The sequence below is a fragment of the Nicotiana tabacum genome, chromosome 20, assembly GCF_000715075.1.
Source record: "Nicotiana tabacum cultivar K326 chromosome 20, ASM71507v2, whole genome shotgun sequence".
NCBI classification, from domain to species: Eukaryota; Viridiplantae; Streptophyta; class Magnoliopsida; order Solanales; family Solanaceae; genus Nicotiana; species Nicotiana tabacum.
Genome location: NC_134099.1, coordinates 56,604,071 through 56,676,159, shown reverse-complemented (window position 1 = coordinate 56,676,159; position 72,089 = coordinate 56,604,071). Strand labels below are relative to the sequence as shown.

The 72,089-nt window shown below is 39.5% G+C and overlaps 1 protein-coding gene and 1 non-coding gene across 7 annotated transcripts; both read left to right on the top strand.

The window, feature by feature from the left end:
* Window positions 1-22,348: 22,348 nt before the first annotated feature.
* On the top strand, window positions 22,349-39,374 carry LOC107818718 (mRNA export factor GLE1-like). 6 transcript variants are annotated; one of them, XM_016644752.2, is made up of 18 exons: window positions 22,349-22,601; window positions 22,849-22,946; window positions 23,244-23,411; window positions 23,516-23,671; window positions 25,124-25,244; window positions 25,373-25,521; window positions 26,271-26,442; window positions 26,844-27,024; window positions 28,733-28,774; window positions 30,003-30,112; window positions 30,905-30,964; window positions 33,184-33,254; window positions 33,464-33,545; window positions 33,819-33,905; window positions 36,355-36,438; window positions 36,660-36,791; window positions 38,575-38,697; window positions 38,778-39,374. In XM_016644752.2, coding segments are annotated over exons 2-18 (2,013 nt in total). In that variant the 5' UTR covers window positions 22,349-22,601; window positions 22,849-22,944; the 3' UTR covers window positions 39,051-39,374. The 6 variants fall into 6 exon arrangements, with proteins under 6 accessions (XP_016500238.2, XP_016500240.2, XP_016500239.2 ...); XM_016644754.2 differs by lacking the exon at window positions 28,733-28,774; XM_016644753.2 differs by lacking the exon at window positions 28,733-28,774 and having other exon boundaries at window positions 30,000-30,112.
* On the top strand, window positions 27,160-27,265 carry LOC142175025 (U6 spliceosomal RNA). The gene has a single exon (XR_012704216.1). It is a non-coding gene; the product is annotated as a U6 spliceosomal RNA (small nuclear RNA).
* Window positions 39,375-72,089: the final 32,715 nt, after the last annotated feature.

The window sequence follows — 72,089 nt, the reverse complement described above, 5'->3', positions numbered from 1 at the left end:
ATAAAAAATAAAAGAAAATAAAAAACGAGACGAGCTCCGCCAAATAAAAACATGTACAGATTGCGGAGCCCTCACAAAATATATGTATTAAATACTTAGATTCCGGGACGGGCCGTTTAGCAAATTTCACGGCCCTACCCAAAATAATGATACGCTAGTCGCTTTAGGCGCGTATTTAATAATGTTATCTCCCTAAACGCGGGTGCACATTTATGTGACCCAAATCCAAATCTCAACGGAATCGAAATGTGTCACTAATCACGGGCACATTGATTGTGACGTGGTCTGAAATGCATTTCCATGACGTTGCAAATTAAATAAAAATAATGGATGAGACGAGCCTCGACAAACAAAAATGCACAAGCTGCGGGGCCCTCTAGATGTATATATTAAAATACTTAAAATTCGAGGACAGGCCGTTTAGCGAATTTCATGGCCTTCCCCAAAATAACAATGCGCTAGTTGCTTTAAGCGCGCCTTTAATAATTTATTTTCCTTAACTCGAGTGCACATTTATGTGACCCAAATCCAAATCTCAACCGAGTCGAGATATGTCAACAACCACGTGTACATTGATGTAACGTGGTTCGAGATATGTTTTCACGACGTTGCAATTCCTTGTAAAAATAATGATAATAATTATGAAAGCGGTAAAAAGTTAAAATTTGCACATAAGTTCATATTTGTATAAAATCAGATAATCAAGCCGAATATAACAGTTGAGCGACCGTGCTAGAACCACGGAACTCGGGAATGCCTAACACCTTCTCCCGGGTTAACAGAATTCCTTATCCGGATTTCTGGTACGTAGACTGTAATATGGAGTCATTCTTTTCCTCGATTCGGGATTAAAATTGGTGACTTGGGACACCCTAAATCTCCCAAGTGGCGACTCTGAAATAAATAAACGAATCCCGTTTCGATTGTCCTTTAATTGAAAAAACTCCCTTGTACCCCCGCGGGTATGGAAAATGGAGGTGTGACAGCTCTGGCGACTCTGCTGGGGATTTTTTCCAGAACCACTGGTTCAGGGTTAGAATTTGAGCTTAGATAAATTGTTATATTTGGTTTTATCTGATTTTTACATATTTGAGCCTAATGTGCTAAATGCTGCTTTTACCGTTTTGATATTATCTGAACTGTATATAAACTGTGCCGAAACCTTTCTCTTCTTACCTCCGGGGAGAAGCTCGCTGGTCGAGGCTCCCTATTTTGTTAGTGTCAATACCTGAAATAAGAAAGAGGACGGATAAGTTACGAAGCCGGATGGCCTTTTGGTTCCCGGTAAGTTGCCCCCTCCTCGACTCGAGTTGTCCGCTCGGGTACACAGTCTAGAACATATACCCAGGTTATAAACCTAGTATAACGAAACCTCATGCCGGATCCCTAGTAGGAACGCTTATTTGCATCACGTTGCATTTGACTTAGGGGACTCAACACAGGGGTTGGGTCCGTCTAGGACAAGCAACCTGAAAATAATGGACCATCTTTTGGCATCCTATGTGCTACATGTTGTATTTATTCAAGGGTGAATGGGTCATTCGGCGGACCAATAATAGTTGAGGACAAATGACACTCCTTATCATGCTGATCACGTTAAATAAGAAAGTTGCACGATTTTTTAGATAAACATGTTATTATGTTAATTAAGCACACGGGGAACATTGTGGAATTCAAGAAGCGTTGGTATTCCACATGTCCCCCACGCTTCATTTTTTTTGGGAAAAGCACATGAGGAACATTTGTGGAATCCAAGAAGTCTTGGAATCCTCTATGTCCCCCATGCTTCATTTTTGGGAAAAGCACATGGGGACCATTTGCGGAATCCAAGAAGTCTTGGAATTCCCTATGTCCCCCACGCTTCATTTTTGGGAAAAAGCACATGGGGAACATTTGTGGAATCCAAGAAGTCTTGGAATTCCCTATGTTCCCCACGCTTCATTTTTGGGAAAAAGCACATGGGGAACATTTGTGGAATCCAAGAAGTCTTGGAATTCCTTATGTCCCCCATGCCACATTTTTGAAAAATAATAATAAATATAAAAAATATATATATATAAAAAAAACATGAAAATTCAAAAGATTTTGTATGTTGTCATCATTTTCCACAAATTAAAAAAAAATCGTGAAAAGAGGAGAAAATAACAGTGTAGAGATATAGCTACTTATTTTTAGAAAAAAAAAACCAATGTCCAAGTAGTATCGAAACTCTACCGAAATTCTGAAAAAAAAAAGAAGAAGGAATGTTTTATGTTTTACGTTAGTTTGTTTGTTTGTTATGAACGAAAAATAATAGTTTGTTTGTTTGTTGTGAAAAAAATAGAAAATGGAAAAGGGTCTTCTCAAAAATAGTTTATTTGCCCGAACTACGCGGGTTTGATTCTCACCGGATGTGAGATACGTAGGCAACCCTCATCGGGTCCAACCCCACCATTTTGCTAAAATAACCAAAAACAAATAAATAATAAAAAATATATATGTCAAATTTTAATAAAGAAGTCAGTTGATGCGGTTTTGTCATAAATAGTCGAATGTTCCCGAAAGGGACGCCGGAAGGCTGACTTTGCATAAACAGCCACCTTCGGGTCATTTTTAAGATTTGGTCCAGTTGACCCACACAGCCTTAAAAATCTTCGTCCCCGAAACGTTGAAAGGCCGTGTTTGCAATATTGACTTTTCTGATTCGAAAAACGATAAAAAGAGTCATAAATAAGTCAGGTGATGTTGTTTTGTCATAAATAGCCGAATGTTCTCGAAAGGGACGCCGGAAGGCTGACTTTGCATAAACAGCCACCTTTTGGGTCATGTTTAGGATTTTTGGTCTAGTTGACCCACACAGCCTTATAAATCTTCGTCCCCGAGGCGCTGAAGGGTCGTGTTTGCAACACCACATTTTCATTGTAATTTGAAAAAAAAAACAAAGAGTCCGCGGTTAGGTGAATACCGTTTGAATTTTTAGTCAAAAAATAAATCGAGCCAGCTTCGGTCGCGTCTTAAATTGTTCTTGCCGAAATAGCCTTAGAGTATCTTTCAGTTGTCGAAAGGCTATTTTTGTAAAAGAACGGACAAGTTTGTCAAGTGTCATAAAATAATCCTCCCCGGCCTCAAATTCATGTGAAATTTGGAGGGGGCTACGTTTGCAAAAATAACCGTTCAGTTGCATTTGCCAAACGGAGAAAGGAAGCTGGCCATTTGTTTTTGGAGTTTGTAAATCTTTTTATTAGAATATGTGGGTTGTTTGATTTTCGAGTTTGTAGGTCATCTTCAAACCTTTGAAACCCAGTTTTGTTTGATATGAAAATCGAAAAAAATGTCTATTAATGTTTATCTTTATTGCACGAACTACGCAAGGTCTGATTCATGCGCGGTCATGATACGTAGGCAATCTCCATAAGATTCGACCAAAAAAAAAGAAAGAAAAAAGAAAGAAGAAAAAAATGTTGTTAATAATGAGGACCGACTGAGTCCATTCTAACCTGTTTGTTTCGCAAATAAAGTTAAGGTGGTTGGTTTGTGGTAAGCCGGACAATGACACCCAGAATCCTTTACTGGTATCCCATGATACACACTCTGCGGGGATCAGGCCTGATAACAGAAGCACTCAAATCCTATTTGGGAACTTGTTGACGGAGGTTGATGATATTGAAGCTGGCAATGGTCTTGACAATACTGATGCAAAGCTCAGTGGCTAAGATGCCAGTTTTGATAAAGTGGGAGAACGCTCCGTTCCTTGGTTAACAAGAAAGAGGCATTTGGTGGCTTATTTTGTTGTCATTTCTGTTGTTCGGATTATTAGGATTGTAATTCGGATTTTGTCCTGTGTCAAACCTTCTTATCTTTCCATTTTTCGTCATAGCGGTTTGTTCAAGTTTTGTCCAGGTTGTTTAGGATTTTATTCCGGTTTGTTTTGTTTTTTCAAACCATTTCACCGGTAATCTAATACAAAAGTCGGTCTTTTATTATTTCCAGTCATCTTTTTGTTTAGTCCTTCTATCATTTTTGTCCAGCGCCGATTCTAGTGACATGACATGCGCACACAGTTTGGGCCTAATCTTAAAAGTTAATCAGAAAACCTCGGAAAGGCGATCAAATCATTTAAAGGAAATAAGTACGGTTTGAGATTATTCGGAGCTCGAGTCATGTGGAACTAGGGCAAGTTAAACACAAAGAAAACCGTTAAAAGCAAAGATTCGCCAAATTGGCATGAGGGTCGTTCATAATAATGAGAATGAGAGTGTCGCCCAACGGTGCTTTAGAAGTGACAAATGAACAAACAGATGTTGAATATAATTGTTAAGTCCAGCACCATCAGAAGAGGCTACGAATTTAAATTGTGTTGTTTGCACTTGACATGTTTTGAAGACTAGAATGACGAAGGCATTTTGTTCTGCTACCTAAACACTTTATCCTTCGTTACCTCTTTTGAGCCTTATTTATTTTTCTTTCATACCCCTCGTTCGGAATCAGTAGCAACGAAAAAAAAAAGAGAAAGAAAGAAAACAACAAAACGAAAATAAAATGATAACAAAGAAAAAAAGAAAGATGAAAAAGAGGAATTGGGAACTACGTTTGACCTGATTCCTCAAAGAGGATACGTAGGCGCTTCACGGCTCGGTCATAGTTTTGAAAAAAAAAATCAATCAATTAAGATATCCCCAAGCAAGAAACTGGGGCAGAGGTTGCGTTCGTTGTAAATAAATCTAGTTCCGAAGGTTGTAATTAATGACCCAAAATCGATGATTTTTTTTTGAGCCTTTAATACTCTTTTTTTTTCCTAGCCCTATCCAAAACCCACATTACGGTCCAAAGAAAGACCTTCTGATCAGTCTTCAAAAGATGCCAAGTCAGACAAATGAAGAGTCTTACCGGCGAACATAACATTCTGTTCCACAGCAGAAATGACTCTAACCTCCAGCAGAAAGAGTCATACCGGCGACACTCCAAATCCCCAGCTGGGAAGTGATACAAATGAGAGAGTCTTATCGGTGAAAACCTTCACGGGCACCATAAGGCGATGAAAGCTGAGAGAAAAAACAAAAATGAGAGAGACTTGATAGTGAAAACCCTTCGGGCACTACAAGTCGAATAGGATTGAGAATCAGATGGGGAATTGCCAATTGAGGATCTTGAATGATGATTGGCGGTAGAGGATAGGCCACATGTGCATGTCATGACCATTAGAGTCGGTATCTGCATTTGATAGGTTTTTATTTATAGTTTCTTTTGTTAAAGAGTCATCTTTTTCCTTTGTCTTTTTATTCTGTCCCCTTTTATCTTTTTCCTTTCATAGAAAAATCCCCAATAGAGTCTGTTTGGTCAGAACAAGTGTGAATTGACTTCAAAATATGCCATCAGCTTTCCAAATATGCAAGATGAGATCTGACTAGGACATCCAAGTGGTATAGTCAGTAAGGAACAAGCGCGAGGCCAGTGTCAAAAAAGATATCTCCAGCAAAAGGGAATTGACAAAAAGATTGACAAGTGTCAAGAGGGATACCCTTGCCAAAATCAAAGGTTATAAACCTCAAGGCCGAAGCCCGTGGGCAAATCAAGGAGAGCAATGAGCATGATTTGGGAAATTCATACTAGACTAAAAGGTCGGGAAAATGCCAGTTTTCGAGCTATGTCACAAAAAAAGAGGGATATCCCCAGCAAATAATATCATCCCCAACAAGTTGTGGAGCACAGAGCAAGGAAGGAGAAAGGGAACTCCATCACAACCAACCACCGCGTTTTAAACTAACAAATTTTGTTTGATTTGAAGCACGTAGAAGAGATGGCATTGATGCCAAAATGCATGCACAGGGATATTATCAAACTGGGGCAGAAAATTTTCCTTCCATTTAGAAAATTTTCTGGAAGTCAGGTACCCATTCGGGGAAGAATAAAAGATAACGCCAGTCTCGAGGGAAGTGGTCTTAGAACCAGTGTTGCCCCCAACATAATAAATTTCAATGGAGGAAGTTGTTCCCCAACAAAGGGATGAAACTTGAGCTCAGAAAAAGCAAGAGGCCAACATCATTCCCAACGGCCTTCCGAAGAGTGAAGCACTAGTTCTGAAGGAATCAAAATCCCCCGGCAGTGTTATCCTCAACAGCGTTATCCCCAGCTGATAACATGTTACCCCCCAACGGGTAAGTAAATAATCCCCCAATAGTGTTATCCCTAGCAGTTTCGAGGAGTCCAACACAAGGTTGGAAAGTCGGTATCCTCAGCGGTTCCTTTCGGGGAAAGGCAAAATGACTCTCAAGGGAGGTAGTCTTCGAAGGAAGAAGCTATGCAAAAACAAAACAAAGAATAAAAAAAAAGAATAATAAAAAAAAAGAATAAAAAGATAATAATGAAAAAAAAAGGAAAGTCATCCCCATCAAAATAATCCCCAGCAGTTTCGAGGGAAGACAACATAGGTAAGTAAATAATTCAGGAAGAAGGAAATGGTTCACACATAGGAGACGCACTTCCTAAGCGAAGATTTCATTAATAGGAGACGCACTTCCTAGTTTGAAATCATTAGAGTTTTACCCATAGGAGATGCATTTCCTCCTAAGTTTAGTTTTTACCCATAGGAGATGCATTTCCTCCTAAGTTTGTTTTAGTTTCACCCATTGTAGGCGCATTTCCTCCTAAGTTTGTTTTTACCCATAGGAGATGCATTTCCTCCTAAGTTGGTTTTAGTTTCACCCATAGGAGATGCATTTCCTCCTAAGTTTGTTTTAGTTTCACCCATAGGAGACGCATTTCCTCCTAAGTTTATTTTACCCATAGGAGATGCATTTCCTCCTAAGTGGTTGTTAAAGATAAAAAAAAAAAAAAAGACCTAGTCTGACGAACCTTCTCCTAGGATCAAAATCTTAGTCTGACGAATTTTTCTCCTAAGATAGAGACCTAGTCTAATGAACCTTCTCCTAGGATCAAAATCTTAGTCTGATGAATCTTTCTCCTAAGATACAAAAAAAAAGACATAGTCTGATGAACCTTCTCCTAGGATCAAAATCTTAGTCTGACGAATTTTTCTCCTAAGATAGAGACCTAGTCTGATGAACCTTCTCCTAGGATCAAAATCTTAGTTTGATGAATCTTTCTCCTAAGATACCAAAAAAAAAAAAACCTAGTCTGATGAACCTTCTCCTAGGATCAAAATCTTAGTCTGACGAATTTTTCTTCTAAGATAGAGACCTAGTCTGATGAACCTTCTCCTAGGATCAAAATCTTAGTCTGATGAATCTTTCTCCTAAGATACCAAAAAAAAGACCTAGTCTGATGAACCTTCTCCTAGGATCGAAATCTTAGTCTGACGAATTTTTCTCCTAAGATAGAGACCTAGTCTGATGAACCTTCTCCTAGGATCCAAATCTTAGTCTGATGAATCTTTCTCCTAAGATACCAAAAAAAAGACCTAGTCTGATGAACCTTCTCCTAGGATCAAAATCTTAGTCTGACGAATTTTTCTCCTAAGATAGAGACCTAGTCTGATGAACCTTCTCCTAGGATCCAAATCTTAGTCTGATGAATCTTTCTCCTAAGATACCAAAAAAAAGACCTAGTCTGATGAACCTTCTCCTAGGATCAAAATCTTAGTCTGATGAATTTTTCTCCTAAGATAGAGACCTAGTCTGACGAACCTTCTCCTAGGATCAAAATCTTAGTCTGATGAATCTTTCTCCTAAGATAATAAAAAACAAGACCTAGTCCGATGAATTTTCTCCTAGGATCAAAAAAAAAAGGGAATACATTCCATGTCGTACCAATAGGAGACGCACTTCCTAGCTTGGCTTTTCAGGTTATATTTTATTTTAGGAGATTCACTTCCTAAATTGAGATTTTACTCGTACGAGATGCACATCCTAGTGTAGTCTTTAGTTCACTCTCAGCACTGCATCAGTAGTATCGGTGGGTTACGATTTTCCTAACGACTCACAAACCTTCCCAGTGCAAACTGGGTTAGGAAATTTCAGTTGTGTTGTTTGTTTTAGTTGTCAGGAGCCTGCCTGTAGAGCGGAGGTTGTTATACGTCGAAGATTGAAGAAGTTAGGGGTCCGCCTGTAGAACAGAGGAACATCGTTCAAGGTCAAGCCGTAACCCATTGGAAGGCAGAAGGCTACAACAAAAATCCCCAGCATTCAATCCAAGTTAGAAACAACAAGAAGCTCGCCTCAAGAATGCGAGTCAACAGTCTGAGATAGTCAGCAAAAGCAAGTCACAAAAACAAAAAAAAAACAAAAAAAAAATAATAATCCAAAGTACGGAAGTGGAGAATATATGCAGTCTGTTCAAGGACTAGCGTCTACAACTAGCAAGTATCAAGGTTCAAATCCAAAGTCTGCATGAAGCACCATTCAAGACTCAAGATCAAGTTTCAGAAGACTTAAAGATAGGAATCCTTGTAACTAGTAGCTGATAGGCTTAGTTAGTCTTTTTCAGTTTTCATTTTTGATGTAATGACAGGACCACGGACCGGAACCTCAACGGAACGGCACCTCGATCGGCTCTTCACCTCGGTACACTTTACTATCTCTCTCATTCCCGAACTACACGTGGCCTGATTTCTGTATAACCGAGGATATGTAGGCAGCTCAGATACCAGGGCTCGGTCACATTCCCTCCCTTTCCTTAGTGTAGTCCCTCCAAATAATGGTCGGGTCAAAAACATGTCTAGTCGTTCTTTGTCGGAAAACTCTTCGTGTTTCCAGTCAAAGAGGGGCAGCTGTAGACACCTGATTTTTGACCCTCCCCGGGAATTTTCACATTTTTAGCATAAACATGTAATTTAGGTCTAATATACCTATTTTGACTATTTTTGCTTTATTTCGTTGCAAAAGAAAAATTACAAAAATATATATATAAATTTTTATTTTATGTATTTCTCATAAACTTGAAAAATATAAAAAATAGTACATTGTTTTGTTCTTTATATAATTTCAAAAATTACCAAAAAATATAGTTCTATTAATGTTTTGTAGTCATTTTAATTTTGAAAAAATACAAAAAAAAAATTACTTTATATTTTATCTTTATATAAAAAACGAAAATTACAAAAATAGTTTTATTAATATTTTGGAGCTATTTTAATCTTGAAAAAATATTAAAAAAGATATAGTTTTGTTTAAATATTAGTCTTATTTTGGTAGTTACTTTGCTTACATAGGATTAGTCGAACAACGTCGTGTTCTTATTCTCGGGTCCGGGCAAAAGAATAATATTTGGGTTTAAACTTACCCGCTTTTAGGCTTAATTTTCGGACCTAGCCCATAATAATCTGAGTCCACCACGCGTGGAGAACACGGACGGAACACGACACACGGGGAACCCCACCACGCGTGGGGGACACAAGTCTCGAACCCCACCACGCGTGGGGCTCATTTTCCTTGGCAAGTGCTACAAATGCACGGGCAAACACAAGGCACAGGGGAGGGACTTTTTCGAAAATATTTGGAGGGGGAGTGCACTGTTCCTCATCTTCTCCAAAAGGAGAAGAACAAAAAACCAGAAAAACCCTAACGAAAACCACCTCCGACCAGCCTCACCAGTCGACGACCACGACCAACAGCGACAACCCACCAGCCCGTGGACCACTGCCAAACCACCACCAAACAGACCACCACCCAAACACCTACCCAAAACCAGCCGCGATGCCCCCCTCACGTCCGAACGACCATCGCCTTACTCCTCCATTAAATCCGACGACCACAGCTGTTGTACCGCCGTCCCAGCTGCTCGTCGCAGCTGCTTCCGCCTCCTGCTTCCCCCGTTCCTGCCCGTCGACCCCACGCCCCCACGCCATAACCAGTTGCAACCCCCAACCCTAACAAACCCTACTCCAAACACCACGACCAACAACAACAACCCATCAGTCCTCGACCACTGCCCAAACGACTCCCTCAAGCCATGAACGACCACTCCACCTCTTCCTAGCTCCATCAAACCAGTCGACAACCAATCAACCAAACCCAGCTCGCCTCCTTCCCCAGCGACCAACCAGCGCGCCATGCCAAGCGATTATCCAATCGCCACTCGCATGTCCAGTTGCTGCGTTGCTGCGTCGTTGAGCAGCTCGGCCGTTGCTTCAGTCCGTTGAGGTCGTCTTTGGTTCGTCGAGGTCCGGTACGTCGAGTTTGTTGTCCGAGATTTCGTCGCAGGTCCAACGCATCGGACGTTAATCTCAAGTAGGTCATCTCTGTCCGTGTCCCTCATATTTTCTGTTAGTAATATGTATATGTGATGTTTTAGGATACCATCCTAGTTCATGCGGATAGTGCGCGAATTGAGCGAGGCATATATACATGATGTTTGCGAATGGCTATTTTTGTTAATTAACTCCGTATGGTATTGAAATTTGGCCGTGAACGCCTTTTCCTTTGTTTCGTTTGCTTCAAGTAGTTATTTGACATTTTGGTTTCTTCATGTTTAGATTGTTGTTATCCAAATATTTGTCATAATAGGGGAAAGGTGTTAATTATTTTAGTTTGTCTTAATAGTTGTTTATACATGTGGTAGCAAATGTTGAAATTATAGTAGCAATTTTAATTCCGCGAAAAAATACTCGTTTCATCAAATAAGTTCAATTTACAACCCATGACCTAGCAAAGTAGCAAAAAATGTAGTTATTATAGCCTTGTCCTTTTCCTTTTAAAAAAAATAAATAAAAGAAAATAAAAAACGAGACGAGCTCCGCTAAATAAAAACATGTACAGATTGCGGAGCCCTCACAAAATATATGTATTAAATACTTAGATTCCGGGACGGGCCGTTTAGCAAATTTCACGGCCCTACCCAAAATAATGATACGCTAGTCGCTTTAGGCGCGTATTTAATAATGTTATCTCCCTAAACGCGGGTGCACATTTATGTGACCCAAATCCAAATCTCAACGGAATCGAAATGTGTCTCTAATCACGGGCACATTGATTGTGACGTGGTCTGAAATGCATTTCCATGACGTTGCAAATTAAATAAAAATAATGGATGAGACGAGCCTCGACAAACAAAAATGCACAAGTTGCGGGGCCCTCTAAATGTATATATTAAAATACTTAGAATTCGAGGACAGACCGTTTAGCGAATTTCATGGCCTTCCCCAAAATAACAATGCGCTAGTTGCTTTAAGCGCGCCTTTAATAATTTATTTTCCTTAACTCGGGTGCACATTTATGTGACCCAAATCCAAATATCAACCGAGTCGAGATATGTCAACAACCACGTGTACATTGATGTAACGTGGTTCGAGATATGTTTTCACGACGTTCCAATTCCTTGTAAAAATAATGATAATAATTATGAAAGCGGTAAAAAGTTAAAATTTGCACATAAGTTCATATTTGTATAAAATCAGATAATCAAGCCGAATATAACAGTTGAGCGACCGTGCTAGAACTACGGAACTCGGGAATGCCTAACACCTTCTCCCGGGTTAACAGAATTCCTTATCCGGATTTCTGGTACGCAGACTGTAATATGGAGTCATTCTTTTCCTCGATTCAGGATTAAAATTGGTGACTTGGGACACCCTAAATCTCCCAAGTGGCGACTCTAAAATAAATAAACGAATCCCGTTTCGATTGTCCTTTAATTGGAAAAAATCCCTTGTACCCCCGCGGGTACGGAAAAAGGAGGTGTGACACTGGCCTCGATCTCGATAGGCACCTCAATCCTTGGACTCGATACCTCGTCTTCGTGTTCTGGTCTGATCCATTACGAGGCTAACCCTCGATGCAGTCCCCTGGTCTCGATCAAATAGCATAAGCAAGTCAGCCCGGTTTTAATCGTATACAGATAGTCCCCTCGTTTCTTGGAATTAGAGCCTTCGATTTTGTACCTCGATCTATCATGACAAAGAAACAAATTGAGCCTTCGATTTTGTACCTCGATCTATCATGACGTCATCCTTGTGATGTAAGCGACGGAAGAAACCAAAACGTCCCGTCAGTATAGTTCCCAAAATCATTAGTCAGTGTTAGTTGGCGGTCAACTACCACCAGTGCCTTTGAACCGTCGTCGTGAATCCTTAAATAGATCTTCTTCTCACTTCCACAAACTTTACTTTGAATTTTTCTTGTACTAATCTTCAAAAATCCCTTTGAGTTCTTCAAGTCTATTTGCAAATCCTCAAAGCTTTTCACATTTTTTAAGCCTTCCCATTCTGCGTAGTCTCCTAGGCTCCGTTACCAACCCTTCCTCAAAACACCAAACCTTATCCTCTTCTTCTTTCTTTACACAAAAATGGCTAAGACATCAAAATTGTTTCTCAAAAGGAAAAAGCCTCTTCATCGCAGCCGGCCGGCAAAAAAACACCGGTGGAGCCGCGCCTTGAGGAATGCGTTCCCGAGATGGGGTGCGATCTTTCTTTTGACTTTAAAGTTGAGAAAACTTCTTCTGTCCGTGGCCGATGTGAGCCAATGTCTAGGTACATGTGCTCGATAACTGAGAGTGACCTCGAGCAGGTCAAGAAAGACTGCCATTGGGAGAACAAATAGGTGGTGATTCTGTCTGCCGGGGAGGATATCACTACCCACGTCGAAGGGCTTCTAAGTGTTTACACTTAGCCTTTCACGTTGGGCCCTGTCGATCCCCTCATCATCAATTTTTTCTGCCAATACCAAATAACCCTAGGCCAGATCCACCCTTCCTTTTGGCGGATTGTCATTTAGTTTCGATTTTTTGCGAGCAAAAAAGAAGGGACGCCTTTCATCCTCGATCACCTCATCAGGCTGTATAGGCCCCATTTTTTCGAGGTAGGTTGATAAAGCTTCAACGTCGGGCCACCAAGGTGTTGTTCTCGAGCATCGACGAGAATAAGGATCGAGGGTGGATGGGTCGGTTCGTTCGAGTGAAAACATCCGACCTAATTTCGGCCGAGAAGATGCCATTTCCCGAGAAGTGGAATATGGAGCGTAAGTCTGATCCTTCCTTTAGCTTTTATTTACTGTTTTGTTTCCTTTACTTCTTTTCACTAACATCCTCTTCTATGATGTAGCAATTTCTTGGATGCCTGGTGGGATTTCGGACCTCGAGAGCTGGTTTTGGACCCTAGCTTCGACCTCCTCGTATGCTGAGCGCTCATGGAATGATTTAGCAAGGGGCCGATGGGAGGTCAAAAATCACAGTAAGCCTTTTCTTTACGTATCTAATGGCCTTAAAATGTTTCCCTCTTATACTTACTAGATTTCCTTTCATACATGTGTTGGGAAAGATGCCGTCATAAGGTCCTGTCCGGGGAAGAGGAGGCCCCCCCCCGATCCCGAAGCCGTCGGAGGAAAAGAAAAGGAAAAGGGTCTCACCCTCCAATACTCCAAAGCCCAAGAAGAGCAAGGCTCGCAGGTCAAAAAAGGACATCGCCGCCCTGCCTGTTGATGTAGCTCAGTGTCTAAGGGAGGAAGATGAAGATGTTGACTTCGAGTTAGTAGCTCGAATGAAGAGGAGAGTTGAGGCCACGAAGGCCGCTGAGCCGGTGATGATCGAAGAGGTTCAGCCTCGGACCAAGGAGATCTCAGAAGGTGGCCCGAGCAGAGTCCCCGAGTCCTCGGAGGCTGAAGATGCCTCTCGCCGTGATGAGCAATCAGCGGATGTGCTTGCTCAGGGAAATAAATGTTGACGATTTGCCACCCCTTCCCACATTTTCCGAGGGGCGAATTCAGGAAGCCCAAGCCATAGAGAACCCAGATGTGGGAATGGCCCACGAAGGGGAGGACCTTTTTCATGGTTGCTTCACGGGAATCGAAGATGCTTCCGATCTGGGTGATGCATCAAGTATCTTCGATGAGGCTTAGCGGCTCCTGAGCCAGGTAAGCCTTAGCTCCCTTTATCAATATTACATTTGCCTTTATTTCCTCTTACCTGATTTCCTTTCTGTCTTCATAGGCCTTGACGCTTCATCAGAAAGCATTTTCTAAATCCCGGGCAAAGCTGAACCTGTGTGATGCCAATCTTAAAAAGCCCACGGAGGAGAGAGATGCCCTCAAACTTCTTAGTGGGCAAAGAGAAGAGGAGATCAAGGACCTCCGTGTTGAACTAGCCATAACTTACAAAGAGCAGACCGACCTAATTGAGCAGGTAATGAAGAATTTTATTAGAAGTTCGATGTATCAATTAGGGAATGATGACTAATACTTTGATCCTGCAGGTTCAACAGAAGGCCAAAAAAATCGAGCAACTCCGTGAGGAGGCCAACATGATGAAGGCGAAGACTTTGTAGTGGAAGTAAAACATGGACCGCCTTGCCTCGGAGAAGGATACTGCTCGAGCCCAACTGTCGTCGGTCGAACTCCAACTCCAAAACATGAAGGAGGAAAACTTGGACCGAGCTAAGAAAATTGGCTGTGGAGGTAGAAAGAGTAAAGGCTGAAGTGGAGGTAATCGTGGCCGTCTACCGAGCTGATGTTGAAGCTGCTCAAGCTCGAGCGAGAGAAGTGGTTGGCACCGGTCAGACTCGATCATACTGGGTTGTCAAGCATGCCAAGTACCAGTCTCGAAGAGAGACTCTCGAGGAGATCCATGCTTGTGGCTTTGACTTTGATGTCAATATCGAGAACGCGAAAGTACTCGAGGCTGAAGCTAAAGCGTTGCTTTCTTATGATAATGACGACTCTGGGAGCATGAGTGGATCCGAGAATGGAGGGGATTTTGGTGACGAAGATGCAGCTCCCAAAGAAAATTAAGCACTTAGTATTTTTCCTTTTTTGGAGTTTTTGTGTAGGATCCTGACCGATCCATGTAAATTTTTGTATATATATATATATAAAGAGTTTCCTTTCTTATCCCGACTTTTGTCTTGCAAAAATTTTTATTTGCTTTTTGCCTTATGAAATTTTGAATACGCTTTGTACCTTGTGAGAATTTTGACTCACTTCTGTCTTGTGCAAATTTTGTTTATGAATCCGAAACTTAGGCAACTTGATCGAAGTCAAACTAATATAGTCTCTATAATCGAGTGAGTACTTTCTCGAACTCGAAGTAAAAAAACCCTTAGGTTTTAGTTGAGTGAGGGTGTATTCTCGAACTCAAAAAATATAATGGCCCTTAGGCTCTTGAATTTGGCCGATATGGCCTCAAAAGAGTGGCTTTTTTTCCTTTTCGGCTTAAAAAGTTTAATCATATAAAAAATTTCTATGCCTTAGTACGAGGTAAATCCGTACTCATTAGGATTATCGAGGGTTAGTATTATCGAAACCCTTTATGCCTTAGCATAAGCTTGTTCGAGAGTTCGAACAATTTGGTACCCCTTAAGGTTTTTTAGGGTTGATGTTATCGAAACCCTTTATAATTTTGCCGAGGGTAGCCTTTTTTAAATCGATTTTATGAAATATTGGAAGGCCTCTTTTATTACGGAATTCAGACGTCTCCGAACTGTGTTAGTTTGGCCGTAACCTTTAACTTGAGATTTTCCCTTCGGGCTTGTTTCTCAATTACACTTCAAACTTGTTCGAAGCGTCAGTCCCCGAGTGGGATGGTCGTGGCCCGTAAAGACGAGGGTTGCCTTTTTAAGGTCTCATAATCTTGGAGTTTAATAATTCGAGCATGTCAATTTTTGGATGGCAGTCCCCGAGTACGGGGTTGATTGTTATAGCTTTAGTTGTGATCGGTGCTTGAGCCAGTTTCCGCAATAGATCATAAGTATGAAGTTGTAAAGTAGAAATTTCACTAAGGCATGGAACATCAGGCAAGGAAAAAAATACTTCTTTCAACAGATCATTCATGTGTATATGTTTTGTCATTAGGTCTCGAGTAATCTACATGGACACGGTTCATTCGACCGTTTGGCCCTTTACAAAATTTATGCATCGAGACCCTGTTGATACGAAGTATTTTCCTTGAAAACGTAACATCCAAGGGTGATGCACCCTAGTATTCGAGGTTGATTGCAAAGAAGCATCAGATACTGTTGAATTGCTCTAAGTTAGCACAAACAATGGTTGCCTCGTTAAAAATCTTGCCGAAAAAACCCATTTGGAATAAAAACCAGTCGAAGGGAAAAAGAGTGCAACGCGTGCTTTCAAACCTAAGGACTTTGTTTTTTGGAGATAACTTCGATGCTTTCGATCGAACACCTGCAACAAGTTAGTATAAAGTACAAATTTAAAAAAGAGAAGGTCATACCTTATCAATAATATCGTTTGAGGAGTGATATGTTCCAATTATTTGGCAATTGTTCAATGTTCATTGTGCCAAGTTTGTAAGATCCTTTTCCGATGATGTTGAGGATCTGATACGGTCTCTACCAGTTTGGACCAAGCTTTCCCTCATTTGGGTCTCGAGAATTGATGGTGATTTTTCTCAGGACTAAGTCCCCAATTTTGAAGTGTCGAAGATTGGCTCTTCGATTGTAATATCTCTCGATTCGTTGTTTCTGGGCGGACATTCGAACAAGGGCGGCTTCTTATTTTTCATCTAGCAATTCGAGGCTTGTATTCATAGCCTTGTGATTTGACTCCTCCGTCATGTATCGAAACCTGACGCTAGGTTCCCCAACTTTGACCGGGATCAGTGCTTCGGCGCCATATACTAAGGAGAACGGTGTTGCCCCCGTACTGGATTTTGTCATTGTTCGGAACGCCTAAAGGACTTCGGGTAACATTTCACTCCATTTTCCCTTAGCGACGTTCAACCTTTCTTTAGATTCTGAATGACGGTCTTGTTTGTCGATTCGGCCTGTTCGTTCCCACTACGATGATATGGCATTGACAAGATCCTTTTATCTTGTGATCTTTGAGGAACTTCGTTATTTTGCTGCCAATAAATTGTTTTTCATTGTCGCATACGATCTCAGTGGGTATCCCGAATCGACATACGATGTGATCCCAAATGAAGTCTATGACTTCTTTTTCTCTGACTTTCTCGAAAGCATGTGCTTTAACCCACTTAGAGAAATACTCAGTCATAAATAGAATGAATTTAGCTTTACCTAGGGCCGTTGGTAGATGGCCGACGATATTCATTCCTCATTTCATGAACGACCATGGGGATATGACTAAATGAAGTTGCTCTCCGGGCTGGTAGATCATCGGTGCATGTCTTTTGCATTTGTCACATTTTTGAATGAACTCCTTAGTATATTTTTCCATATTGGCCAAATAATACCCTATTCTAATGACCTTGTGAATCAGTGATTCGGCACCGAAATGATTCCCGCAAGTACCCTCGTGAATTTCTCGTAAGACGTAGTCGGTGTCTCCCGGACCCAATGCCAATGGTCCATCGAACATCCTTCTGTATAACGTCCCATCTTTGGCCAATGTGAATCGTGCAACCTTTGTTCGCATAGTCCTTGATTCCTTAGGGTCCGATGGAAGCTTCCCGCTTTTTAGATACTCAATATATTTGTTCCTCCAATCCTAAGTTAGGCTTGTAGAGTTTATTTCGGCGTGGCCTTCTTCGACTACTGACTTTGAAAGTTGTACAACAGTCCCCGAGCTAATTTCGTCGTCTTCAACTGATGAACCCAAATATGCAAGGGCATCGGCCTCACTGTTTTGTTCTCGAGGTACATGTTGTAGGGTCCATTCTTTAAACTGGTGTAAGGTTACCTATAACTTGTCCAAGTACCTCTACATTCGATCTTCTCGAACCTCGAAGATCATGTTGACTTGGTTAACCACAAGTAGGAAATCACATTTGGCCTCGATGACCTCTACTCCCAAATTTTTAGCTAGCTCGAGACCTACAATCATGGCCTCATATTCGGCCTCATTGTTAGTCTCATAGATTGTCTAGTTGTATTGCTTGTGGGCGACTTCAACATGATGCCTAGCCCGAACCCCTTCACATTCGAAGCACCATCTGTCAAGAGGGTCTACACCCGAAGATGTACCCGTTTTTAACAAAAGTTCCTTTTCGACCTCGGGTACGAGGGCTGGCATGAAGCCGACCATGAAGTCTGTCAAGATTTGAGACTTGATGGCCGTTCGGATTTGATACTCGATATCATACCCACTGATTTCAATGGCCCATTTAGCCAATCGGCCCGAGAGTTCGGGCTTGTGCAGCACATTACGAAGAGGGTAAGTGGTTACCACACAAATTGGGTGGCACTGAAAATATGGTTTTAATTTTCTAGAGGTGCTTGTTAGAGCAAGCGCTAATTTTTCTAAGTGTGGGTAAGGGGTCTCGGCTTCACCTAAAGTTCAACTGACATATTAAATAGGAAATTAGGTACCTTGCTCTTCTCGAACTAGGACACCACTTTCCGTGACTTCCGAGACTGCCAAATCTAAGTAGAGATGCTCGTCCGCTTTCGGAGTATGAAGCAATGGTGGGCTCGAAAGATACCGCTTTAACTCTTCCAATGGCTGTTGGCATTCCGGGGTCTAAGTGAAATTGTTCTTCTTTTTGAGCAGTGAGAAGAACTTGTGACTTTGATCTGAAGACCTCGAGATGAACCGGCCTAAGGCGGCTATCCACCCTGTTAATCTTTGTACGACCTTAATGCTATCCACGACTGTGATGTCTTCGATCGCCTTTATTTTATCGGGATTGATATCGATCCCCCAATTTGACACCATAAAGCCGAGGAACTTGCCCGAACCGACCCCAAATGAACATTTCTCAGGATTGAGATTTATGTTGTATTTTCTCAATATGTTGAAAGTTTCTTGCAAATGTGTCAAATGGTCCTCTACGCGCAGGGACTTAACTAGCATATCATCAATATATACCTCCATTGATTTACCTATTTGTTCTTCAAACATTCGATTCACTAGGCGTTGGTAGGTAGCATCGGCATTTTTTAGCCCAAACGGCATTACATTATAATAGTAGGTGCCATACTTAGTGATGAAGGAAGTCTTTTCCTGATCCTCTGGGTTCATTTGAATTTGATTGTACCCGGAATATGCATCGAAAAAACTAAGGATCTCGTGGTCGGCCGTGGCATCGAGCATGCGATCGATATTTGTCAGAGGAAAAGAGTCTTTGGGACATGCTTTGTTTAAATCTTTATAATCTATGCACATTCTAAGGGTTTTCCCCTTATTGGGGACTACAACTACGTTTGCTAACCATTCGGGATATTTTACTTCTCGGATGGACCCTATTTTGAGAAGCTTAGTTACCTCGTCCTTGATGAATGTATGTTTACCTCGGACTGGGGCCTTCTCTTTTGTTTTACTGATCTGAACTTCGGGTCCAGGCTCAACCGATATGTTGTGTTCTCCGATGGGATTCCTGTCATATCCAGTTGGGACTAAGAAAAACAATCCATGTTATTTAAAGGAATTGAACGAGTTTTTTCCTAAGCTCGGGAGTTAACCCCGTGCCCAGGTATACCTTTCGATTGGGAAGATGCTCGATCAATATGATTTGTTCCAACTCCTCGACCGATGATTTTATTGCATCAGAATCATCGAGGGTCATGAAAGTTCGAGGTATCATAAAATCTTCATCCTCGAAGATTTCCTGCTCCTCCGACGGGGTCAAGGCCGGTACTTATGGTTGCTATTTGACTTCTTGTTTTCCCTTTGGCTCCGATTCCTTTGCCGATGAAAGCACCGATACAGGCACTACTTCATCGATTACAAACATCTCTTTGGCGGCGTGTTGTTCGCCGTACACCGTTTTGATTCCTTCTGACGTTGGGAATTTCAAGACTTGATGGAGCGTCGAAGGTACTGCCCTCATATTATAAATCGAAGGTCTTCCGAGCAACGCATTGTATCTCATATCACCTTCGACTACATGGAACTTTGTCTTCTGGATAGTACCAGCCATGTTTGCTGGCAATATGATTTCCCCTTTGGTGGTTTTGCTTGCCATGTTGAAACCATTGAGTACTCGAGCTGTAGGCACGATTTGATTTTGGAGGCTGAGTTGCTCTATGACCCTTGATCGAATAATGTTTGCCGAGTTACTTGGATCAACCAACACACGTTTAACTTGAATTTTATTCATAAGGATAGATATTACCAGTGCGTCGTTGTGAGGCTGTTCGATCCCTTCTACGTCCTCATCGTTAAAAGATAAGGTATCTTCTGGTAAGTAGTCCTAGATACGTTTCTCCCTTATGATTGTCACTTTGGTACATTTAAATATCAGACTTTGAGAAATATCGACCCCACTAACGATCATATGAATCACGTGCTATGGTTCTTCCTGTTTGTTTTTCCTATATGCATCCTTGTCTCTGAAGTGATTTTTAGCTCGGTCACTCAAGAATTCTCGAAGGTGACCCTTGTTGAATAAACAAGCTATCTACTCTCTTAATTGTCTGCAGTCTTCGGTTTTATCACCATGGGTTCCATGGTATTTGTATATTTGGTTAGGGTTCCTTTGAGCCGGATCGCTCTGTAGGGGTCTAGGCCACCTAATATCCTTAATTCGTGCAATGTTTGATACAATACCCGATGCATCAATGCTGAAGTTGTATTATGATAACCGTGGCGCTTCTTTGAGTTCAGCATGTTTATCGAAGCCACTCTTACTCATGAGCCCTCAGGAACTTTGTCCTCGATCATTCCTTTGATCATTCCGAATGGGATTACGTCCTGATCCTTTATTTCTACGATCTACATTGTATGGTTGGTATCGATCTCTGTTTGATCGGGGCTCTCTGTTGATATCTCTTTGAATCATGCCTTCGGATCTATTTGGGTAAACAGAATCGGAATGGGCCCCTAACTGATCGTCCTCGACTGTAATCTTTGACTGGTATCAATTATGTATATCGGCCCAGGTCACAACTGGATATTCAATCAAATTTTTCTTTAGTTGTCGTGATGCTATCGAACTTTGCTCGTTCAAACTTTGAGTGGAGGCTTGGATAGCCCATTCATCGATGACCGGAGGTAGGTCCGTGCATTCTATCTGGAACTGAGATATGAATTCTCTTAGCATTTCAGTGTCCTTTTGTCTCACTTTGAAGAGGTCTGACTTCATAGTCGCAACCTTTATTTCTCTGGTGTGTGCCTTTACGAACGAATCAACAAGCATGGCGAAGGAATCGATGGAATTGGGTGGCAGATTGTGGTACCATATCATCGCCCCATTGGATAAAGTTTCTCCGAACTTTTTCAACAGAATAGATTCAATTTCATCATCCTCTAAGTCATTTCCTTTTATTGCATATGTATAAGAAGTGACATGCTCATTAGGATCAGTGGTTCCATTGTACTTGGGAATTAATTTCTGGCTTGCAGAGCTTCTTTGGAATGGGCTTCGGAGCCGCACTTGGTGGGAAAGGCTTATGTACGATCTTTTTCGAATCTAAATCCTTTAGAATTGGGGGTGCCCCAGTATTTGATCAACCCGTGAGTTGTATGTTTCTAGCTTTTTATCATTAGCCTCAATTTTCTTTTCTCCTGATTCGATCAGTTTAGTGAGCTCCTCGAGCATCTTCATAATGGTAGGGATCAGTTCCCGATCCATCATTCGATTTCTCCGGTACAGGTTTGACTCTGTGAATAACTTCCTGTGATGCATCGAGCTCAATTCTGCTTGGTGCTCGATTATAATTTTGAAGCTGCGTTATCGCAGCTTGCTGAGTCTGCAACATTTCAAATATCATTCGAAGGCTAATCCCGCCTTCTTCACCCCTCTGTGCGTTTTGGTCGACTGCCCGGGCGTCTCTGCGGACGCTATTTTAGGTCTTACTTTAATAGCTAAAATTAATATTTCAAATGATTTTATTTTATATCAAAAAATATTTTTCAAGATATCTAAACTTTTCAAAATTAATGAAGATTTAGCTAGGATAAAATACAATGAAACTATGAAAGTACAAGATGCAAATAATAAAGTTGAGATTAGACTAGTTCTCCATATAAAGATAAATTGGATTTTTTTGAGCACTTATTGTTTATCTTATTTTGTTATATAACTCGTGGGTGGGATAGATCATTGTCGTAAACGATTTAGAATTGAACCAATAATTGATTTATTGATTATGGAATTGCTATTAATGGTTCTTCTCATATAATTTAAACTTAAAGATACATGAATTTTATTGTTGGGGGGGGGGGGGAGAGCTACTATTTATCGTCTAAATATGGGACATTATTATTATTATTATAATCAAATAAGAAAATATTTAGAGACGAGTATGATTCCATCATTTAGTTATTTTTAATTAGTTGTAGTAAGATGTCAAAATGAATAAAAGAGAAAATAATAATTAAAAAAACATGACATGTGACAAAGTTTACGGCGAAGAGAAGGCTGAGAGTAGGATGTAATGAAGAAAAGTTAGGTGTAAGACTTATGTAAATTGAGGGATGGATGGATAGATACAATTTTTTTTAGTTAAAGGAGTACCTTTTAGCTAGAAAATTTTATTTTGTGTATCAACTGATATTAGTTTACGAAACAACTTTTTTATTTTATACTTTTATGACATAACACCCAAAATAAAACTTCTCCTTTTGGCTACATCAGCATAGTACATTCATTTTTTACTTTTTAGCACTTTCACTTCCTCTTTCCCGTTAAGCTTTCTTTTCTCCCGCCCTTCATCGCTGATTCGCTTCCTCTTCAATTTCTCAAAATTCATACCCTCAGCTTATGATTTATTCAATACTCCGTTTATCCAATTCGGAATAGTAAAAAAATCCATTTGATTTTATTGAATTTCTATAGCTATTATTTCAAGAAACCACAACCGCAAATCCAAGAAAACTTCAAAGGTAGACGCTTCACAGAGAGCAGAGCCTTTTGTTGAATAAATCTTGGAGAAAATTAATATAAAGAATGAAACTTTGATCTCAAATCAGCCCCCTCTTTATCCCTTTTTGTGCTTTCTTTTTCCCCTCTATTCATACTCTTGTCTGTATTAGTAATATTAGGGTTTAGCTTTCAAATTTCCCTTACGGGTGTTCATGTTATGATCTTCTACATTTTCTGTTTGTAACTTTTGCTTTTCAATTGTTACAGGTAATTAATTATATCTCAAATTTCAAGACTCAAGTGTGTGAAGCCAGCGTTGTACACAACTTTATTTAAACGTGTTCTTAAGGCAGGAAAATAATAATGTAAGTACTTTTTTCTGATACCTTTTTTCCATCTCTTTCTCTATTTGTAGCAGTCCACGAAAAATTGATGCCATTTTTTAGTTTTCTTTTAGGGAGGGGTTGGTTCATGTATCTCTATGCATATGTTTGAAAAAATACCTTTCTCATAGTTGTAGTGATAACAATATCACATTTCAGTTTTTCCTTTATTGCAACAAGTTTATAGAAAATCTGGAACTATAACTTCTTTTTAAGCTCTATTACTATAATATTCTACTTGTTGCTTGGTTTGTGCTGAGTTATGGTTATTTTCCTCAGGGGTGCTGTTAAACTGCAACTTCCGTTGCCTAAAAATGTTGATGGAGTGACCCTGGATCCAAACCCTGATTGGAGCTTTGATGCTTTACTGGTCGAGCTCAACTCGATAGAGAAGAAGCTCAATGGATCATCGAAATTTCCATTACCTTTTATCAAAGCAGAATCTCGGTATGTTACTTTAACAAGGTTTCTTAGTGAAAATCACATCAAGCATTTTAGGTCCATTTGGATAGTAAATTTTCTATGTTATTGTCTAATCTATCTTTACTCAGAGAACTATCGGCTTCAAAGAATAATTCTCAGAGAGGCTTTATTATGCAAGTGTCTGATGACGACGTGGAGGATGTGGAAAGAAACAATAAGGATGAAGTTGGTGATCATTTTGTTCTGGGGAGAAAACGTTTTGCCTGTGACGAAATCTATCTGAGGTGAGTACTCAACAATTGCAAACATTATAGAGTGTAAGAATGAGAGGAGGTCTATTAGAACAGACAAACAAGCTATGAAATATGTTGCTACAAATGCCCTTCCCCATGTTAAACATCTCATAATTGCTTGGCTCTATAGTTGTTTAAGGCATTACATGTTTATAACATTTACTTATTGAGCCAAGAGTTAAGGACATCCTTAGCCAAATAAGGAGGATAGGTGTATGTGTGGGTGGGGTGGGGTGGGGGAGGGGGTAATGAAGCACTTAATATTACCTCATAATTTTTTTTCCAAATGCGTCATGAAGTTATTTTATTAATAATAAACTTCCGTTTCATTCTTGATTAATACTTAGGCCTCATTTGTTTTTTTAAGATTAAGACGTTTGAATCTGAATACACATTTGAATATCAAGATGTGTATTAAGATTAAGATATCTGAATCTGAATACACATCTGAATATTAAGATGTGTATTAAGATCTGAATACTAAATGATTAAGACTGTTTGATTTTTAGCATTTGAATGTATAAAATTTATCTTTATTTGAAAATTAATAAACATAAAATTCAAATGAAATATTAATTAATCTAATATTCTATCAATAAATATATAAATTTTTTAAAATATAGTAGTTGCTGGTGGTGATGGTTAACGGGTGGTGCTTGTTAATGCCGACTAGAGGCAGTGGTTGGTGGTAGGTTTGGTTGATGGTGGTGGTTCAGGGTAGTAGCTAGTGGTGATTAGTAGTGGTGGCAATTATGATTGAGGAGGGTGGTGGTGAGTGGTGATAGTTAATAATGGCGGGTGGTGGTGATAGTTGTGATTGAGGAAAGTGGTGGTGGGTAGTGGTAGTTTATAATGATGGGCAGTGCCGATTATAGTTGTTGACGGTGATGGGGTGGTTAGTTGTGGTAGTTGAGGTGGATGAGTGTTGTTTGTGGTTGAGAATGATGGTGATGGGAGTGGTGGAGATGGCGGGTGGTGGTAGTCGATTATGGTGGTGGTGGTTGAGTATGGTGGTGGCATGATGGTAGTTGATAATGGTTGGCAGTGGCGATAATTAATAATGTATATGGATCATAGCATCTTAATGAAATTAAGTCTCTGTTATGGATCTTAATCATACAGACCTATTCAAACCCATTAAGTGGTTTTGAAGTAAAAACAAACAAACACACTTAATGATTAAGATCTGAATAATTAAGATTCAGACTTTAAAAACAAACACACTGTTATTAAGTCTCTGTTATGGATCTTAATCATACAGACCTATTCAAACCCATTAAGTGGTTTTGAAGTAAAAAAAACAAACACACTTAATGATTAAGATCTGAATAATTAAGATTCAGACTTTAAAAACAAAAACACTTAATGTCTGAGATCTGAATAATTAAGATTCAGACTGCAAACAAATGAGGCCTTAGTGCAGCATTTCTCATGTTGTTTCAGTGATAGCGACCATTCTGAAGAAGGCCTGGGCATTGAGCTTCAACATGATCTAATGGATAAAGTGGGATTAGTGGAAAGTGCTTTATCTGAACTAGCTCATGAGCACCAGCTTACTATTGCGGTTTGTAACTTCACTTATGTGCTTCCTTAACTTTCTCTGTCCATGTCCCTGCCTTGCTTCACTTAAGAAAAGAAAAGAAGGGATGAATATATTAAACTGAATCTCTTTCTCTTATTACCTTACAACAGGAGGAAATGAGAGATCAACTATCAGCACTTGAAGCTGAGGTAATGGATGAAAATGAGAAGCTTGCCTCTACACTTGAACGGGTTGAGAGAAATACTGAAGCTCAAAGGGAAATGAGCAGAAAATTTGACATGCAGTACCAGCGTAAAATGTAAGGCGAATTACTCTGTTTTTATGAAAAAAGACTTGTTTTTGCATTAAGCTTGTCATCTAGTTAGTTTTTTCTTTGTTCAATGATGTATAACAAGGTAGATGTTCCTCAGTGGGTTTTGGTCCAATAGTGGTCTGCTGGAACTGATGGAAGAATTATCTATTTGGTCACTAAAGACCAGGGTATTTGTTTTATCCTCTCTGTGGACTTCACTTCAACTGCTGCTGCTGCTACTCTAGGACCAATGGAAATAATATAATTGCTGAAGACATGCCAATCAAATCTCAATTACTTAAATGGGAGCTGGTTTGTGAGGAATTCACTTGCAAAAAAATTCACTAAGGATGTTAGATAGACAATTGATCATAAACCACTAATGTTATTTAGGTTGGGAATGAAAGCGAATAGGGTGATTTGTTCATCATTTCTTGTTGACATGAATTACAGATGAAGGTGTAAAACAGATTCAGGGGTATGGGCAGCGACTGAGTTACTGTATAGAAGGGACACCAACAGGAATTCATGTCACTTTGATTGCAAATGACTATTTTCTGATTCAAACAACATGCATGCCCTTGGTCTCAATAAAAAAACTTTGCGACTGACAAATATTAAATTTTTGTTAATGTTTCTTGTTCACTCTATACATGCTCGGAGTACCCAGAATTTGAAGTTTAATCACCATTTGCATTTTCCTACAGATTAATTTTTGTAAAAATATACTTTTGACTTCAATTGTATTACTGTAGTGCAGAAGCACTTGATGATCACCTAACTGCTGTACAAAGGGATCACGAACACAGATCCCAAATTGAAGAAAGGAGAATAAGAGATGATGCTGCTCGTGAAGAAGCCAAGAGGAAAGAAAAAGCTCTTCAAGAAGAAAAAGCCCGGCAAGAAATGATCAGAGCAGAAGCCAAGGTATGTGTTTTACTCCTATCGAGAGAGACACACAATTTGATATGCTCATTGGAAATTCTCTCATATGCTTAGTAGAAAAGTTTCTTCAAGGAGAAAAATGTTTAGAAAGCTATATTTATCCAATTGCATTTCTGGTCACCTGCCATTTTGTGATTTTTAGAGATTATACAAAGTTAGCTATTTGTGAGAATCATCATCAAACGAGGAAGTAATTGTGCTTTTTTTCCTTCTCTGTGGCATACTTCTGCAAGTGCTAATGCTCACATTCCCTGGTTCTAGCATCCCTGCTTTCCTGTGAAATCTAGCTGTCTATTTGTCTCCCTCATGCTGCATCTATTACAAAATTGTTGTTTGTGATTGAATTTTCTCCTTGTGGGTAATAATAAGTTTTATTTCATCAGGTGCAGGCTAGGCTGGAAGCTGAAAGAGTTGAAAAGGAAAAAGCCGCAGCTCTGGAAGCTGAGAGGAAAGCAGCAAAAGAAGCTGCAGCTGCTGCGGAGAAGGCATCTGAGTCATTGATGAATGCTCCTTCGGAGGCTAACAAGGTTCCAAAGGATGTCACTAGTCATAAACATTCAGCAGGTATGTCTCACTGTGTAATCTTAGTGAGGGAGTGGAGATGGAGATTTGACCTTCCTCCTACTCCTCTTTTTCTTTTTATATATTAGGCATTTCATTTCAAATAACTAATAACTTAAAATAAAATGCTCTGTGCATGTCCCTTCAGAGACATCCGATAAAATTGGAACGACACAGAGAAGATTAGCATGATGGCCCCTGCACAAGGATGACACATGCAAATCGAGATATGGTCCTGATTTTTAAACTACCTTACCTGGTCAAAAAATGCGCTGTGCATAATCTAAGAGGAAAAACCCTAGAAGGAATATAAGCCCTAAGGGTAGATTTGTTTTGATCCCTTATATTCAAAGTTGGACATAAACAATCCTTCATCTTTGTAAAAAGTTAGCACTTTTGATCTAGGGGTAGATTGCAGGCTATTCACTGACGCTGGGAACTAGGCCTTTGGAAAAGAGAGTAACTCTGAAAATAAAACTCTCTCCAAGAAATATTCCTGGAAAATATACTCATGAAAATATTCTTACCTGGGATTATCTGGGTCAACTGTTCACAACCATGCTTTTGACAGCCTCCATTGGGGGATGTGGGGTGGTAACAAAACATAGTGGTTTTAGAGGCGAACTTGGGGAATGGAGTCTTGAGAATTACCTAAATATTAAGCGGGTGACTGATCAGTATTTATGTGTCTGACGAACCATTGGCTTTTTACAAGTCACCTTCAAAGCTGTGAAACTTCTTTGTGGCCAAGGACCATGCAATTGCGGTGTACTGGTTTATGAGAACCAATGCCGAGGAAGTGCATGATGAAGCGGAGATGAAACTTATTTTTCGTCACAAGTCTAATAAATCGGTTCGAAGGGAGAAACATGGATATCATTTCACTAATGTTGCCTTTCTCGTCTTGTATTTCATCTTTCAGAGCAAAATGTCAATCTTTATTCTGGATTAATGTTCTGTAGTTGCTACTGCAGATTGAATAATAGCATGTTTGACCAAGCTTCTTTTTGGCCAAAAGTGCTTTTTTTGGGGCCAAAAGTGCTTTTTCCCCAAATTTAAGGTATTTGAGCAAATTTTTAGGAGGAAAAAAATGGTTTTGAGTGGAAGCTGAAGCAGTTTTTGAGAAACAGAAAAAAGTAGCTTCTCCCCCTAAGCACTTTTTTGAAAGGCACTTTTGAGAAAAATACACTTAGAAACACTTTTTAAAAGCTTGGCCAAATACTAATTGCTGGTCAACAGTGTTTTTCAAATTAAGTATCCAAATACAAACTGCTTCTCACCAAAAGTACTTTTGGGAAAAGCGCTTCTCAAAATAAGCTGATTTTAGAAGCTTGGCCAGCTATAAAACGAATTTCCCTTAGTTTCTTAGGTTGAGTAAAGCATAGAGGTATCCGAAAAAAGAGAAAATATTCTTACCAGTAACCCGATCATTTGACTAGTAAATATGTTCCTGTCTTCATCTCTATGCAAAATATATCTGTGATTCTGTTCACGGATTCTTTTTTGATTGGTAAACACTTAATTGGCAGCAAAGTACTGCAAATATTTACAAGGAACAGCCACATTACATATTGTGTAATGAGCTCAAAAAGTCAAACATGATTGTTGTTCATTTGCACTTGCCATATTACACCAAAAGAACAGTAAAGAAATGCATTTATACTTAATACTAATTACAGATTGTTTTTTTTTTTGCTTTAAAAAATTCTAGTGGTCCTTTCCTTCCAAATGATCCACCAGATGACTGAAGGCGGTGAGTTCCAGTGTTCAGCTTATCCTTTTCCAGCCCTTCCATATACCGGCTATGTAGTAGCGCTATGGTTGTCTCAGGCATTGTCCAGCTGATTCCTACTATGTTAAGAATGATATGCCAGATCTGCATGGTGAATGAGCAATTAATGGAGAGGTGGTTAACATCCTCATTTTCTCTCTCGTACAATGGGCACCTACTGCATATATGAAGTCCTCTTTTCTGGAGATTCTCATGAGTTAGGCATCCACCATGTGCTACCAGCCATGTGAAATATTCCACCTTTAGGGTTGCTTTGTTTCTCCAGATGCATTTCCATGGCGACTTGGGTATGCTGCCAACAGAAGACCTTAAAAGCTGATGGAAAGCTTTAACCTTGAATCTCCCCTTGGCACCCCTTTTCCAAATTAAAGAATCTGGTTTAGATTGTGTATTAGATACCAGGTATTTATTAGATGTGTATACCATGTACGCATACACATTTTTTTTTTTATAGAAAATTTCAGAAACAAAAGAAGCACCATTAATGAAAGAAATATCAAGAATCCAGCTTTAATAGTTTCCTCCTGGGATTGAATATTTCTGAGTTCGAATTTGATTAGGTAAGAGTCCATCTCTTTCTTTGCTTGGAAAAGGTTTTTCTACCATCAATAATAATAGTATACTGAGACAAACATTTAATATGCATGCACTAGTCATAATTTGCTAATAGATATGCTTTGCTTAGAATTAAATATGATTTGGTTAGATAGAACAGAGAATTATCCATCAAAAAAAAAAAAAAAATAGAACAGAGAAACATAATTCGTTAGCTTCAAACTTCGTCTACTGGTAAGCAAATTTCCATAAGTTAATACTTGCGGTTTCTTTCTGTTCCATTAGTGTTGTCTCTTCTCCCGTTAGTTCCTTTAGTCCAGTTAGTTTTTTTCCGCCTTAGGTGAATCTTTTCTGTTAGTGAATGCTCTTGAGACTAACCTGGACTAAAGGTGGTCACTAATTACAAAGATAAAGGAGTGTTCATGCTCAATGAAATATATAAAAGACCAAGTTAGAGCTACCCTATATTTAAAGGACTATTCTGGTTTTTCCTTTATATTCTAAATATAAAAAGTTATTGTCAAAACTTTTACTACTTTTACTGGATGATTTCTTTTTATCAAATAGTGTATGATACGCCAACCTCCAAGTGGCAAGATGAAACATTTCAAGTTTGCAATTTTGGATATAGCAGGAAATACAATCAGGGCGTCAGAAAATGCTCAAAAGCTGGAGGAGAAAAGATTGATGATTTACAATGAAATAGCTTCCCAGAATGAAGCACTGGGATCGGGTTCTAATAAGGTAACCTTGCAAAACAATATTTGAAATTTCATTGCAGATTAGGCTTCTTGCTGCATAAAGTAAAGTGTTCTATGCAGAGGCTCGGGAATGGGGGTTCCTAAACAGTTACTCCCTCTATCCTAATTTATGTGGCATTCTTCCATTTGGATATCCCAAATGTTTGACACCATTTTATTAATACTGTTATTCTATTTGACTTGCACAGTTGCTAGAGTTAAAAGCCATTTAACTATATGCATTGATGTGTTTTTGCAATATCAGACTAATCTTTCAACAACTGTTTTTATATTTTTCTTTCACCACTACTAATACATTAAAAAAAAAGTCAAATTAACATCTTAAACTCTGTGGTTGGTGAAGAAAGTTGTCTCACATTTCATGTGACACAGGAAGTAATGACTTTTGAAAGTTAACTCTTTCCCTACTAACATAATCATTTACCCATCCAATTGTGTTTTGGGAGTTGCAGTTCCAAGTTCATGAAACTGCTTACATTTAACTATGCGATCCTTGCATGTTTGAAAAAGTTATTGAGACATTTTGATAAGTTCATTTGAGTCTTTTTTTAGCTGAAATAAACAACAAAAAACAACTATGTCTCAGTCCCAAACAAGTTGAGGTTGGTTATATGAATCCTCACTGACCATGTTTCTCCATTTAAGCTCAACTCATGTCATCATCATACCAAATAAAAATAAAAGTGAAATATAAGAGTGAAAAATAAGTTAAGTACATATAAATAATAGTAATAAATTCTTGTAAGTAAGACAAGCTTCTTTGCTCACTATCCAGGTAAAACAAGCTACCTTGAGAGGGGCTTTTGTATTCCAGATTTGCTTCCAAGAAGACAGAGTAAAATTCCTTTACTGTTGTGATACCATCTTCTGAATCAGTAAGCTGTTTGAATGTGCTTTAGTGGTTGTAAAATTTTGTAGCACTGTCGATCTCCCAGTCATTGAATCTCTTTCTGAAGATTGTATTCCGAGTCCCATTTTCTCTATTTTCTGCCACAAAAGCTGAAACATTTGCTGCCAATAAAAATAGATCAGGAAATAAGTCTAATAAAGGCTCATTTCCAATCCACATATCCTTCCAGAAGGATATCCTCATCCCATTGCCCACCTTGAAGCCTATTCTAGATGTGAAACAAGAGCAGTGAGCTCGAATTATTCTCCAAATTGAGACTTTATATGCAGCTTTTACTTATCTGCTGCACCATTGATACTCAACTCCATTTTTATTCTTAATCACACCAACTCAAAGGGCATCAACCTCCGAGTTATATCTCCATAGCCACTTCATCAACAAGCTTTTATTGTGTTTTCTGAGGTTTTCATCCTCAGTCCACCATTTTCCTTAGCCTCGATAGGTTCCATTTCACTAAAGTAAAGAACCAGGAGGTCACAAGTTCGAGCCATGGAAACAACCTCTTGCAGAAATGCAAGGTAATGCTGCGTACAATAGACCCTTGTGGTCCGGCCCTTCCCGGGACCTTGCGCATAGCGGGAGCTTAGTGCACCGGGCTGCCCTTTTCTTTATTACCTTGCCAAATAAAGTTCCTCGGTAGCTTGTCAATTCTTTTCTCAATCTTAGTAGGCAAAGAGAAAAGAGACATCACATATGTTGAGCCCAGCACACTGTTAACTAATACCAATCTTCCTTCTTTGATAAATACTGCTTCATCCAGCTTACTAGCCTTCTTTCACATTTCTCCAAGACCTCTTCCCATATACTATTAGCTCTATGCTTGGCCCCTAAAGGCAATCCCAAATAGACTGTTGGCCGAGTGCCAACCTGACATCCTAAAGTTCCAGTAGTTCTGCTGCAATTTGTGATGACATTAACTGGATATGAAAAGCTTATTCTCCAGTTAACATGAAGGCCATAAATTGCTTCAAAATATACAAATTTGAGCCGCAGATGCCTAAGTTGCTCAATCTCCGCATCACACAACATAGTATCATCAGCTTACAATAAATGTGATATTTCCATGGCATTTTGGTTACTATTTTGACTCTGAATCCTCCTATCCCTCGATTCACATATGTAACAGACAACATTTACTAAAACATTCCATCACCAGTAAAAATAAGAAAGGAGAAAGAGGATCTCCATGTCGTATGCCTCTTTGAGCTGCAAAAAAAAAAAAAAAACCCACTGGTTTCCCATTAACAAGGTCGGAATATCTAACTGTACTGATGCAAAAGGAAATCCACATGATCCATCTTCTACCAAATCCCAAATCCTCAAGCATGTTCATCAGAAAGTTCCAATTGACATATCATAAGCTTTCTCAATGTCTAACTTGCATCAATACACTGGTTGTTGCTTTTCTTTCTAGAATTAGAATCTAAAACATTCATTAGCAATGAACCAATGAGAGTCGCGTCCATGATTTGCCTTCTTATAAAAGCTTTTGTCTCAAATCCCTCGACTCGACAACAATATTTCTTACTGGCATAGAAATCTATGATAAGGTCAAAATATTCCTAGTAAAGCAATAGGTCCAAAATCGGCGTACTAACAAGACTAAAACTTGTTCCCAAGTAGTAAATATCACATATATGGATCTTTTTCTTCCATTGTGCCCTATCTTTAGCCAAATCTTGATTGATTCCAGGTAATTGTAGGTCTTTCAAGACAACTTCCCTCCTTGTGATTCTAGGTCTACCTCGTCCCCTTTTTAACACCTTCACTCCCCATAGTTTCACACCTATGGACCGCTGCATCTGTAGGTCGACGAAGGACATCACCGTAACATCTCAAGTGATCTTCTCTCATTTTATCCTAAATGCGTGCTACTTGCACCTTCTGGCTAGTGTGGTCATTTTTTAATAAAAGAAACAGAATAGTTGCTTGTTTAGTTGGAATGTCATCAGATGCATTTTGAATTATTATATTCCATCTTGGCGTACAGAGGTCCAGAGTTCTATTTGAGATCCTAAGGATGTTAATTTGGGTTAAGTAATTTCTGATGTTTTTATACAACAACTACTATTACTACTACCCCACAATCCAGATTTGGGGTACTTCTGATATTCTATAGTTTAACACAAATTCGTTCTTAACAGGCTTGCCGAAAATATGAAATGGAAATAGCCAGAAGAATCCGAACTATAACTGGTACAAAAGAAAATGTCAGGTACCTGGATACTCATCTCTTAGATTATTAGCCCTATCTCCTGTAGCTTTAATGGTTTTTCTTGTTGAAACCATTTTCTACCTCCCATATTTAAGTCACGTATTTAGTTGCTTTGACCTATATTTTTGAACCACTTTTGGGAATAAACTTCACGAGGTGCAAGAATTATATTGCTGTTTGATACATGTATGTTACTTTTCCTTTTGCAGAGTGAAAGCAGATGAATTAATTAAGCTTATCAGTGATTCAACATGTCCACAATCCATCAGCATTGCCATGTTTGCACAGAAGGTAAAATCCTGAAGTACTTCAACGGGGATTTTTTCTTTCGGTGTCTCTTATGATGTCATTGTTTTTACTTCTTCTCTTTTTCCTTTTCTCTTTCGGGAGGGGCATGAACGGGGGCGGATGTTGGGAGTTTGGAGTTTGCATATGTTTATGCTTGTAGAAAATTGTGGTTCTTGATGCAGCAGTTGATTAGTGTATATTGAATATATTCTACTATTGGAGCTTTGCCCAAAAATATAAGGATATTGACTGTGGTTCTGGCTTTCAATTTTATAGGTTGTGTCGCTGTGTGTGAACCCTACAGGAAGCTTTAACAGTGCTGTCTATGCGTATGGTCGTGTAATTGTCCTTGTTACTTCAAAGGTAATTATGGTGTTGTTCTGGTCCTCTTGCTATTATAGTTCAATATTAGTTCTTGTTGTTTTATAATCAGGAGATTGACGTCAATAACTGAAAAGAAAGCAGTTAAAGCATTTTTGTTCCTTCACTAATCAGTAAAAAACCATTATGCTTTCATCTAAACCTAGTCATGCTCAGTTCCAGATTGAGTGTCACGTTTTGACTTCACATTGAGGGTCCTTGTTTCTTATACCAAACTTTCTAACCTAACCTTGTTCTCCACAACCAAAACAAATTGGGGTCTCAAATTGTCAGGCAAGCCTCTCCGCTGCTAAAGTGATTGGTTAAGTACTGGTTACATCTCCACTTAACACTTTAGACTCCCCCTTTATTTTTTCTTCAACAGAATATTTGTTGTTTCTCTTCAACCAATTTTCACCCATTTGAAGGCCTAAAAAATTGCTTAGGGATTTTGTGATATCTTTTACCAAAAGCCATATCCAAACACAAACCCGAATCTAAATTTTCTAAAACCACCAAAAATAATTTGTTTTCTATCCAAACGCAATATCCAGACCTGAGCCCAAAATGTGAATTGCTGGAAAAAATGGGGAATACCTTCGAATTTAAAATAGATGTCAGGAATTTCTGATGAAGGGAAATCTAGAGGTTGTATTGATAGCACGAGAAGGGCTCTAGGATTGTTAAACAACATAAAAGGTTTAATTTAGGACAGGAGACTTAGTGTATGAAAAGGGATCATGAATATGATCAGAAAGTACTAACTAATGTAGATTACCATTGTCACGACCCAGAATCCCAACCAATCAGGGCTGTGATGGCGCCTAACACCGCTCGCAAGGCAAGCCAACATAACAGATAATACGAAAAGAAAAGCAATAAATATCTGACAACTGATCAATACCATAATGTAAAAACAGCTCTGTGATAACATAAAAAAGTTCTATAACCAATAACTAACGTAAACCACCCCAAGATTTGGTGTCACATGTACATGAGCTTCTAGATCCAACTAAATACAAGTTTATGAAAGAAATGCAACACTGTCCGGATAAAGTGGAAACAATACAATAGAGCTAAGATAATGACTCAAGGCCAGCGGACGGGATGCAGCTCTACCTCGAATTACAAACACAGTATCGGCTTAGCACCTTTCGGGGCTCCGTTGGTACCGATGTCAGGATTTGCACAAGAAGTGCAGAAGTGTAGTATGAGTTCAACCGACCCAATGTACTCCATAAGGTGTCGAGCCTAACCTCGACGAAGTAGTGTCGAGGCTAAGACAAGACACCTACAATAAACCCGTGCAATTTTCTATATATATATATATATATATATATATAAAGGTATAAAAAGTAAAAAGTCAAATGAAACAACGGGATAGGGGCAAGTATATGGGAAATAGACGGTGCAGTAAATAAAGAATCATAAAGTAAACCTATTTCCAAAAGGAGCAACGAATCCTCTTTGGGGAGAAAATCCTCTTCAAAAATCGCCTCTAGAAAGTTTAGGGTTGAAAAATGGTGTAAAATGAGCTAAGTCCCGAAATTCCCCACTTTTACCCAACTGCAGGTATCACAATTCTTCGTAAATGCGAACAGTGCCACAGTCCCTCAGAAGTCACAAATGCGACATAGACCTTGCATTTGCGAAGTCCCCAACCATTGCAAATGCGGTGCAAGCTTTGCATTTGCGAAGCAGTCCAAGAATCCCAGCCATCGCAAAAGCGACAAAATGGATGCAAATGCGAACCATCTCCGGATCACAAATGCGATGACTTCTTCGCAAAAGCGAAATCAGCCCCCACTTCGCATTTGCGAGCCTGAAATCGCAAATGCGAGGCTCACAATTGCGATCAGGTTTTCGCAAATGCGATACCTGCAACTCACACCAGCAACAGACTTGCACCAACAGTTCCATCAACCAAAACTCATCCGAAACTCACACGAGCCTCTCGGGCTCCAATCCGAACAGGCACACAAGTATAATAACATCCTATAAACTCGCTTGCTCACTCTAATCATCAAAACAACATCAAATATCGAGAATCGATCATCAAAACTCAAGATTTCAACCTTGAAACTCAATTTTTTTCCAACTTTCACGTAATGCGCCGAAATGCCCTCGAGTCACCCGAAACCCCAACCAAACATGCGTACAAGTCTAAAAATATTATACGAACCTACCGGAATCGTCATGACACCGAACCGGAGTTGTTTACCAAAAACGTTGACCGTGGTCAACTCTAGCCTCATTTTAAGTCAAAAATCACATTTTCTTCAAAATTTCACATAAAATTTTTTCGAAAAACAACACGGATCACGCACGCAAGTTATATAACATCAAATGAAGCTATGAGAGGTCTCAGAATACAGAAATAAAGGCTAGTACTCAAAACGACCTGTCGGGTCGTCATAACCATCCTTACATATTGGTTTGCTTTTCATCACAGGTCCCTCTTGCCATGGATATTCTCATAGGCGAGTTGAATAAAGTTTGCATTTACGCAGTTCCTAAGTACATTATTTACTCAGAGGTACTTCTTATTTACCTTAGTATTACCTGTTTGGCATCTGCACATCTCATTATTGTCTTTTTGTGGGATTCTTTTTACTTGATTGTCTTGGAGCATGATATTTCTTCAATTAAGTGGTGAGAAAAGAACTTGTCGCAGACATTAGTTAACCTTCATCCCATATTCACATCGTATTATGCTACCTCCACGAAAATTAACTTTGATGTGTTCTTTCACTTCAGGCAGCATTTCAGACAAAAGAAGCTTATTACAAAGCTATTGGCTACACAGAGGAAGATGGGAAGATAGAAAGTACTGATAGTTATGTGGATCGCTTAAGTGCATACATGAAGTTATATGGTGCTCTTGTTCAGGTCAGTTGCTTAGACATTTGTTACTTTTATCCTCAAGAATCCTTAATGCCTGTGTTGCTGACACTCTCGTCTATCTTACTCTTTCGGGAAAATAGTGGTTTTGGTCTCTGAGTTTTGCTTTATTCAGGTTTTAGTCCCTGCATTATTTGCATGAGTATATCCTACCTTCAATTTAACAAATGTGCGATTTTGGTCCAATCACTCATTGAAACTAACAGATGTTATCTTCTGCCGACGGACATCGCAGTTATTTCTCCATCAAACTGGCCATTCTTCCTCTCTCAGTTAGCACCAACATTAGCAGTTTCTATCCATTGATGATTTCAACTTGAAAATAAAGGGAATACCAAATATACATATAATCATCATAATTCGTGCCCATCATCTTTTTGAGTTGTGGTTTACTTCTACTTCTTGTTAGGTTCCCTTTAGAAAGGGGCAGCCCGATGCACAAAGCATCCTGCATTCACGCAGGGTCTGGGGAAGACAGCCTACCCTAATGCAAGCATTAGTGGCTGCTTCCACGGCTTAAACCCGTGACCTATAGGTCACACGGAGACAACTTTACCGTTGCTCCAAGGTTCCCCTTCTAATGTTCCCTTTAAAGCATGCAAATAGAGATCCTTTTGTCTTAGAGAATGTGTCTGCCCTTCAAAATGGAAACTATGTTGGCATTTCCACCTACAGGATATTTGGAGTGGATTAGTGCTTAATTGATATTCTATGTTCAATAAGAAGCCATCGCCAGTGTGATAAACCCATCTTCGTCACTCGCTCCCAGGTATAAGGAACACAGAATTGAGCATGACGAATATAAGTTGGTGACTTTTGTATGCATGTCTGGTGTATCTTACTGGTTAACATTGATTGCAATTTGTGATGGGGTGCAACAAATGAAGCCCTAAGGGCTAAAGAGCTCTGCGAGAAGAAAATGCAGAAGAATGACTTTGAAGGGACTCAAGAGGTTGCGTTGAAATCTGAAGGACTTTTCCTTCAACTATAGAACATATCTCAACTACTTGTCTCCAGTGTTCATTTTCTAGCTCAGAGCAGTGGAGTGGGATTAAAAAAGATTGCAATGGACCCCTCAGGTTGATAAAGTCACCATTAGACATCAATATTGGAGACTTGTGCTCCATCCAAACAAGAGCCTTCAGTGCAGAAGCGGCTTTCATGTTAGGTTGGGGAAGTAAAATGGGCTTTGTATGATAAAAATGCTGAATTTTATCCGAGGTTACAGCAGCAAAGCCACTATCTCAGCAGGTTATTCGAAATCCTTCAGTTTGACAAAACAATATTTCAAATGGTTTAGCATTCAGTTCAGTATCTGAATCATTGTCCACAAACAGAACCAACTTCATCAGCAGAGCCGGAAACATTCTAGACAAGATGTCCTTTTTGCAATATTAGTTACCAGTACTACAGGTTGTGAAGCTGCCAGAAATGATCAATGCCATATGATTGTGCTTGCCCAAACTAATATTTGTTATTCCACGTATAGGAATTTTGTTAAGGGAGTTCTTGGTGCAGAGCTCCTTTGGCCTGAGTTCGATGGAGAAGTGACAGAATCCCAAACTAATATTTGTTAGTTGAATATGACATCCTGTTATATTTATTTTGTGATACTAGAACTGCACAATTTGTTTAATTGGAGGTCAGATTTGCTCAGCCAAATAATACAAGGACAAAAAATAAAATAACAAAATAATTCAGGGACCAAAATTGTTTTTTTTTCCTTCATTTGTATAGTAACTGATTTAGTAGTAAACTGCATTTTGGGCAGACTGAAGTTGAAGGCTGCCAAAACTTGCATGGCCTCAGAGAAGGTTGGGCATGGATAGCCAGATTCTTAAATGTTCTCCCAGCAAATTTATATACTGCAGCTGCCTTGCAGGCTTTTCTTGAAGTAAGTTGAAGCTCTTTCTCAGTCCCTTTTATGTTAATGAAATGGGGTTGGAGTTAAAAGAAAATGTCTTGGTTACCCAGATGGCAGGCTTTGCTCTACACAAAAGATACAAGACACAATTCAGAAAGATGTTGGACGTCATTGCTAAAGATTTTCTAACTGCATTGAAAGATCGAGGTGATGCAAAGTTGAACAAGGTGATTGTGAATATCCGCAACTATATAGAGTCAAATCAGTTTCTGAAGGAACCTGAAGGCTGGCGCCTAAGGAGTAACTTGGAATCACACAATTTCACTCCAGAGTCGGATCATCAACAGCAGTATGGTTACCAACAGAATAGATACTATTACTAGTTCTGTACTGTAGAAAACTTTGGTCCCTTCTTCTTTTCTTTCAGTTACTGAAAATTTGTTTCAAGTCTAATGATATCATTAAGACGCTTTGTTCCCATAATTTGAATATGTAACTCCTGTATCATTTGTATATCGTTAACGACTGTAAAAGGAAGTTGTGTACCTCTTCTCTATTTCTACACTTCCATTTTTCACTCATAGAATCTCAGGCCAAGGGCAAGTCACTGTAAGGAACATAGAATTATGACTTGGTTGATGTAAGAGTTAACTTAAGATTATATAAAGTTTTACTAATAATCAAGCTCTTTGCATTTCCTTCTGCGATGATTGAAAGACCAAATGTTTTGTTTGTGTCAATTATTCTTCTTCATTCAGATTTTCATTTTGATACTGAAAGGTATTACATTGGACGACCTTGATAATACTGAATAATGTCCAAATTTCATGTGATGGAGTAAATGAAAATAATTACTATAATTTCACTATTTCATTCACGTTAGTCGTGATAAACGATTAAGAAGACGTGAAGTAAGAGTGGTAACTTCATCCCCTTGAGTTAAAAGCCTTGTTAGTCTGAATCAGAAAAGTTTTAGCTACGTTCTTGTTCATGCTTTAAGTTGGACACAATGGTATTCAGAACGTTTTGAAGGTGTATAATATCTAAGTATTATGTTTCGAAGGTAGTATGAATGTTTGGAAGTAGGGCTGTGCATTATATGGTAAATATCGAATATCGAATTACTGTATCAAAATCAATATTTTGGTATGTGGTATTTTGGTATTTGGTATTAGGGGTGTACATAGGCTGGGTTGGTTCGGATTTTACAATTACCAAATCAAACCAATTGTGTTGGGTTACTAAATCTAAAGACCAAACCAAACCAATAAAGCTCGAGTTTTTCATTCTCGATTTTTCTCGGGTTTTCGGGTTATTGGGATTTTTTCGGGTTTTTTTTTCCCGGTAAAATCTTCTTAGAACAAAACATATAACGTATGCTCAAAATATTTCTTTAATCCTAGTAAGATACAACTATATGAAGTATTTTTCAAGAAAATAATACAAAATATGAGATGTGTCATGGCATTATCCTAAAATATTCAACAATAAAGACAATAAAATTATGTAATATAAATATTGCTAATTAAAAAGCCATAATAAAAATACATAATCATGCTAAAATACATAGACTAACAAGGGAGTATTAATTACATGGCTAAACGCTAAAGAAAAATAAAAATAGGTTATGCATTTTATCTAAATTATTGCAAAATAAAAATAGATATTCAATACATTCCCGTTCATAATATTAAATTGAATGTCTTTTGTTAGCATTAATATTGATTTGATTTTGGTTTGGCTTTTGTTAGCATTATTTAATTTACTAATACTTATTGGAACATTCAAAAGTTCTAAGTCCAACCTTGAAATAATACCTTAAAAGATAAAATTATGAATTTTTTTAAGAAATATTTATAAATTACATCACAATAAGTATATTTATATATTAAATATATCTAAAATTTCTATATATGTAGTGTCGGGTTGGTTTGGTTTCGGTTTGACTTTCTTTAGTTAAAACCAAACCAAACCAATTATGGTCGGATTTTCTTTCCAACACCAAACCAAATCAAACCAAACCATAGTCAGGTTTTTTTTCTCGGTTTGACTTGAATTATCGGGTTGATAGGGTTTGTTGGTTTCCTTTGTACACCCCTATTTGGTAGTATTTGATTTAAGTTTTTAAAATAATTTGGTATTAGATATGGTATTTGATATTTTAAAAAATAATACAGAAATGCCAATACTCTAAAAAAATATAAACTAAATTACACATTATAGATATTATTGATCAACATACTAAGTTACACAATACTTTTCTTTAGCGTTCATGTTGAGGTTGACGGTAAAAGCAATGTACTTTTTTAGGAAAATGGAACAAGGTAGGATGCAGAGTTTAATTCTTACTCTCTAGGTTGTCAAGCAGTTTAAATTAATATTTCAACAATTTTGAGGTATTTCTTTCTCCGTTACTCTTGTATTGTTGTTGCATATGTTGGATTAGTCCTTGTTGTATTCTCTAATTTCAACAACTAACTCTAAGCAAGTACCATGATATTTTCAATGATTAAATGTATTCCTTTATCTACCTTTTTTCTCTTAGTTGATACTTGATGGTATTGGACAAAGATTTTGTCAACAGTCAGGTGAGTTTAGAACGTTTCTGTTGAGTACTTTAATTAAGAATATTACACTCTATGACTCTATGCACTACTTAATATTCAAGCCGAATAAACAGAAATTACCGAACCGAATGAACTGAAACAGGAAGGAGAAAAGTTGAACCATACCGAATGTAATTAAGTATAGTATTGGTGTAGCATTTTAAGAGATCAAATACCGAAAATATCGAAAATACCAAACCGAAATGACTAATTATTGTGCCGTATTGTACTGACTGACGAACACCCTTATTTGGAAGAGGTAAGAGGTGTGATGGAATAAATTGAAATTTGTTCAAGAGAAGAAAGCGAACATGGTCACACATGTCTCAAATTTAAAGGATCACATATTCTAATGTGTAATGAATTGAGCTATGAGCCTATACCAAATGAAAGCTCTCTGAGTCTAGTTTCGAAAACTTCAAACTGTTTGTTATTCCGACATTCCTACAAAAAAGTTATGACCTTTTTGCTGAAGGGTAGCAGAGTAGTAACCTGACCCCCGAGCCAACAATGGCCAACAGTTCAAACCATGGCGGCCGACCGTGGCCATGTTTGAACCGTGGCAAACTTCAGCTTGTGGCTTCGAAAAAAGGCCTAAGGGACCAGGCCAACTGTGGCCACGGATCCAAACTGTGGAAACAGTTTACCCCAGGCCTATAAAAGGTTAAAAAACATGTTTTTTTCTCATTCGTGACACCACAAGTACTTATGATTTGTTCTATTCAAATCGACCCAAGATCATTTTTCAACGCCTAATGTGAGCTTTTAACGCGATTGAAGTTATGCCATTACTTGCATTCATTTAGTTGCAGCTCAGATTAGATAAATGTGATCACATACTGTATGTGAGAAGTAGCCAACCTTCCTGGATGTAAGTTGCGTAGTTGTCAAGGTTAGTTACCCTGCACTTGTAGGTGCTCCACGTTTAGATCCAGCTTAAGAAAGGAAAAATATGGTTCACTTTCTCGAGTTTAAAAGCCGCCAGGGCCGTGGAATGGGACAACCATCCTCACACTTACAGGTGCCATTGATTGTTTAGACTTATTTATTTGGGAAACGTGACCAACCTCCACGAGTTTAAAAGTCTCTAAGGCCGAGGTATGGGAAAATCATCCTCACACTTGCAGGTGCCACTCTTTGTCAGACATGATCTTCGAAATAAGTAAATTCAGCTAAATTCATATTTAATGCACACCTTAGATTTCATGAATTAGTTTCAGTTTTAGCTTTCAGTTTTAAGTTCAGTTCTCAAAATCAGTTTCAACTTTCAAATTATTTAATAAGCAGTTATGTAAATTGTTTGCTCTACTTATTGCAACTTAATGTATAGTCCATGCCAGTCTTGTCCTCTATTTAGGGGTTGTCAAATTTCTTGTGGATCTAATAAATAGACTCTGTTCATTCCTTCCAGTGATAGTTGACTGCTTTTTGACTTTCATTTATTTCACTCCATGGGGATGCACCGAAGACAAAGTTCTTAGTTTTATTACTCAGAGGCTCATGACTATCATTGGTAGGTTAGCTTTCAAATATTCTTTTCTAAACTTTAGTTAACCGTTTTTAAATACTTATGATATGAGACATATTCATATTATGCCTATTTTAATAAACTAAGCATCATGTTCCGCTATTTAGATCAAGATCCGCTTAATGGATAGGTAGATTGAATGCCATCAATTCCCAATCCAGTTTCGAGGCGTGACAAGAATATTGTTTACTTTTTAAGCATCTCCCCTTTTGCTTTATAGTACAAACTTGATATTTTTTTTGTTAATCTGTTTAAGAAAGAACGACATATTTTATTTTTCTCTAATGAGAAGTTCTTTTAGTCATATAATTGTTACGACAGATTTAAGATTACATGTTTTAAATTTTTTATAAATGTACAAATATTTTGGCATCTCAAAAGACAAGTTTTAAAATATTTAATTTCTTCTTAAATCTCGAGCCTGAACTAGAACAATCCCGGGGGTTCTAAATTTTTTAGACTTTTGAAAACTTACATCAATTTTTAAGACAAAAATGTAAAGATTGATGTAAAAAAAAAAAATACTCTTTCATTGTTAGTGTTTATTATTTAAAAGAAATTTTTAAAAAAATTCAAAGTTTTAGAATTATCACAAAGGCCCTAAACGGGCCCCACGCCCTCTAAAAATAATGGGAAACCCTCCCAGCACCCATTCCTGCCCCCCACCCCTGGTTGAGCAGGGGAAGTTCTTCTTCTTCTTCTTCTTCTTCTTCTTCTTCTTCATTATTATTATTATTATTATTATTATTATTATTATTATTATTATTATTATTATTATTATTATTATTATTATTATTATTATTATTATTATTATTATTATTCAATCTCTTCTTTTCATTCTTCAATCCCAACATTATTTTTCCATAGATCTTCTTCTTCGAGGTTCTTGTTCTTTGTTGAGAAAGATTGGTGCAAAAAGAACAAGAACAATTGGAGATTGATGTATCTTGTTCCCATATTTGAGACTTCTTGTATGTGTTTTTCCTATTTTATAACTTGCAGGGGCAAAATTGGTTTGGTTCTGAAAGGGTTCAAGTCGAATTCGGAACACCTAATTCTATAATAGTGGCATAAGGTGGCCAAATTTAACTTAAGTCAACATTTTGAGTAAACGACATCGGAATCAGAATTGAAGGTTCCAATAGGTTCGTATGGTAATTTTGGACTTGGATGTATGTTCGGATCGAGTTTCGGGTGGTCCAAAAGCGTTTTGGTGCTTATTGTTGGAAGTTGGCATTTTGAAAGTTTTTGAATTCGCTAACTTTGACTTGGAGCAAACTTTGGTGATATCAGATCCCGTTTGGTATTTCGAGCCTGGGGATAGATTCATGTTGTCATATTGCACTAACAACTTAAGCTTCCAAAATAGAACTAAGTATTCCAAATCACTTTCAAGACTTATTGAAACCAAACCAACCAGTCCCGAATGTCATAAAATATCAAAAAAAGCTATGGGAATCATCAAATAGGAGAAGTGAGCTCAAATACATAAAATGACCGGCCGGTTCATTACATTCTCCCCCTCCCCTCTTGAACAAAATTTTATCCTCGAACGAGTTTAGAGTCATACTTGAAATGCCAAAAAGATGAGGATATCTGCTCCGCATATCATGCTAGGTTTCCTAAGTCTCTTCCTCGATCGATTGACCTCTGTACTGAACCTTCATTGATGCAATCTCTTCCAATCTCAACTTATGAATCTACCTATCCAAACTGGCCACCGACTCTTCTTCATAAGACAAATTTTCTTCTAACTGTACTAAACTGAAATCCAACACATGTGACTTATTTTCATGATACCTCTAAAGTATGAAACATGAAATACCGGATGAACTCCCAACAAGTTGGGTGGCAAAGCAAGTTTGTAAGCTACCTCACCAACTCTCTCCAAAACCTCAAATGGACTAATATACTGAGGGCTCAACTTGCACTTATTTCCAAATCTCATCACGCCCTTCATAGGCAAAACTCTAAGAAGAACCATTGCACCATCCATGAAAGCCACATCAAAAACCTTCCAATCATCATAACTCTTTTGTCTGGACTGCGCTATACGAAGTCGCTCCTGAATCGACTTCACCTTCTCTAAAGCATCACAAACCAAATCTGTGCCTAATAATATAGCTTTGCCAGGCTCAAAACCAATTAGAGAATAGCACCGAATCCCATATGATGCCTCATATAGAGCCATATGAATACTAGACTAGTAGTTGTTGTTGTAAGCAAACTCCGCTTAATGGTAGAAACTGATCGCAGTGGCCTCCGAAATCAATAACATAGGCCCTCAACATATCCTCAAAGATATGAATGGTCACCTTGGACCGTTCATCCATCTGAGAGTGAAATGTTATGCTCAACTCCACCTGCGTGCCCAACTCATGCTACACAACTCTCCAAAGTGCGATGTTAATTAAGTGTCCCGCTGATATAATAGAAACGGGCACACCGTGCAACCAGACAATCTCGCTAATGTCGATCTGGTACAACTTCTTTGAAGTGTAAGAAGTCATGACTGAAATGAAATTTGTAGATTTGGTCAATCTGTCCGTAATAATCCGAATAGCGTAAAATCTCCTCAAAGTCCATGGCAATCCTGCCACAAAGTCCATAGCAATGCACTCCCACTTCCACACCGGTATATTTGGCCCCTAAAGTAAACTACCTGGACTTTGATGTTCATACCTGATGTGTTGGCAATTCAAATATCGCGAATCATGCCCAACAAATTCATTTTTCACCATCTGCCACTAATAATGCTACTTCAAGTCACGATACATCTTCGTAGTACTAGTACCTAGGTGAATAGAATACTGTGAACTATGAGCCTCGTCAAGAATCAACTCCCTCAAACCGTCCATATTATGAACACATATCCGACCTAGAAGTCTCAATACATAATCGTGACCAATAGCCATCTCTTTAGCACCACATAGCAACATCGTGTCCTTAAGGACAAGAAAATGGGATTATCAAACTGACGAGCCTTGATGCGCTCAAACAAGGATGACTGCACAACAACAAAAACAAGAACTATGTTAGGCTCAGAATATTCAATCTCATGCATCTATTGGAAACAACCTAAATATCCATACCCAAAGGCCTCTCTACAGCTGGAGTAAATGCTAAACTCCCAATATTCTTTGCCTTTCTACTCAAAGCTTTCACTACCATACTACCCTTACCCGAATGATATAAGATAGTGATATCATAGTCCTTCAACACTCCAACCACCTTCATTGCCTCAAATTCAAATCCTTTTGCTTGAATAGATGCTGAAGACTATAGTGATCAGTGTAAACATCACAAGACACACCATACAAGTAGTGCCTCCAAATCTTGAGCGCGTGAATAATAACTGCCAACTCCAAATCATGTACCAGATAATTCTTCCCATGGAGCTTCAACTGGAAAAGCACAAATGCAATCACCCTACTATATTGCATCAACACATACCCAAGATCAACACGTGAAGTATCATAATGGACAGTATACATCCCCGATTCTGAAGGCAATACCAAAACTAGAGCTGTAGTCAAAGAAGTCTTGAGATTTTGAAAGCTCTCCTCACACTCATCAAAATATCTAAACGAAGCGCCCTTCCAAGTCAACTTGGCCAATGGAGCTGAAATAGATGAAATATTTTCCACAAATTGACGATAGTAACCAGCCAAACCCAAGAAGCTCCTGATCTCTATAGTGATAGAAGGTCTAGACCAACTCTGAACTGCCTCAATCTTCTTCGGGTCAACCTTGATCCCATCACAAGAAACCATATGGCCTCAGAATGCCACCGAGTCCAACTAAAACTCACACTTGGAGAACTTAGCATACAACTTCCTCCCCCTTAGAATCTAAGGCATAATCCTCAAATGTTAATATACCAAGATTTCATCGATGAACAAAATGACAAAAGAATTTTAATAAGGCTGGAACAATTGTTCATCAAATGCATGAAAATTGTTGGGGCATTAGTAAAATCAAATGACATCACCGAAAACTCATAATGTCCCTAACGATTTCTGAAGGCCGTCTTAGGGATATTTGAAGGCCTGACCTTCAACTGGTGATAACCCAACTTCAAATTAATCTTCGAGAACATCCTAGCACCCTGAATTTGATAAAATAAATCATCAAAGCGAGGCAATGGACACTTATTTGTGATAGTGACCTCTTTCAACTGCTTGTGGTCAATGCATATCTTCATAGAATCATTCTTCTTCACAACAACACCGATGCACCCCAAGGAGAAACACTCAGCCTAATGAATCACTTATCCAGCAACTCCTGCAACTGCTCTTTCAACTCGTTCAACTTAGCTGGATCTATGCGAACAATGGAATAGATATGGGCTGATGTCATGACCCAGACTCCCACCGGAGTTGTAACGGTACCTAACACTGCTTGCTAGGCAAGCCAACAGTTTCATAATAATAATGAACTCAATAAACAGAACTTAATAATCTCACCAATAAGAATATCCTAAAATATATGATAGGACAATGATAACACAACTACAACCATGCTAATGATCTGATATCAAAAAGTACATGAGCACTACAAATATCTCAAATACATGGTCAAATCCTCAATACAAACTATCCGAACACTAGAGTAATAATATCATAAATAAAATGAAGAGAACTTCAAGGTCTGTGGATGACATAACAGCTACCTCAAAGTCTACACAAGCTGATAACGACACGAACTCTAGCAATCATCGCACCCGAAAGTACCTGGATTTGCATATGAAGTGTAGAGTGTAGTATGAGTACAACCGGCCCCATGTACTTAATAAGTAACAAACCAAATCTTAGGCAAAAAGCAGTGATGAGCTCATAAGAAAAGTCACTGTCTAACATCAATAATCAATAACAACTCAGGATAAAATGAAGAGAGTAAAAGTAAATAACTAAAAAATATCATGTTCAGCTCGTTCACAATTAAGAAAATTTAGACATGCTTTCCAAGTATGACAGTCAAAGCCCAAATCCTTCACCGAGTTTTTGAAATGTGAGTTTTATCAAGGAACTGCGATTCCCAAACTTTCAACAACAGATAAGACATTTCATTTACCATCTAACATGAGAAAAATAGATCTCTATGCCTACATGCCAAATATACATATCAAGTCAATAACATCATAGCGAAACTATCAAGTATAATCACACTCAGCACGGTCACGGTGCCTGGCATAAATGCCCCTCACCATCACGCACACAACCACACTCAGTACTATATGGGTGCCTGGAACAAATTCCCCTCACCAAAGCACATATATAATCTTGTGCCTGTACTCACTGTGAATACCAGACTCTAGAGAGGCGGATCCTTTCCTCAGAGCTGATCAATATCACATAGACCAATAGTGGGGCCTGATGCACGTGTCGCCACTAGTTAGTACCACTTATCCCAATATGCATCTGGCATACATGTGACCTCAAAATCAATACCAAATCGGCTCTATGGTCCATACTCAGTCATTAACCACTCAAGTCTCAGTTAACCACATCTCATGGTACTCAACTCAACTATGTTACACATATGAGCCATTAACAACATGTGAGAAATAAAAAAGAATGCTCTGAGATAGAGATGTCATACACGGATATAGCATCATGACTGAGAGTATGTTTACAATTAATGCAAACAGCTAAAAACAACAAGAATAGCACTATCATGTCTCAAACAAATAATTATACAGCCTAGAAATTATTTCTAACATGAATCATAGCTCAAATAATCATACAAGTAGAGAAAACACGGGTATAACAAGGCATGATAGCAAATAAGTCTCGTATTAGTCTAAAGTCCACTCGGATCATGAATACCCCGATGCACGTACATACACCCATCACCTAGCACGTGCATCACCCCCAACATATCTCAACCCTGGGCCCACACCCCAAAACCTGACAAAACTCACAAATTTCGAACAACCATTCCGATATGAGTCCAAATGTATGTGTTTCATCCAATTCCAACTTCAAATCAGCCCTTAAATTATCAATTCACCTTCTCCAAAATCATTGTCCAACTCTAACCCCCCTAATCCCACCACTAACTCTTACAAATTAATTGCAATAATATATGGGTAATCAATATCTGACACTAAAACCGAGTAAATATTACTTACCCCTTCAATTGTGATGAAAAGTAATCCAAAAATCGCCCCTAGCCGATCTCCACAACTCCCAAAATGAGAAAATAACCAAACCCTTCGAAATATAAAACCCGCCAGTGATTATGCATCCGCGGACACTTAACTGCATCTGTGGTAAAAAGACCGCACCTGCGATCCTACCTTGGCTCTTGACATCCCGCTTCTGCCGGTCACCTAAATGCATCTTCGGTTGCGCTTCTGTGACTCCATCTGAGACTCATCCGAAACACACCCCGTCCAAACACACCAACCAATCCCAAAACATAACACGGACTTACTTGAGGCCTCAAATCACACAAAATAATATCAAAACTATGAATCACACTTCAATTCAAGCCTAATGAACTACTCCCTCCATTCCAGTTTATGTGAACCTGTTTGACTGGGCACGGAGTTTAAGAAAAAATGAAGACGTTTTGAATTTGTGGTCTTAAATAAGTCAAAAATGGGTCTAGAGTATTTGTGTGGTTATAAAAGCTTCTCATTAAGGGTAGAATTGGAAGTTTAAGCTAAATTGTTTCCAAATTTAGAAAGGAGTCATTCTTTTTGGAATGGACCAAAAAGGAAATAGGTTCACATAAACTGGAACAGAAGGAGTAATAAACTTTCAAACTTTCAAAGCTCATGCCGAACCATATCAAATCAACTCAAGTGACCTCAAATTTTGTATATAAGTTCCAAATGATACAACAGACCTATTCTAACTCCTGGAACAACAATCTGAAACCGATATCATCAAAGTCAACTTTCGGTTATACATGTGAACCTTCTAAACCTTCAACTTTCGAACTTTTACCAAAAAGCACCGAATTAACCTACGGACCTTCAAATCCAAATCTGGACGTAAGCCTAAGTCCAAAATCACCATACGAAGCTATTGGAACCATCAAAACACTATTTCAAAGTCGTTTACACAAAAGTCAAACTTTGGCCAACTTTTACAATTTGAGCCTCCAATCAAGGGACTAAGTGTCCCAATTCAATCCAAAACTTTCCGAAAACCAAGCCGACCCCCCCCCCCCCCAAAGTCACATAATTATAAGTGGAGAAAGCATTAGATAAAATTTTAGTTTTAAGTGAAGGGTAGTGATGCGACCCCATTAAATACCGAGTTTCATACCATTGATGATTGGCCATCGAAGATTTATCCATTACTAAAAAAGAAGACTAGGAATTAGTCTACCCAGTTCTAAATGAATTTTTATGGGAAAGTATTACTTTGTAGAAGGAATGTATTTAATTAAATAGGATATCATAGGAGGGATATGGTGTTGATACCCAATTTTTCCCTCATATATTTTAAAATACATATATACTTTCAAAATAGTACATGAGCATCAACCAATATTTTTCCATAATTTTAAAAGGATTTTAATTAATTTATTTTAGCATTTTATTATCCAAATAATTACTAATTGCATCACAAACGGTTTTATGATAATTTTATTGCTTAATTTTATTATTTTATATTTATACTAAGCTTTAATTATTTTATGAATAGCCACATGCATATGTTAGGGTTATAATTGTAATAACTTTGCAATAATAGCCCATGTGTGCATAATTACCTGATTTCACAAGAAAATAATTTTTTGTATTTTTATTATATTAAGTAATTATTTTAAATCATTTTCATGCATACAAATCATTTTTATCATTTAATTAACTATTTTTATAAATTATTTTATCAATTAATTAGGTATTTATAGCCTCTTTTAATTTGGTTTAATTTCGGACCTTAGCCCAAATTATTACCCCCAGCCCTATTAAAATCACAGCCCAATACCCTGACCCAATTTTTATACCCGCCCAACCCCTCAGATCAAATCCTGGTTGTTGATCTCAAAAGATCAACGGTCCATGATCATTTTCCCTTTTCAATTACCTATAACCCCCCCAAACCCTACTCATTTTCTAATTCCGCTGCCCCTGGTATCCCTCATCCTCTCTTCTCTATCAATCTCCCCTCTCTTCACTCTCAAACCGTAGCATTCCATCACCTGAACCCCTTCGATCAATGGGGTTTCTTTTTGATCTTGGGCCTTACCTGACCTCCTATCTCGACTGGTTATACGATTTCTACGCTGTTTGATGTGAATCTCAAGAGTCTCGAACCAAATCTGGTTCAAAGTTTCTCCTATCTCGATTATTCCGTCTATGTTCACTCCGATACTTGTGGGTATGAGTATCTTCATATTTTTTGGATTTCAAATCTCTAGTTCAAACCAGATTTGATTCGCTTCTGTCCTTTTTATGAACCTAGCTATTTTTTGGTTGAATCCGTCCAAATCTCTTTAGATCTGAAATGATTTTGTGTTTGTTTGGTATTTCTCCTTTAAGATTTTCTATTTTTACCATTGTTATTGACCGATTTCGTTTACTCTAAAAGCTAGGGTTTTGATTTTTGAGGGATTTCTGAAAAAGGTTTTAACGCTTAAATGTTCTCATATCTGACTTTCTTATTTACTCTTCGACTGATTTTTACTTGATTTAATCCAGCTCCATTTATATGTCTTTGTGTTTTTAGGGTTTTGATTATTTGATTGCTTATCCTGCTGTCTTTTGCCTGTTTACTTTTAATCCTGTCAATTCAGTGTTAATTGATTTTATTACCCAAATTAGGGCTTGATTTTAGTACCCGCATCTCCTTATTAAGATTTTACATGTTTACCTTATTTATGTGATTAATTATCCTTGCTACTGGCCTGATTTTGTGTTCTGCCTTTTAATTGACTTTTGGACCTACTACTTACCTTATTTAGACCTCAATCTCGGCTGCTGATTTATTCCGTATTAATTTAAGTGATACCTCCATGATTCTGCCTATTAATTAATTCCTATTAAGCCCTAATTGACTGATTGATTGATCTCTTTGCCTTATTAGTGTACCATTGATTCTCGTACCTTATTTGGTTTTACTCTACTATATGCTATAAAACCCTCCATTGTTCTGATTTTCAAACACACACGGTCAGACTTAGACATCAATACTTACAAGCACACACTGATACACTGTCACGACCTCGTTTCGCCCTCCGCCAATGATCGTGACAACACCTAGTCTCTACGACTAGGTAAGCCTAAATTGCGAAAGAAAAACCAAAATTTGTGGAAGTAAAACAATTTAAACAGGAATAAAGTAATAATAGTGTTTAAATATTCCACTCGGCATACACCATGTTTAACTCTCAATACCCATACGTAAATCCAAGACCCGAAAACCCACGAATCACAAGCTAAGATCAATAATACATAGCTCTAACTCCGGAATGTCTAATAAGAACAGAAAAGTACAGAAGGGCTAAATACTAAAAGCAGGAATAGAAAGGGACTTCTCGGTCTGCGGACGCGACAGATATACCTCGAAGTCTCTAGAGCAGTCGCCTCCTCAAAGATGATAGGTCTGAGTAGCGGTGCCTGGATTTGCACATGAAAACCATGCGCAGAAGAGGCATGAGTACACCATAACGGTACTCAGTAAGTGCCAAGCCTAACCGCGGTTGGGTAGTGACGAGGAAGGTCAGGGCCCTACTGAGATTAAATAAATATAAAGATGACAGGATAAGATAAGCAGTACAATTGAAAATCTACAGTAAGAATATACACAGGATAATAAGAGTACAATAACGGAAACAGAGATGAAGACAAACCACAAGGAAGTACCACTCATAACAAGGATGATAACCGGGGATCTCTTGGTATCCCGAGGATCTCTTGGTATCCTCAATATATGCTAGGGATCTCTTGATATTCTCAATATATGCTAGGGATCTCTCGGTATCCTTAGGATCTCTTGGTATCCTCAATATATGCTAGGGATCTCTTGGTATACCGAGGATCTCTTGGTATACCGAGGATCTCTTGGTATCCTCAATATACGTGCCAGGGATCTCTTGATATCCCGCACCTCAGTTTAGATCATAAATACATACAGGGGATCTCCCGGGATGCCATGCCGTAGTCCCAAAGTAAAAACACACAGCAGCAACACAAGAATACCCAATAAAGCTAAATTTCATACCAAGTAAACAGTTAATCCTAGCCTAACATGCTTCAGGTAATACACTTAAGGCAATTTAATAAAATAGGCAATTAAGTCAACTAAACATGCTTTTCTAAACTAGCAACATGCTAAATTCACAAGCATAAAAAAACAGGAAAAAGAATTCAATTGAAATACTTAAGAAAAAATCGGATTTTCCACAATTAGCTCAAGTACGCGCTCGTCACCTCACATACAAGGCATTTCAATTATCAAATATGTCATTGTGAGCACGTGATTTTTGCTTCACGGAAACTACTCCAAAAGAAATCGGAAAAGAAATAAAACAAGTTACCTTCGGGTACAATTTTGAGAACTTGCGTGACATTTTGATAATTGTTCTGTCCGTAAATGCTCGCCTTGCTATAGTTAAAAATACAAGTATACATGTTGCATGCATTTAGGAATAAATGGTACATTTAGGAATTAATTAACCATAATTTGGTTTTAAAAGCGAAAATCACAAAAATATGCATTTTGTTGTCATAACTATTGTTAGGTGTTAATTAATATTTGTGTAGTTTAATTTTGGGTTTTAGGAATTTTTGGTTTAATTGTAAAAAGGAAAGACCGGATTTGGTCCAAAATTTAACTAAAAATTAAGGCCCAAACCAATTTGCAATGACCCAGTCCAGACCAGGGTTCCAGGGACGCCCCCAAACACCGCCGCATAGGGCATTTGATCTGAGCCCTCCATCCAGTCCAATCCAACGGTCCAAGACCCCTTTCAGCAACCCGTTTCCAAACCCGACCCAGTAACCGGTTCAAACCGACCCCTAACCAAGGCCAAACGGTGCCGTTCCCCATTAAGTGAAAGATCCTGGCCATCGATCTCACTTAATCCAACGGCCAGGATCTAACCGCCCATTACGTATATAAGCCTAAACCTTTACCCCATGCCCCTATCCGAACACCCCCCCTTTTCCATCGTCTCTCTCAAGAGATTAACCTAACACCCCTGGCCAAACCCTAGCCGCCCCTATATACTCTCACCGTGAACACGACGGCAACGATGCCGGTGACCACCAAAGTAACACCCCTGATGCACCTAACCACCCTGAACACGGATCTGTTACCCCCTTGCCTCGAATCATCCCCATCATCTCGAATCTTAATCTGAAGATTCGAGCTTAACCCTGACCTACACCAACCCACCCCAGTTTCACACCAGTCACCACCCTGGCCTCACTCGTGACCAAACCAAGCTTGGTTTGGTCCGAATCTACCCACAAATCCTCAAGCCCCAAATCAGACTGGTTCGAACCCTAGAACACAAGAACCTTGGAATCCGGCCAGATTAAATGGAGGGTTGGGGTCTAATAGACCTTAATAGAATTGTTCTCGGTTGAGAACACCTCGATTAAAGTCTGTTCGACCTCAAATAGGCAAATCCAGTTCAGGCCTGGGTCGTCTGTGTTTGAGCTTCCAGAGTGAGTTCCCTTTTTCTTTTCTGTTTTTGTTGTTTGAGTTTGTCAGCATGTTTAATTAGTTTGTTTGGTATTTCTGATATTTTTCTTCCAATTTGTTCTCCGTCTTCGTAAGACCTTTTATTTGGTCGATTGTTCTTCTGTTTATGTTTGAATACGTATGATAAGATGCATATTCGATTTGATTAATATCGTCGAACAGATAATTCATATGTATTCCCTGTGTCGTGCAAAATTGTTGAAGGCAGTTGATGCCCTATTCGTGTTATTTGTTTGATCGACTGATTGTTCTATGTTATAATTAGTGTAGTCGATTAGATAAATGTTGTCGATTAGTTTATAGGACTGAATGTTCAAATATTCTGATTCATATAGCTTCGTATGACTAATCAAATCATTGTCGTTTAGCTGTTTGTTTTAAACTATCTGTGAATGATTCGTAACTGCAGTACAATAGCTGGAACTTAGTTTAGGATAGTTTAAGTTTGAATTTTCAGAAGTTTAAATTTCAGACTGCTGAAGCTTAGGTTTAAAACAGTAATAGCAGGGGTTAAAAGGGGTAGTTTGGGGTGTGAAAAAAAGCAGAATTGGTTAGTTTAAGATGGGCTGACATAGGATACTGAAATAGGATTAAACTAATACAATAGTGGGGAACAAAACTTGGTAGCATGGGGGGGGGGGGTAATTAAATATTATAGGCTGCCCATACCTTTGGGCAGAAAACACATGCTGAGGGGCTGTCAGGAGGATGGGCATTAGGCATTTTTGATTAGTTTAAGGGAGTTATGGGCAGAGTTGAGGGCTGGGGAAATGAGGCAGCCTGGGGGCTTGCTTGTATTTGGCCTATAAATAGGCTCACTTAAGGTAGAATAAATGGGTTAGACATTAAAGGGGAAGAGGTTAGAAAAATCAGATATTAAGGTTGAAGACGAAGGCTGCAGAATTTAAAAAGAAAAGAACAAGAGTGTTAAGGCTGTTTGATCCTCATTCTAGTTTAAGCTTTACATCAAAGAGCTTCAACTTGTCTTTGCCTTTGAGTGTTTAACAAAAATCAGAAATCACTGTTGTTTGCCCCTGTCTGTTTTTCTGCTGGTACTGTTGGATTTTTAGCTTGGTAGTCTCCAGTTTTCTGCTTGCTGAGTACTGTTCCATTAGGCTACTCCTGGTTTTCTGTTTTTGGTTCAAACCTGTCGCTGGTTTCCCTGTTTGGTTATCATTGGATTTTCTTGATGGGGCTTGTTTTTTTGGGTTCTTGAATCTGCCTGCTGGGTTTGTTTGGTTGCTGAGTGCTGCTTGTGTTGCTGCTGCACTGCTGCTATCACTGCTGACTTCTTTTCTACTGTATCTTTGTTCTTCTACCAGGTACATAACTTTATCATGGCTGTTGTAGGTCTGAAAATTTGAAGCATGAATATGAGATGAAGAACTGAAATTTTAACGTTTGGTTTCATATATTCTGAAATTTTAAGTTGTGTAAAAGGATAATTAGTTTCATTTGTTAGAAGCATGTAGTAGCTTTGCTGTGTACAATTGAGTATCGAGCAGTAATAGTATATAGAACGCCTTGCATGTTATTCTACAAGAACCAATAATGTAATGGTAGCACTCTGTTATTTCAGTTCATTTTTGTGCAAAGCATGTTTCAAATACGTATAAAGGCTTTAGGCTAATTAATCTGTAGTTTAAACTGTTTTAATTAACAAGTTTGTTTATTTAGAGTCATAGAAAGAGTTTTGTAGTTGTCGATTCCATTTCCGCCTTATTGTGAATACCAAAAATGTAAAAGTAAGCCGCAGATCGGACGTAAAAAAATAGAAATGGCCCAGGTCCAGTTCTGCGCCCGGTATGCTGGACCTGGGCCCAAAACTGTGCTAGCCCCCATGTTCTCGTCTATCTTCGATGTTAACTATTTAGGTTCGAAATTTCTTTTAATAATAACTCTCAAGCATGTAAATAAATTAGGTATTTTCTTCTTTTATTCTAGAGACAAACAAAATAGAAAACATAGCCGCTTTAGGATTATCCTTTTTTTAAAATAAATAAATAAATGAGACGAGCCTCGCCAAATAAAAGGTACAAACTGCGGGGCCCTCAATAAATGTACATTTAATTACTTAGACTTCGGGAGGAGCCGTTTAACAAACTTCACGGCTGTCCCCAGAGATAAGGACGCGATAGGCTCTTTAGGCACGTGTTTAATAATCTTACCTTCTTAAACTCGGGTGCGCATTTCATGCGACCCAAATCCAAATCCCAAAACATTGAATAAAAATGTGTTCCGGATTGCTGGTGCATTTCATGTGATGCAATCCAAAGACATGTTTTTTAAACGATGTTCACATTCTTTTAAAATATAATAATAAAAATGGTAAAGAGTTAAAACTTGCACATGAGCGCATAATTGTATAAAATCAGATAAACAAGCCGAATATGACAGTTGAGCGACCGTGCTAGAACCACGGAACTCGGGAATGCCTAACACCTTCTCCCAGGTTAACAGAATTCCTTATCCGGATTTCTGGTTCGCAGACTATAATACAGAGTCATTCTTTTTCCTCGATTCGAGATTAAATTGGTGACTTGGGACACCCTAGATCTCCCAAGTGGCGACTCTGAAATAAATAAACAAATCCCGTTTCGATTGTCCTTTAATTGGAAAAACTCCTTCACCCCTCGCGGGGGCGGAAAAAGGAGGTGTGACAGCTCTGGCAACTCCACTGGGGATCGTTAACCCAGAACCACTGGTTCAGTGTTAGAAATTGAGCTTAGAATAAATTGTTGTGTTTAGCTTTATCTGATTTTGTTACATGATCTGTGCTTAATGTGCTAACTAACTGCTTTTACCGCTTTGATATTTTGTGAAATGTATATAAACTGTGCCGAAACCCATCTCTTCTCTGAGTCTTCTAAATCATGAAGAAGGGTGTACTTCGTACGACTTCTTTTCTGTATAGTGTCAAATCCCAATTTAGAATGAGGTTCGGACAAGTTGCTAAGCCGATGAAGCTTCTGTATTCCCGGTACGCTGCCCCCCCTCGGCTCGAGCTGTCCGCTCAGGTAAGCCAGGTCTAGAACAAACACCCAGGTTCTGAACCTAGAATAACTCAACTTCATGCCGGATCCTTAGTAGGAACGCTTACCTGCATCATGCGCATTTTTGACTTAGGGGGCTCAACACAGGGGTTGGGTCCGTCTAGGAATAGCAACTTGAAACAGAAAAGACCATCCTGATGCATCCTACTCACCGTTTGTGCATTTATTTGCTGTAGACTTCCATGATGACCGATTTTGAATATTGAAAAAAAAAATAAAAAAAATAATATAGCAGTGTATAGGGTTAATCTTCTGTTTTAAAAAAAATAAAATAATAACAATGTCTAAATAGTGTCGAAACTCTGACGAAATTTTGAAAAATATTTTATTTATTTAGAAAAAAGGAGTCTATCATTTTTTAGTTTGTCTGGTCTGCAAAAATGGAAAATGAAAAATAGTTTGTTCTGTTATGGGAAAAGAGTCTTGATTGTTGTTTCAAAATAGTCTATTTGCCCACGGAAGCGAAATTAGGTTGTGTTTGAAAAAGTAGTTTTTTTTAAAATATTTTTTCACTTATTTTGCTTGGAATGTTTCAAGATAGTTTGTTTAATTGGGCGAACTACGCCGGTTTGATTCTCACCGGATGTGAGATACGTAGGCTTCCCTAATCGGGTCCAACCTCCCCTTTTGCCAAAAATAACCAAAATATGTCAAATGTTAATTTCATCAGAAAATAAATCAAGTCAGGCTGTTTTGCCATAAATAGCCGAGTATTCCCGAAAGGGGCGCCGAAAGGCTGAATTTGCACAAACGGCCATTTTTGTGATTTTTGACCGGTATACCCACACAACCTTAAAGTCTTCGTCCCTGAAGTGCTGAAAGGCCGTATCTGAAAACCGAGTCCTTCATCTTCAAAATTCAAAAAAAATCGAATACAAACAGTTCTGTTTTGAGTCTAATAAAAGTTTTCTTTCTTTAATTACCTTAATAAATGTGCAGGATGAGCACAAATCGAAATGAACCGTTCTCAGTCTTTAGCGAGGTCCCTCTACAACTCCACATGTGGTGGAATGATCTGGAAGCCGATAGTAAAGAGATAGTGGGAAGAGTTTTGGGAGGTTTTGTCAGTCTGCTGAATATCAAGCCAAGGACAGATATCCTCGAGGCTCTAATACCGTTCTGGGACCCAACCCGCAATATATTCAGTTTTGTTGACTTTGAACTTTCACCTACACTAGAGGAAGTCGACGGATATGCGGGATTGAATGGAAAATTAAGAGGACAGTATTTACTTTCACCAAGACCAGTATCTCCGCACGCGTTTTTGGATTTTCTAAGCGTTAGTCGGAAGGTGAAAAATGATGATTTGTCGAGAGGATGTTGTTCTCTCCAATTCTTATATCAACGGTATGGTACTCCTCAGGGTTTTGAAGAACCAAACCTCGGACTAATTCATGCTGGGAACAGAAACAAGTGGGAAGCGAGACGTACTTTGGCATTCATAACAACATTCCTGGGAATCGTGGTCTGTCCCCGCAAAGATAAGAAAGTAGAGATAGGCCTTGTAGGGATGGCTGATGTTGCAATCAAAAGAACTGACAGTACTGTGGTTCCTTTGATTTTTTCCGAAATCTACCGAGCTTTAACTATATGCCGAGAAGGAGGCAAGTTCTTCCAGGGATGCAATATGTTACCCTAGCTATGGATGCAAGAACACCTCTATCACCGAGCAGGATACATGAACCACGGGTTAACCGAGAGAAACTGTATCAGCGGTTTTGAGAAACGAATGACAGGCGTCGTATTCCCCGAAGGTGTCGAAGCATGGCTTACACGATTGAGGTCAACAACAGCCGACCAAATTGAATGGGCATTTGGGTGGTTGACTGATACTGAGGTAATATACATGGTGGCTGAGGAATGTCATATTCTTTTGATGGGACTTCGCAGCATCCAACCATATGCTCCTCATCGGGTATTGTGCCAGCTAGGAAAATTTCAAGTAATTCCCACTGATGAGGATCTAAGCAAGCACGCCATTGAGCTGAGCCCAGGAGTCGTATTTCCCGAAGGAAAAATTAGAAAGTTGTGGCACGAATGTAGATTCTTGGAGCCCAAGACTATGGTTCAAGAACTGGCTAAGGGTGAGGTAGACCCAAAGTACGATGTTTGGTTCAGGAGAAGGTTCCAGATTTGTCAGAGACCTGCTAAAAGAGCTCACGTCCAACAATTTACAGATGATTCACAGGAACAGTGGGGCTGGTTAAAGAGAGAGGAAGGCTACCGGGCTGAAATCGGGAGACTGAAGTGACAAGTTGAAAGGCTTATATTTGAGAACAACGTGCAAGTCGCCTCGGAACAGGGTGAAAAGAACAAATTAGCCAAAGAAAACCAGGCACTGAAAGCCCGAATTCGCCAAGTCAGTAAGAGTAACAGCGACCGACAGAAACGTCACTTCGATGAAAGGTTGATAGCAGAGCTGAGGAGTTAGGTCAGCAAAAGCCGAGAGGACTTGGAGAGATCTGAAGCCTGCATAACAAGAATGAGGGTCAGATGGGAAAAGGTACAATGGCCCGGAGGAAGCATCTGCAACAAGTCATAAGGGATTCTGAAATGAGCATCGAGATATTAAGGAAAACGAACTCCACTCTTCAGGAGCGGATCTTCAAACAAGCCCAAGATACCCAAGCTGACAGAAGGCGCTGTTATGATATGATGACCAGAATGGAAAGACAAATGGAAAGGTTCCAGGATCGACTCGCCGACAATGCTCAAGCACTGGGACTAAAGAACCGGCGAATAGAGCAATTGTTCGTTGAAAGGGACAACATCCGAGGAAGGATTGATGAGATTGGGCACTACATCTACATGAGATGCCTAGCATGTGAGAAAATACCTCGTGATACCCTTCTTGCCTCCATCATGGGCTACGTCCACCGGATCATGAATGAGTTGAAGAGTTTGCAGAGAGGTCTTACACCAAAGTCCGCGGAAAGGCCGAACGATGCCTCGCAAGCACCTAAGTTGGAATCTTTAATGTATCCCTAGTTCGAGTCTTGTTTGTTGGCTTTATGGGTCCATTGTCTTCCCATATGTTGTTTTTTCTTTTCATCGAGTCAGGTTAAAATTTTGGAATCTGTACTATTGCTGTTCTTTGTTTGAAATAAGTAGTTTGTAATAGCAAATTTTGGTGATGAATTGAATGATTCCAAAAGAATTTTATGTCTTTACTTTGTGGCAGAACTATGCCCGATCAGATTCACGCGGGGACGTGATACGTAGGCAATCCACGTAAGATTCGACCGCCACTAAAAGAAAAGAGAAAAAAAAAAGAAGAAAGAAAGAAAAAGAAAAAAAGAGAAGGAAGAAAGAAAGAACAATAGAGAGAAAAACGGGGGTTTCCCAAAACACTTTAAAGGCACAAACAAAGCAAGTCGGGATGACGTATGCGTTTGAAGCAAAAACATGTTAGAAATGGTTAACTACTTAGGAACATTGCATCCCCAACGTGCTATTACCGAATCTGTTAAACTCTAACGCTAACAAGTTTGTTGTTTTCCACAAATACCATACAGTTAGTCGTTAAAGCGTTCTGGAAACACACCCTTATCAGACCAGATCCAAGGGACATGTATCAATAAGCATGACTACTTCAGAAAACAGTACCGAGGAAGAAAGGCCAGTAAGCCAGTTGTTAAAAGAAGCGATGGAGAAGATAGAAAGAATGGGGTTGGAGATGAATGCGATGCAATTAGCTTTGGCTAAAGTACAAAAGAGCCCTGAACCACTAGGGCATGTGCCGGACTACCCTCACTCTGGCCCTTCAACGAGCTTCCCAAATCACCGCCATTATCAGGAGAGAAGCCCCTATGATTCCCAAGCTCCACCACCCCATCAACCTTTCCTACCACCAAATGTTCCCACTTTTATGGGACCCACACCAGCCACACTGCAAAGATCAACCAGTGAGTCGTTGTTTCAGGCTCACGATGCGCAGTACTATCCCCCTGAACCCACATTCAATGCACCAGAACCCCATACCTATAATCCGCACTTGGAGGTCCCGGCGGAGATTGAAAAGTCGGTTAAGGTGCCAGAGCAGGATGAGGTAATGAGGAAGTTCAAAAGCCTGGAGCAATCCTTCAGGAGCCTGCATGGATTGAGCAACCAGGTCAGCGTGGCCTACAAGGATCTATGCCCTTTCCCGGTCGTCCAACTCCCGGCTGGGTTCAAGATGCCTAAGTTTGACTTATATGAAGGGCATGGTGATCCTATGGCACATTTACGGGGTATTTGCCGCAAAATGAGAGGCGCAGGCGGCAAAGATGAGCTACTGATAGCTTATTTTGGTCAAAGCTTGAGTGGATCGGCATTGGAGTGGTATACCAGGCAAGATCCCAGCAGATGGTACACTTGGGATGATCTGGCGCAGGCTTTCACGGGTCACTTTCAATACAATCTCGAGATAGTCCCCGACCGTCTCACATTGCTGAGGACCGGAAAGAAGCCTGGGGAAAGCTTTCGTGAGTTTGGTTTCCTCTGGAGAGAACAGGCAGCCAGGGTTGATCCTCCCATGAGAGAGGGAGAAATGGTGGACTACTTCCTACAAACGCTGGATCCAACTTACTTTGGTCACTTGGTGACGACGGTTGGAAAATCCTTCAATGAAGTAGTAAAGATAGGGGTTATGATAGAAGAGGGGTTGAAGTCTGATAAAATCCTGAATTACTCAGCACTCAAGGCAACGACCCAGGCTATTCAGAGCGGCACGGGAGGTGCGTTGGGAAGGAAGAAGAAAGAAGAAGTCGCCACGGTTGAGGCAGGCAGTTGGTCCAGGTCCGGCAAACCATACTACAACCAACCCAGACCCCACAAGCCAAATTATCCATACAGCCCGCCACAACACTACTATCCACCTCTAGAACCACATTTCTCCGTGCACCAAGCCCAAACATACACTCAGCCTCCGGTTCGCCCGTAATGGCGCGCGCTGGCTCCCCAAAACACATATGCACCACCACAAAACACATACCCACCACCACAAAATGCCTATCCTCCACCAAGAGCATACATGAACCCTCCAAGGGCGGGCTTTCGAGGAAGTCAAACTGCTAGAAATGACAGGCTACAGAGACATAGAGCTTTTACTGAGTTGGGAGAGACCTATACTGCCGTGTTCCACAAATTGAGACGGCTAGGTTTGGTGAGTCCTGTCGAGCCTAGAGAGCCAAAACCCCCACCCCCAAATTTGGACCGATCGATAAACTGCGAGTACTGCTCAGGAATGCTAGGGTATGATACCGAAAAATGTTGGAGGTTGAGGCAGACAATACAAGATCTTATTGATGCCAACAAAATCGAGGTCCAGGCGCCGGAGGCACCCAACATCAACCAGAACCCATTGCCAGCACACCACGAAGCTCACATGATCGAGTTGGTGTATAAGGGAGGAGAGCCGAGGAAGCCCTCACAGACAGTGATGATGATCCAGGCCGCTCCGAAAGAAGAATCGACCAGTGGGAGACTAGGGGTACAGTTAAAGGGGGAAGATGTCAAGCCAGTGGTGATATTAGGGAAGAATCCGTCCACCACAACAAAGAAACCAGAGCCAGCCAAATTGGTAGTATCAGGGACATCATCCACACCCGTAGTTGTGTTGAAAGGGGTCTGCAGGGAACTGGTCACCATAAAGCCGGTAGTCTAATTACCAGTGATTGATAGCAAGGCCGTGCCTTGGAAGTATGAAAAGGCAGTGGTGATGTACAAGGGAAAGCAAGTGGAGGAGGATAGTTGTGAGGCGCAGGGACTGACTCGATCGGGACAGTGTTTTGCTCCAGTGGAGTTGAGAAGGTCCAACCCAGCAGTAGCAAAGAAACCCATGTCGGAAGAAGAGGCGGAGGAATTCTTGAAAAAGATGAAAGTGCAGGATTATTCTGTTGTCAAACAGTTGAAGAAAATACCGGCCCATATCTCGTTGTTGTCACTATTGATCCATTCGGATGAGCATCGCTGGGCCCTGATGAAGATACTGAATGAAGCTCATGTGCCCAATGAAATTTCAGTGAACCACCTTGAAACAATTGCCAACAAAATTTTTGAGGTAAACAGGGTAACGTTCTCTGATGTCGATCTGCCAGTGGAGGGCACGGAACATAATAAAGCTCTCTACTTGACTGTCAAATGTGAAGATTCGGCAATTACTCGGGCATTGGTGGATAACGGCTCGAGTGCCAATATTTGTCCCTTATCCACCCTGAACCAGTTGAAAATTGACCATGGTAGAATCCACAAGAACAACATTTGCGTCCGAGGATTTGACGGAAGCGGAACAACCATCGTGGGGGATATTATACTTGAGTTGACCATCGGTCCGGTCTAGTTTACCATGGAGTTCCAGGTATTGGATGCCGCAGTATCTTATAACCTTTTGTTGGGACGACCGTGGATCCACGCGGCCAAAGCGGTGCCATCCACCTTGCATCAAATGGTCAAGTTCGAATGGGACAGACAAGATGTCGTGCTGCATGGGGAGGACACTGCATGCACCATGGGAGGCGTCATTGTTCCCTTCATAGAAACCAATGATGACAAAGGTCCCTGGGTTTACCAGATTTTCGATGCAGTGTCAACAAACAAGATTCCCGAGGGGAAATCATTCCACACCCCAGGGTAGCTTCCGCAACGGTCATGATGGTTTCATAGATGTTGGGTAATGGGTTTGTGCCAGGAAAAGGCCTGGGGGCTGAGCTTCAGGGGATTGTTCAACCTGTCTCCTTGCCCAAGAATTTGGAGACCTTTGGATTGGGGTTCAAACCGACTATGGCAGATGTAAAGCGAGCGCGGAAAATGAAGAAGAGAGTTTGGTTTCTTCCAAAACCCATTCCGCGTCTCTCAAGATCCTTTATTAAAGCAAGTGCCAAGGGGTCACCGGTCCCGAAAATTCTCGGACCATTGATTGGGATGGATGGGGATTTGAATCAGAGCTTCGAAAGGCTGTTTGCTGATGTCAATATGGTAGAAGTTGGAGAGGGTTCCAGCGGAGCAGACATACAGTTTGTGGGGCCTGAGGCCAAAACCAACAATTGGACGGTTACTCCTCTTCCTACCCGGGGGGAGTCCTGGTAGTAGGCTTTGATTTTTTCTTTCTTGTTTTTTGGATTATTCCAGGGTGTAATCCAAATCTCATTTTATTTTGTACAAGTGTGAACCCTGTTATCCCGCATTTTTAATAAAATTCTCTTTTCTTGTCTCATTTTAATTTTGTTTTGTTCTTTACTCTTTCTGAACAGTTCTCTTTTTACTGGTTCTAATGACATGACATGCACAACGGATCTTCGACCTAGTCTAATAAATCAATCTGACTCCGACTTAATTATACAAGAGATCAGTTATGACGATGAGTCTGAATATGACGAGGATGAAGCCTTCGAAGAAATAAACCGAGAATTGTGCCAATTTTAAGAGAAACCCAAGCCTAATCTGAATGACACCGAGGCTGTAAATCAAGGGGATGCAGATAATGTCAGAGAAACCAAAATCAGCATCCACATTGAGCCAAACGTCAGGGAGGAATTAATCAAAACCCTCATTGAGTTCAAAGATGTTTTGCATGGTCATATGATGATATGCCGGGATTAAGCACAGATCTAGTGGTTCACAAATTGCCCACTGACCCGGCATACCCTCCGGTCAAGCAAAAACTAAGGAAGTTTAAGACGGATATGAGTGTGAAGATCAAAGAAGAAGTGACCAAGCAGTTGCAGGCAAAAGTTATTCGGGTCACTCGATATCCCGATTGGTTGGCCAATGTGGTACCAGTGCCGAAGAAGGATGGAAAAATCAGGGTATGTGTCGACTATTGCAATATCAACAAGGCAAGTCCTAAGGATAATTTTCCATAGCCCAACATCCATATCCTGATCGATAATTGCGCTGGGCGCGAGATCAGATCCTTTGTGGACTACTATGCAGGATATCATCAGATCTTAATGGACGAAGAAGATGCGGAAAAGACGGCTTTCATCACACCATGGGAAACTTACTGCTATCGGGTAATGCCATTCAGATTGAAGAATGCTGGGGCAACGTACATGCGAGCAATGACTATTGTGTTTCACGACATGATACACAAAGAAATTAAAGTGTACGTAGATGATGTGATCATAAAGTCTTGGCGTCAGGAAGACCATGTAGCAGACCTAAGGAAGTTCTTTCAAAGACTTCGAAGGTATGATATTAAGCTCAACCCGACCAAATGCGCCTTCGGGGTTCCATCAGGAAAGCTGTTAGGATTCATCGTCAGTCGATGGGGAATTGAGTTGGACCTATCCAAGATCAAATCCATCCAAGATTTGCCACCGCCAAAGAACAAAACGGAGGTAATGAGTCTATTGGGAAGACTAAATTATATCAGCAGGTTCATCGCTCAACTCTCGGCGACTTGTGAACCCATATTTTGGCTGCTGAAGAAAGATGCTGCGGTAGACTGGACGACGGAGTGTCAAGAGGCTTTCGACCAGATCAAAGGGTATCTCTCCAATCCACCAGTGTTGGTTCCACTTGAGCCGAGGAGACCATTAATTCTTTATCTGACGGTCCTGGAGAATTCGTTTGGCTGCGTGTTGGGGCAACACGACATTACAGGAAGGAAGGAGCAGGCCATTTATTATCTTAGCAAGAAGTTTACAGTATATGAGGTCAAGTACACTCAACTCGAGAGGACATGTTGCGCCCTAACTTGGGTGGCTCAGAAGTTGAAGCACTACTTGTCCTCGTATACCACTTATCTCATTTCCTGTTTGGATCCATTAAAGTACATTTTCCAGAAACCTATGCCTACAGGGAAGTTAGCAAAATGGCAAATTTTGCTCACAGAGTTTGATATCGTCTATGTGACGAGGACGACCATAAAAGCCCAAGCGCTGGCCGATCACTTGGTTGAGAATCCCGTTGATGAAGAATACGAGCCTTTGAGGATGTATTTCCCAGACGAGGAAGTAATGCATACAGGTGAGATGGAATTACCCGAGGAACCAAGCTGGAAGCTTTTCTTTGATGGAGCCGCAAATGCAAAAGGGGTTGGAATAGGAGCAATACTCATTTCTGAAATAGGACGTCACTACCCTGTTACAGCTCAGCTACGCTTCTATTGTACCAACAACATGGCAGAGTATGAAGCATGCATTTTGGGTTTGTGACTAGCTGCAGATATGGATGTCCAGGATGTTTTGGTCTTGGGAGACTCAGACCTCCTGGTGCATCAGATTCAGGGTGAGTGGGAAACATAGGATTTGAAACTCATACCATATCAACAATGTTTGCACAATCTGACAAAGCTATTTCTATCAGTGGAATTCAGACATATCCCGAGAGTTCATAATAAGGTTGACGATGCATTGGCCACCTTAGCATCAATGTTACACCACCCCGACAAAATGTATGTTGACCCCTTGCACATCCAGGTTCGTGATCAGCATGCTTATTGCAGCGTGGTAGAAGAGGAAGTGGATGGCGAGCCATGGTTTTATGACATAAAGGAGTACCTCAAGATGGGGATATATCCGGAGCAGGCCTCTGGAGACCAAAAAAGAGCCCTTCGGCGTTTGTCAAATGGTTTCTTCCTCAGTGGAAGAGTGTTGTACAGAAGAACCCCAGACTTGGGATTGCTAAGATGTATAGACGCTGGTCAAGCCACGATAGTTATGGCAGAGGTGCATGCTAGAGTTTGTGGGCCACATATGAGCGGATATGTATTGGCAAAGAAGATTCTTCGAGCAGGGTACTATTGGCTCACTATGGAGCATGATTGTATCAATTTCGTGAGGAAATGCCATCAATGTCAGATACACGGAGATCTGATTCATTCTCCGCCGACAGAATTGCATACAATGTCAGCGCCATGGCCATTTGTTGCATGGGGCATAGATGTCATTGGGCCTATTGAGCCGGCAACGACCAATGGCCACAGGTTCATTCTGGTGACCATCGACTACTTCACCAAGTGGGTTGAAGCTAAAACTTTCAAGTCGGTAACCAAGAAGGTAGTGGTGGATTTTGTTCACTCCCATATCATCTGCAGATTTGGGGTCCCAAAAGTGATCATCACGGATAATGGTGCAAATCTTAACAGCAATTTGATGCGGGAAGTATGCCAATAGTTTAAGATTACACACCGCAATTCCACCCCATATCGTCCCAAGGCGAATGGAGTAGTTGAAGCAGCCAATAAGAACATCAAGAAGATACTGAGGAAGATGATAGAAGGATCTAGACAATGGCATGAGAAATTGCCCTTTGCTTTGTTGGGTTATCGCACTACAGTCCGGACTTCCATAGGTGCAACTCCTTATTTGTTGGTATACGGAACTAAAGCAGTAATATCAGTAGAGGTCGAAATTCCATCCCTCCGAATTGTCGCTGAAGCCGGGATTGACGACAACGAATGGGTCAAAGCTCGACTGGAGCAGTTGAACTTAATAGATGAAAAAAGATTGGCAGCAGTGTGTCATTGCCAGATGTATCAGAAAAGAATGGCAAGAGCATACAATAAGAAGGTGCACCCCAGAAAATTTGAAGTAGGGCAGCAAGTATTGAAACGGATCCTCCCACATCAGATCGAAGCAAAAAGCAAGTTCGCCCCAAATTGGCAAGGGCCTTATGTCGTGACCAGAGTTTTGTCCAACGACGCTTTATGTCTAACAGATATCGAAGGAAGATGCGTCGACATGGCTATCAATTCTGATGCAGTCAAAAGATATTATGCATAATTTATTTGATTATGATAGTTATTGGTTCGTTTGTTTGTACTTGGTACTTATTGGATAATGAAATGACGGAGGCAATTCTTTCTTCTATCCAAACACTTTTAACCTTTGCTTCCCCCTTTGAGCCTTAGTTATTCTTTCATACCCCTCTTTTGGAATCACTAATGAGAAAAAATATATGAAAAAATAGAAAAGAAATTAAAAGAAAAATGAAAACAAGATAAAGGTCATAAGAAAATAGAGGAACCGTAGGAACTACGTTTGGCCTGATTCCTCAAAGAGGATACGTAGGCGCCTCATGGCTCGGTCATAGTGCATAGTGTGCATAGTGTGCATAACTCCACATAGTGTAAATATAAAAAATCCCCAAGAAAGAAAACTGGGGCAGGAGTTATGTTTTGAAGTTTCAAAAAGGGGTTGATTCCAAGAGTTGTAGTGTTTCACCCGTCGAAGTTATTTTTGAATTTTGATAACCTTTCTTTAAACCCACACAAAACCAACATCGATGTCCCAAAAAGACCTCCCGATCAATATCCGAGAGATGTCGAGTCAAGCAAATGAAAACCGAGAATAATACACTGATCCCCAGCAAAGAAGAGGATCATAAACTGGAAATAAATTGATAGCCGAAAAGAATCCCCGGGAGAGAGAGTCATATCGGCAACACTCCAATTCCCCGATAGAAAATAAAATGAGAGAGTCTTATCGGTGAAAACCTTCACAGGCACCGTAAGGCGACGAAAGATGAGAGAAATAAAACGAGAGAGTCTTATTGGTGAAAACCTTCACAGGCACCATAAGGTGACGGGAGCTGAGAGAAAGGAGAGAGTCTTATTAGTGAAAACCCCTCGAAGGGCACTATAAGGCGACAAGATAGATTGGCAAAAAGGATCCTCATTTGCGAAGAGGTGGGCACCTATTTATCCCCAGCAAGGGAGGCCATCAGGAAGATTGATTGGTACAAATAGACTGGGTCGATTAATCCATAATGCACGACATGATCGTTGGGACCAGTCGTACTGTCCAGATAAGTTCTTTCTTTTTTCTCTCCCAGCACTTGTTCAGAAAGATTTTTCTCTTTTTCTATCTTTTTCATTTCTTTGTCTAAAAGACTTTTTCCAGAAATTTGTTTTGAGAAGGATTTTTCAAAGTTTACTACCGGGGGCCAAAACGGTACAAAACAAAATGCGAAGGGGACAGGCCAGAGCCAAGGCAATAAGACAAAAGGCGGTTCGTTGCAAAACCAAATGACAAACTGGCCTATAAAATTAAGGGGAACGCGAAGAAAGGCGGAAAACGATGGTTGAAGGACTTGTGGACCAAATTCCAAGAAGATCCCCAACAAGAACTTCGATAGATCACGGACCAAGGTCCAAGGGGGTTAGACAACAAAGAGCGGGGAAAGGGTAAATGAAAAACCATCCCCAACAGAAATACCATCCCCAGCAGACATATCATCCCCAGCAAGCAACTTTATCCCCAACCAGTTTTGGGAGCACAGAGCAAAGGGAAAGGGAAAGGAAAATCATCCCCCAGCAGGAGTGACACGATCACTCACCATGTTAAAACTAACAAGGTTCTCTTTGATTTCTACAGGAAAATAAAGGTTGATGATGACAGAAAGACATGCCTCAAGGAAGGTCACCAAGACCGGGGCAGAAAATTTTCTGCCGTTGTCAAAAATTTTCTCGGAGGAACGAGGAAACAAATTCAAATATTTTCATGTCTTAGTCAAATAGGCGCCCACCTGTATAATGAGAGGAATATTTTATGTCTTAGTTAAATAGGCGCCCACCTGTATAATGAGAGGAATATTTATTTAGTTAAATAGGCGCCCACCTGTATAATGAAAGGAATACTTTCATGTCTTAGTTAAATAGGCGCCCACCTGTACAATGAGAGGAATACTTTTATGTCTTAGTTAAATAGGCGCCCACCTGTACAATGAGAGGAATATTTTTATGTCTTAGTTAAATAGGCACCCACCTGTATAATGAGAGGAATACTTTTATGCTTTAGTTAAATAGGCGCCCATCTGTATAATGAGAGGAATACTTTTATGCTTTAGTTAAATAGGCGCCCACCTCTATAATGAGAGGAATATTTATGTCTTAGTTAAATAGGAGCCCACCTGTATAATGAGAGGAATATTTTTATGCTTTAGTTAAATAGGCGCCCACCTGTATAATGAGAGGAATACTTTTATGCTTTAGTTAAATAGGCGCCCACCTGTATAATGAGAGGAATACTTTTATGCTTTAGTTAAATAGGCGCCCACCTGTATAATGAGAGAAATATTTTTATGTCTTAGTTAAATAGGCGCCCACCTGTATAATGAGAGGAATATTTTTATGTCTTAGTTAAATAGGCGCCCACCTGTATAATGAGAGGAATACTTTTATGCTTTAGTTAAATAGGCGCCCACCTGTATAATGATTATACAGGAGGAATATTTTTATGCTTTAGTTAAATAGGCGCCCACCTGTATAATGAGAGGAATATTTTTATGTCTTAGTTAAATAGGCGCCCACCTGTATAATGAGAGAAATACTTTTATGCTTTAGTTAAATAGGCGCCCACCTGTATAATGAGAGGAATATTTTTATGTCTTAGTTAAATAGGCGTCCACCTGTATAATGAGAGGAATACGTTTATGCTTTAGTTAAATAGGCGCCCACCTGTATAATGAGAGGAATACTTTTATGTCTTAGTTAAATAGGCGCCCACCTGTATAATGAGAGGAATATTTTTATGTCTTAAATAAATAGGCGCCCACCTGTATAATGAGAGGAATACTTTTATGCTTTAGTTAAATAGGCGTCCACCTGTATAATGAGAGGGATACTTTTATGCTTTAGTTAAATAGGCGCCCACCTGTATAATGAGAGGAATATTTTTATGCTTTAATTAAATAGGCGCCCACCTGTATAATGAGAGGAATATTTTATGTCTTAGTTAAATAGGCGCCCACCTGTATAATGAGAGGAATATTTATTTAGTTAAATAGGCGCCCACCTGTATAATGAAAGGAATACTTTCATGTCTTAGTTAAATAGGCGCCCACCTGTACAATGAGAGGAATACTTTTATGTCTTAGTTAAATAGGCGCCCACCTGTACAATGAGAGGAATATTTTTATGTCTTAGTTAAATAGGCACCCACCTGTATAATGAGAGGAATACTTTTATGCTTTAGTTAAATAGGCGCCCATCTGTATAATGAGAGGAATACTTTTATGCTTTAGTTAAATAGGCGCCCACCTCTATAATGAGAGGAATATTTATGTCTTAGTTAAATAGGAGCCCACCTGTATAATGAGAGGAATATTTTTATGCTTTAGTTAAATAGGCGCCCACCTGTATAATGAGAGGAATACTTTTATGCTTTAGTTAAATAGGCGCCCACCTGTATAATGAGAGGAATACTTTTATGCTTTAGTTAAATAGGCGCCCACCTGTATAATGAGAGAAATATTTTTATGTCTTAGTTAAATAGGCGCCCACCTGTATAATGAGAGGAATATTTTTATGTCTTAGTTAAATAGGCGCCCACCTGTATAATGAGAGGAATACTTTTATGCTTTAGTTAAATAGGCGCCCACCTGTATAATGATTATACAGGAGGAATATTTTTATGCTTTAGTTAAATAGGCGCCCACCTGTATAATGAGAGGAATATTTTTATGTCTTAGTTAAATAGGCGCCCACCTGTATAATGAGAGAAATACTTTTATGCTTTAGTTAAATAGGCGCCCACCTGTATAATGAGAGGAATATTTTTATGTCTTAGTTAAATAGGCGTCCACCTGTATAATGAGAGGAATACGTTTATGCTTTAGTTAAATAGGCGCCCACCTGTATAAT

Excerpts from the sequence above, each read along its gene's own strand:
- LOC107818718 (XM_016644752.2), top strand. Across the intron at positions 23,672-25,123 it reads TGTGACGAAATCTATCTGAG|TGATAGCGACCATTCTGAAG; the intron begins GTGAGTACTCAA and ends ATGTTGTTTCAG. Across the intron at positions 27,025-28,732 it reads TAGTCATAAACATTCAGCAG|TGGTCCTTTCCTTCCAAATG; the intron begins GTATGTCTCACT and ends AAAAAATTCTAG.